General features: G+C 43.8%; 1 protein-coding gene across 3 annotated transcripts; it reads left to right on the forward strand.

Annotated features, from left to right (window-relative positions):
- The first annotated feature begins 34,679 nt into the window (after window positions 1–34,679).
- LOC121581026 (microfibril-associated glycoprotein 4) lies at window positions 34,680–60,685 on the forward strand. 3 transcript variants are annotated; one of them, XM_041896469.1, is made up of 6 exons: window positions 34,680–34,748; window positions 47,123–47,178; window positions 47,321–47,512; window positions 58,961–59,057; window positions 59,219–59,386; window positions 60,123–60,685. In XM_041896469.1, exons 1-6 carry the CDS (start codon window positions 34,706–34,708, stop codon window positions 60,371–60,373), a joined length of 807 nt encoding a protein of 268 aa, XP_041752403.1. In that variant the 5' UTR covers window positions 34,680–34,705; the 3' UTR covers window positions 60,374–60,685. The 3 variants fall into 3 exon arrangements, with proteins under 3 accessions (XP_041752403.1, XP_041752325.1, XP_041752482.1); XM_041896391.2 differs by lacking the exon at window positions 60,123–60,685 and adding an exon at window positions 59,712–60,110; XM_041896548.2 differs by lacking the exon at window positions 60,123–60,685 and adding an exon at window positions 59,660–59,967.
- Window positions 60,686–68,129: the final 7,444 nt, after the last annotated feature.

The raw sequence follows: 68,129 nt of genomic DNA on the forward strand, positions 1-68,129 counted from the left end.
TGTAGAGGTGTTATGGTGAGTAGGGGTGGTGTAGAGGTGTTATGGTGAGTAGGGGTGGAGTAGAGGTGTTATGGTGAGTAGGGGTGGAGTAGAGGTGTTATGGTGAGTAGGGGTGGTGTAGAGGTGTTATGGTGAGTAGGGGTGGTGTAGAGGTGTTCTGGTGAGTAGGGGTGGTGTAGAGGTGTTATGGTGAGTAGGGGTGGTGTAGAGGTGTTATGGTGAGTAGGGGTGGAGTAGAGGTGTTATGGTGAGTAGGGGTGGAGTAGAGGTGTTATGGTGAGTAGGGGTGGTGTAGAGGTGTTATGGTGAGTAGGGGTGGTGTAGAGGTGTTATGGTGAGTAGGGGTGGAGTAGAGGTGTTATGGTGAGTAGGGGTGGAGTAGAGGTGTTATGGTGAGTAGGGGTGGAGTAGAGGTGTTATGGTGAGTAGGGGTGGTGTAGAGGTGTTATGGTGAGTAGGGGTGGAGTAGGGGTGTTATGGACTTCAACAGGTGTTTTTAAGAATCTGTAGAGCCAAGGTGGCTGACAGCCAACTATTGTGTGTCGCAGCGGTACCTGATAGCCAATGAAATGGCTTCATGTTTCAGACGATTGAGGTCTTGGACGTTTAGAAAGTCTGAAATTGCTCATTATTAGGTGGAACGGCAAGGTGTTAAAGCCATTTGAAGAAAATAATAAGGTTCTGAAAATGTCTCTTCTGTCTGACCACTGTGATCTGTACATCACATCTGGCAGATTTGTGTTACCTGTGCTTGAATCGTCTACAGGTTTAGTTCTCAGAAAAAGATGTCATCTTTATTATACAGTCTGATGTTTTATTCAGATTCTGTCACTTGTTTTTCTTTTTATATAATTTGATTATTGATTGATGCACTTGATTTTATGATTTTTTTTACGTAAGGTTTCCTTGAGTTAGAAGTTAGAAAATGTTTTTTAAAGTGTCACTCCACAATGATACAATAATTCATCGTACAAAATACAGATTAAAAAGAAAACATAAATGCACAGTCAAAAATATTTATAGTTCAACTCTTTACCATTACAAGTTCTTACCAATATTGTAGATCTGGAAGTTTTAAGAAGAGGTGCGCAACCTTTGTGAACATAACCATACACACCAATTAAACTGGTAAAACATTTCCACTCACGGTTGCGCAAAAAAACCAAACATTTTAGATCACACCCCCACTTATGCTAATGAGCCCCGCCTACATTTCAAAACAGAGAGAGACTATCATTGTACCTTATATTCAAAATATTGGGTTGAAAAATATTATACTACATTATCATATGTACTCTTAAAGGTACCCACCAATGCCACTTCTGAAGGTACCTTATGTGTACCTTTGACATTTTTGTACCCCAGGGAACAACAAGGTACCCTAAGCGTACCCTTATTTTTGAGAGTGTGTTGATATATGTTCTTGGTAATAAATATGTACCTGGTGGCGCTGCAGTAACATCACTCCCGACCAAAAGGTCGTAAAATTCAAATCCCCAGAGCATTTATCCACACTTTACGTCCTTGAGCACTGCTAATTTTGCGTTGGTATTGTCAGATAATCGGACAATTATTGACTTGAGTCAAGGCAACTTTTAGCAAAGTGCAGAAATGTATTCTGCCATTAAATCTGTGGCTAATCTCTGTCATGGGTACAGACCTAAAAACTAACTTAAGTAGTACTTTAAAGTATTTTTACATTTACATCATTTAGCAGACGCTCTTATCCAGAGCGACTTACAGAAGCAATTAGGGTTAAGTGCCTTGCTCAAGGGCACATCAACAGATTTTTCACCTAGTCGGCTCGGGGATTAGAACCAGCGACCTTTCGGTTACTGGCACAACGCTCTTACCCACTAAGCTACCTGAAGTACTTTTCACCACTGTGTATTCTAACTTCCCCTGGCAACTATAAAACCCTGACTGGTTAAGCATCAGTGATGGGAGTAGTTCCCTGATGCTCTTCCGTCAGTCACGTACATGGAGTCTCATCTTATGGGTGCTATAATTGTTATTAATCTCGTATGTGTCCCATTGGGGTCAGAGGTTAAAGCAGGGCAGTACAGCCTCCTCTCCCACTGAGCAAGGATCAACATACTGTTCTTTAAGATACAGATAAAAGCGCTCGGTGGAAACATAAAGCTACCTGTCCAGTACCACGCCACGGTAATGCCGTGTTTGACATGGTTCTCCCTAGTGACGTCGGTGATGTGGAGAGAGGAGCTGTTCTCAGCCAACTGGACTCTTCTTCTGTCCCATTCCCATTGTTCTGAGTGGCGCAGTGGTCTAAGGCACTGCATCGCAGTGCTAACTGTGCCACTAGAGATCCTGGTTCAAATCCAGGCTCTGTCGCAGCTGGCCGCGACCGGGAGACTCATGGGTGGCGCACAATTGGCCCAGGGTAGGGGAGGGAATGGCTGGCAGGGATGTAGCTCAGTTGATAGAGCATGGCGTTTGCAACGCCAGGGTTGTGGGTTCGTTTCCCACGGGGGGTCAGTATAAAAAAAAAATATAATAATATATGTATTCACTAACTGTAAGTCGCTCTGGATAAGAGCGTCTGCTAAATGACTAAAATGTAAATGTTCTTTTGACCTGCTGGAACCAGAACTGCACTTCTGCTGTCTTTCCTAAATGAACATGCAGATTCTCTTCATTGTAGCCACTACAGACGAAAAGCCAATTTATGCTTGATCTGAAAATGTGGTCGGAGGCTTCGTATGGAGGGTGTGACGCAATTGCGGAGCCTCCGGAGGTATGCAGAGTCCAAATCAAGCTCTGTACCGCATCGCCGTGCGCCTCTCAAATGTTTTAACAATGCGAAGGGCTCCGTATTGCTCCGCAGTTGACATGATTGGTTGACGGTAGGTGGGGGCAGTACATCCTGTATAAACACAAACTCACTTCCTTGACAATTTCCTTCACAATAGCTCTGCTCTGCTCCACTGCGCAATAAGTATATAAACGGAGGCTGCATTGCATCAAATGCTGCCCCTTCAGACCATGCATCCCATGGATCCCCATTAGTTCCTGTCAAGGCAGCAGCTACTCTTCCTGGGGTTTATTATGGATCCCCATTAGTTCCTGTCAAGGCAGCAGCTACTCTTCCTGGGGTTTATTATGGATCCCCATTAGTTCCTGCCAAGGCAGCAGCTACTCTTCCTGGGGTTTATTATGGATCCCCATTAGTTCCTGTCAAGGCAGCAGCTACTCTTCCTGGGGTTTATTATGGATCCCCATTAGTTCCTGTCAAGGCAGCAGCTACTCTTCCTGGGGGTTTATTATGGATCCCCATTAGTTCCTATCAAGGCAGCAGCTACTCTTCCTGGGGTTTATTATGGATCCCCATTAGTTCCTGCCAAGGCAGCAGCTACTCTTCCTGGGGTTTATTATGGATCCCCATTAGTTCCTGTCAAGGCAGCAGCTACTCTTCCTGGGGATTATTATGGATCCCCATTAGTTCCTGCCAAGGCAGCAACTACTGTTCCTGGGGATTATTATGGATCCATTAAGAGGTTCTCTTCTATCAGTCCAACCATCTAAGCCTAGAAGACACCCAAAAATAGCAAAGCACCCTTTAATGGTTCAAACGGCAGACCAATCAGCCTGTTACCGGTGCTTAGCAAACTTTTGTTTGTTCACCCAAATACAATGTTATTTTACAGAAAACAAATTAACAACAGACTTTCAGCATGCTTATAGGGAAGGGCACTCAACATGTTCGGCACTGACACAAATGACTGATGATTGGCTGAAAGAAATTGATAATAAGAAGGTTGTGGGAGCTGTTTTGTTAGACTTTAGTGCAGCCTTTGATATCAGGGATTATAACATATTGCTGAAAAAACGTAGGTGTTATGGATTAACATCCTCTGCCTTATCATGGATGGACAGTTACCTATCCAATAGAACACAGAGGGTTTTCTTTAATGGAAGCCTCTCTAATACAAATTCGGTTGAGTGTGGTGTACCGCAGGGCAGCAGGCTTGGACCATTATTGTTTTCTGTGTTTACTAATGGCTGTAACAGTAAAACAAATAACTGACGCCCTGAACATAGAGCTCCAGTCAGTTTTAGAATGGATAACTAGCAATAGGCTGGTGTTAAATATTTAAAAAAAACGAAAAGCAAAATTTTTGTGACAAATCACTCGCTCAACCCTAAACCTCATCTGGATCTGTTACTGAATAATGTGGCTATTGTGCAAGTTGAAGAGAATCAACTACTGGGTGTCACCATAGATAGCAAGCTATCATGGTCAAAAACATATAGACACAATGGTTACCAATTTGGGAAGAGGTCAATCGTTGTTTATTTATTGAGGCTACCAAACACCCCTTTTCATTATTACACATTTTGATTATGTACAGTAATTGTAAAATAGGGACCTTGTAGTAGTGCATGGAATCAACAGAAGGCATTCTGACACACTCAGAGTGTAGATTTATTTCCAGGTCTTGGTGATCCAATGGTGAAAGCGCCATATCATACAAGATATACAAGTAGAAATATACACGGGCAATAGCCCAAAAGAAATATCCTCTGTATCAGGCTTAACCTTTCCTATCTGAACAGAGGCAGGCAGAGGGCAAGACTGCATAGCCTCACCTTAAGAAACCAAATTGAATCTGTGTGACACAGCGGTTACCAAACTAGGGGTCGCCTGATATGAAAATGTGATCGCGGGAGAATTTCCAAAATCCTGTTTGTTAAAATAATTATAATAATTATAATATTGTCTTTGTCTCTCAAAAAGCATTGTAAAAATCTAATTGAAAATTATTCAAATCTAGAAGTTAAAATTCAACCAGAGAGTGCCCTTAGATCGTGGGAAAAGGCTGCACTTGACCGTTGCACTTGAATCATTCCCACTGTGAATATTGAGGTTACCTGCCACTTCAGGAGATGCCCATGCATTGACTTTAGTTCGCTACATGTCGATGCTATTCACGAGGACATCTTGTTCGGTCTCACGGTTCCCGAGCATGAAACAGAACAGGGGACGTTCAGTGTGCTGAGTGGCACAGATGGGGCTCCATCCATCATGGGACTGCAGGCAGGCCTCTGCACTCTAGTTAAGAATGTGTCTCTGTCTGTCATATGGATGCATTACTTGACACACACACACTGATCTATAATGGATACACCTAGAGCAACTGGCGGCAAAAAGAGCTGAGCGTAGAATTCGGAGGTATGCAGCAGTTAACTTCGATTGTAAATTACATTGCGCATGCCTGTGTGGCGATATGGGATCAGAGCATGACTATGTTCTATTTCACCTGGTGGGTATCGAGGGGGAGTGTTGGAAATATTTTTTTAATTGAGAGAGGAACTGTTGTCATTCGCAATGGATGTAAAAAAACAGACTTTGTTGACTTTCTGTGTAATGAAAATAAAATGTGTGTCCTTGCCTATGTAACATACTTATTTGGGAAACTGAACGAACTGAACGCAAGCATGCAGGGGAAATACTATATAATTCTACAGATGAGTGACCGAATCAGTGAAATCCATTTGACTGTGATCTTGCCTCAGTATAGTCTTGTTATCACCTGGTACTCCCTGTAATAAGCCATGTTATTACCTGGTACTCCCTGTATATAACCATGTTATTACCTGGTACTTCCTGTATATAGCCATGTTATTACCTGGTACTTCCTGTATATAGCCATGTTATTACCTGGTACTCCCTGTATATAGCCATGTTATTACCTGGTACTCCCTGTATATAACCATGTTATTACCTGGTACTTCCTGTATATAGCCATGTTATTACCTGGTACTCCCTGTAATAAGCCATGTTATTACCTGGTACTCCCTGTATATAACCATGTTATTACCTGGTACTCACTGTATATAAACATGTTATTACCTGGTACTTCCTGTATATAGCCATGTTATTACCTGGTACTTCCTGTATATAGGCATGTTATTACCTGGTACTCCCTATATATAACCATGTTATTACCTGGTACTTCCTGTATATAACCATGTTATTACCTGGTACTCCCTGTATATAACCATGTTATTACCTGGTACTCCCTGTATATAACCATGTTATTACCTGGTACTTCCTGCCTGGTGTATGTAGCCAAGTTATAATTACTCATTGTGTATTATTACTTTTATTATTATGTTTTTCTATTAGTTTTCTATTTTCTTTCTGTCTGCATTGTTGTGAAGGGTCCATAAAGGCGTCAGCATGCTAATACAATTGTACTGTTTTTCCATCTTGAGATGCCGTAGCCAGTATACACTTCCTTAACATAGTCCAAATTAATCTAATATAATTCCAGAAATCTGTCCTTCAATTTGACATTTTTGCCGAGGAGATCTTAGTCACAACATTTTTGGTGCAGTATTTCTCAAGTGAAAAAAAAATGCGCCTCTCTCGTTGAATGACAATGTACACTTCATCGAAGAATCCCCTACTGTTGACCAATCACAGACGAAGGGGCGAAAAAAAAAACTTGCCGAAGACCAAAACTAACAAAAACGTCACAAAATGTCGTCATAATATACACACAAACTGTTCCGGACTGTTCCAGATGGACGGCATGCGGAATGGAATCAATGGGAAACCGGTCAATGACTCTGTTTCCATGTGTTGGTTGTCTTTGGCGTTTGGTTACACAAACAGACATTGATACGTACGTGTGTAAAGAAAAAACGCTTGCACATGCATATGAACACACACATGCATGCATACAGACAGACACACAATACCGTGGCTTGGGTTTTGTCTGTGTTGAAGGTAGTTGAGGGTCCTTTTTGACAAAGAAGTGGGCGGGGAACAGAGGAGGCTAATGGGAGGGGCTATAGGAGGACGATACAATTAGCCTCTCTCTCTACAGAGTCTCAATTATATTCTCTCCTCTTCTCTCTCCTCTTCTCTCTCTACAGAGTCTCAATTATATTCTCTCCTCTTCTCTCTCCTCTTCTCTCTCTACAGAGTCTCAGTTATATTCTCTCCTCTTCTCTCTCCTCTTCTCTCTCTACAGAGTCTCAATTATATTCTCTCCTCTTCTCTCTCCTCTTCTCTCTCTACAGAGTCTCAATTATATTCTCTCCTCTTCTCTCTCCTCTTCTCTCTCTACAGAGTCTCAATTATATTCTCTCCTCTTCTCTCTCCTCTTCTCTCTCTACAGAGTCTCAATTATATTCTCTCCTCTTCTCTCTCCTCTTCTCTCTCTACAGAGTCTCAATTATATTCTCTCCTCTTCTCTCTCCTCTTCTCTCTCTACAGAGTCTCAATTATATTCTCTCCTCTTCTCTCTCCTCTTCTCTCTCTACAGAGTCTCAATTATATTCTCTCCTCTTCTCTCTCCTCTTCTCTCTCTACAGAGTCTCAATTATATTCTCTCCTCTCTCTCTCTCTCTCTCTCTACAGAGTCTCAATTATATTCTCTCCTCTTCTCTCTCCTCTTCTCTCTCTACAGAGTCTCAATTATATTCTCTCCTCTTCTCTCTCCTCTTCTCTCTCTACAGAGTCTCAATTATATTCTCTCCTCTTCTCTCTCCTCTTCTCTCTCTACAGAGTCTCAATTATATTCTCTCCTCTTCTCTCTCCTCTTCTCTCTCTACAGAGTCTCAATTATATTCTCTCCTCTTCTCTCTCCTCTTCTCTCTCTACAGTCTCAATTATATTCTCTCCTCTCTCTCTCTCTCTCTCTCTACAGAGTCTCAATTATATTCTCTCCTCTTCACCCTCCTCTCTTTCTCTCGCTCTCCTTTCTCTCTCTCCTCTCTTCTCTCCTCTCTCTCTCTACAGTCTCAATTATATTCTCTCCTCTTCACCCTCCTCCCTTTCTCTCTCTCCTCTCTTCTCTCCTCTTCTCTCTCTCTTTCTCTCTCCTCTCCTCTCTCTCTCCTCTGATATTGGCACAAGATGGAGGTAATGTTGCAGCATAACTAACTAAATTACAGTTAAAGAAAATGTTCGCTTAATCCAGTTTAATCTAATGTACAGAATGTATTACACAAGAGACAAAAATTCACAAATTCTACAGCACAACGGCAGAGTGATGTCTTAAGTGTAAAACTAACAATGCCTTCTGGGAATGCTATAAAGTTGTGGGCAGAGTTAGAAAGTTGGCTGTCAGAAATATTACAATGTAAATGTACTTTTAATCCGTCTGTCTGCATATTTCAAGACATGGCATATGAGGGTGCAGTGAGACACCCGATGGGTTGGACAATACTTTTCTAGTCAATCATCTTGAAAAAATGTATACTTGAAAACTGGAAATCACCAATCCTCCATCGTTAACACAATGGAAAGGTCAAATGCTTTATTATCTTCATGTTGAAAGTGCGTGGGCCACGGAGAGAGTGCCTGGGCCATGTGGCGGAGAGTGATACTGGCGCTGGAGATGGGGGTGTGAGCAAGTGGGTCTGGGCAGGGGTGATGTTGTGGATGCTTGTGTGATGTTGTGGATGTTTGTGTGATGTTGTGGATGTTTGTGTGATGTTGTGGATGTTTGTGTGATGTTGTGGATGTTTGTGTGATGTTGTGGATGTTTGTGTGATGTTGTGGATGTTTGTGTGTGTCTGTATGTTGTCATTTGCATGTGTATGTTTTGTAAAATAAATCCTAATAACTTTACCCCAAAAAATATTTTTACGACTTTGATAAGCTAGCTAATGTTGCTAATAATAAAGTTAGCTAGTTTGCTTAACATTGACAATAGAGTCAAAATAGCTACATTGATAAGGTTGTAGTTCTCAAAAAACGGATTTGTCGTCATCTTTTGGTTGAAAAGGTGAAAGGTCAGTGGTGAAACGTCACTCAGGCAACAAAACGTTCTCTAAATTTCCCACTTGTAATTTCAACATGGAGGGTCGTTCAAATGAAAGTTCCCAGTCGGAACTAGGAATTTCGATAACTCCGATAGCACGTGAACGCGGCATAAACCGGCTGGCTAGCCTGCGAGGTAAGCTACAATGACAAGGACTGGACACCTCTGGATAATTCAATCATGGATTCCTTTTTATTTATCTAAATTAGAGATATAATCAAAAGATAATTGTGAAATAAACAACCTTATTATCCAGATATAGGTTTGCAAAATTCCGATAACTTTCCCAAAATGTACAAGTTTTCCAGAACTGTTGGTCTCATGCTTATTCCCTTCTGATTATGGGAATCTTACAACCGGGATTTCTGGAAAACCTGGGGATTTTGGGAAAGTTACCTGAGTTTTGCAACCCTATCCAGATACCTCATAACCTAGCCTGGCATTGTATTTTTGTATTTTGTATTTATTAAGGATCCCCATTAGCTGCTGCCAAGGCAGCAGCTACTCTTCCTGGGGTCCTGCAACATTAAGGCAGTTATATACAATTTAAAATATTACATGACATTATATTTCATAACACTTTACCCAATACATTTAGTGTGTTCCCTCAGGCCACTACGCCACTATCACATATCTACCATACAACATCCATGTGTACGTGTGTGTAGAGTGAGTGTCTATGTGTATGTGTGTATGTACCTGTGTGTGTGTCTCTTCACAGTCCCCGCTTTTCCACAAGGTGTATTTTGACCTGTTTTTTAAAATCTGATTCTACTGCTTGCATCAGTTACCTGATGTGGAATAGAGTTCCATGTAGTCATGGCTCTATGTAGGACTGTGCGCCTCCCATAGTCTGTTCTGGACTTGGGGACTGTGAAGAGACCTCTGGTGGCATGTCTTGTGGGGTATGCATGGGTGTCAGCTCGGTACATTCAGCTCGTCGACACCTCTCACAAAAACAAGCAGTGATGAAGTCAATCTCTCTTCCACTCTGAGCCAGGAGAGACTGGCATGCATGTCATCAATGTTAGCTCTCCGTGTACTTTTAAGGGCCAGCCGTGCTGCCCTGTTCTGAGCCAACTGCAGTTTTCCCAAGTCCCTCTTTGTGGCACCTGACCACACTACTGAACAGTAGTCTAGGTGCGACAAAACTAGCGCCTGTAGGACCTGCCTTGTTGATAGTGTTGTTAAGAAGGCAGAGCAGAGCTTAATTATAGACAGACTGCTCCCCATCTTAGCTACTGTTGTATCAATATGCTTTGACCATGACAGTCTGCAATCCAGGGTTACTCCAAGCAGTTTAGTCACCTCAACTTGCTATATTTCCACATTAATAATTACGAGATGTAGTTGAAGTTTAGGGGTTAGTGAATGATTTGACCCAAATACAATGCTTTTAGTTTTGGAAATATTCAGGACTAACTTATTCCTTGCCACCCATTCCGAAACTAACTAGAACTCTTTGTTAAGTGTTGCAGTTATTTTAGTTGCTGTAGTAGCTGACGTGTATAGTGTTGAGTCATCCGCATAAATAGACACACTGGCTTTACTCAAAGCCAGTGGCAGGTTGTTAGTAAAGATGAAAAAAAGTAAGGGGCCTAAACAGCTGCCTTGGGGAATTCCTGATTCTACCTGGATTATGTTTGAGAGGCTTCCATTAAAGAACACCCTCTGTGTTCTGTTGGGAAGGTAACTCTTTATGCAGGGGGTGTAAAGCCATAACACATACGTTTTTCCATCAGCAGACTATGATCGATAATGTCAGAAGCCGCACTGAAGCCTAACAAAACGTTTACATTTACATCATTTATCCAGAGCAACTTACAAATTACAGCCCCCACAATGTTTTTATCATCAATTTCTCTAAGCCAATCATCAGTCATTTGTGTAAGTGCTGTGCTTGTTGAATGTCCTTTTCTATAAGCATGCTGAAAGTTTGTTGTCAATTTGTTTACAGCAAAATAGCATTGTATCTGGTCAAATACAATTTTTTCCAATAGTTTACAAAGGTTTGGTAACAGGCTAATTGGTCAGCTGTTTGAGCCAGTAAAGGGGGCTTTACTATTCTTAGGTAGCGGAATTACTTTTGCTTCCCTCCAAGCCTGGCGGCACACACATTCTAGTAGGCTTAAATTGAAAATATGGCAAATAGGAGTGGCAATATCGTCCGCTATTATCCTCAGCAATTTTCCATCCAAGTTGTCAGACCCCGGTGGCTTGTCATTGTTAATAGACAACAATAATTTGTTCACCTCTTCCACACTCAGTTTAAGGAAATCAAAATTACAATGCTTCTTTCATAATTTGGTCAGATATACTTGGATGTGTAGTGTCAGCAATTGTTGCTGGCATGTTATGCCTACATTTGCTAATCTTGCAAATGAAAAAATTATTAAAGTAGTTAGAAAGTAGTAGAAATATCAGTTGGTTTTGTGATGAATGAGTCATCTGATTTAATAAATGATGGAGCTGAGTTTGCCTTTTTTCCCAACATTTTATTTAAGGTGCTCCAAAGCTTTTTACTATCATTCTTTATGTAATTTATCTTTGTTTCATAGTGTGGTTTCTTTTTCTTTTTATTCAGTTTAGTCACATGATTTCTCAATTTGCAGTACGTTTGCCAATCGGTTGTGAAGCCAGACTTATTTGCCATTCATTTTGCCTCATCCCTCTCAACCATATAATCTTTCAATTCCTCATCAATCCATGGGGATTTAACAGTTTTTACAGTCATGTTCTTAATGGGTGCATGCTTATTAGTAACTGGAATAAGCAATTTCATAAATGTGTCAACATATATTCTTTACATCAACAAAATAGGAATCACTACAAAACGTATTGTATAACCTCTTATACACAATATTAGGCCCAGCCTTTGGAACTTTGGTTTTCCTAGATATGGCTACTATATTGTGATCACTACATCCAATGGATTTGGATACTGCTTTCAAACAAATCTCTGCAGCATTAGTAAAGATATGATCAATACATGTTGATGATTCAATTCCTGTACTGCTTGTAACCACCCTGGTAGGTTGACTGATAACCTGAACCAGGTTGCAGGCACTGGTTACAGTTTGAAGCTTTCTCTTGAGTGGGCAGTCTGATGACAGCCAGTCAATATTTAAATCACCCAGAAAGTATACCTCTCTATTGATATCACATACATTATCAAGCATTTCACACGTTATCCAGATACTGACTGTTAGCACTTGGTGGTCAATTCTGGTGGTCAATAGCAGCTTCCCACCAGAATTGGCTTTAGGTGAGGCAGATGAACCTGTAGCCATATTACTTCAACAGTATTTAACATGAGATCCTCTCTAATCTTCACAGGAATGTGGTTCTGAAAATAAACAGCAACACCTCCACCATTGGCATTTCTGTATTTTCTGTAGATCTTATAACCTTGTATTGCTACCACTGTATCATCAAAGGTATTATCTAAGTGAGTTTCAGAGATTGTCAGAATATGAATGTCATCTGTTACTAGCAAATTATTGATTTCATGAACCCTGTTTCTTAAGCTACATATGTTAAAGTGGGCTATTTTGTGCACTTTTCTTCTGGGATGCTTACTTGTTTTTATTGCTTTACTGGGAAGCTTAGCAGCAGTAGATATGCTCATGTTCTTTATGTTAGTGCACGGTGAGCTGCACACAGTGGACTGCCTCCTTGAAAACACCGGCTCAGTGCTAACAGTATACAGTGCCAGTGTATTCATCCCCCTTACCATTTTTCCTATTTTGTTGCATTACAACCTGTAATTTAAATAGATTTTTATTTGGATTTCATGTAACGGACATGCACAAAATAGTCCAAATTGGTGACGTGAAATGGAAAAAATAACTTGTTTCAAAAAAGTATCTGAAACAAATAACGGAAAAGTGGTGCGTGCATATGTATTCACCCCCTTTGTTGTGAAGCCCCTAAATAAGATCTGGTGCAACCAATTACCTTCAGAAGTCACATAATTAGTTAAATAAAGTCCACCTATGCACAATCTAAGTGTCACATGATATGTCACATGATACACCTGTTCTGAAAGGCCCCAGAGTCTGCAACACCACTAAGCAAGGGGCACCACCAAGCAAGCTGCACCATGAAGACCAAGGAGCTCTCCAAACAGGTCAGGGACAAAGTTGTGGAGAAGCACAGATCAGGGTTGGGTTATAAAAAAATATCTGAAACTTTGAACATCCCAAGGAGCACCATTAAATCCATTATTTGTCACGGTTTCGGCCGAGGCTGCCTCTCTTCCTTGCTCGGGCAGGCTTCGGCGGTCGTCGTCTCCGGAGTACTAGCTGCCACCGTTGTATGTTTCGATGTTCGTTTGGTTTTGTCTTGATGTTGTACACCTGTTTTCGTTTAGCGTTCATTATTGTCCTATAAGTTCTCGTTGTGTTTGTCAGGTGTTGTGTGTGATTGTACTTGCTGTCGTGTTTGTGCGCTACTGTTGGTTGTCTGTGCTTCGTTGTTTTCCTCCTCTGTTTGGGAGGGTTCTCGCACATGTTTGTGCGCATTTTGTTTTACGCCTGTGTGCGTATTTTCTCGCCTCCGGGCTTTTTGGCTCGTGTTATGAGTGAGTGTTCACTAAAGTCTTTTGGACTAAGTTTCTGCGTCCTGCGCCTGATTCCTGCACCACACCCACCTACAGCACCCGCTGACATTATTAAAAAATTGAAAGAATATGGCACCACAACAAACCTGCCAAGAGAGGGCTGCCCACCAAAACTCACGGACCAGGTAAGGAGGGCATTAATCAGAGAGGCAACAAAGAGACCAAAGATAACCCTGAAGGAGCTGCAAAGCTCCACAGCGGAGATTGGAGTATCTGTCCATAGGACCACTTTAAGCCATACACTCCACAGAGCTGGGCTTTACGGAAGAGTGGCCAGAAAAAAGCCATTGCTTAAATAAAAAAATAAGCAAACACATTTGGTGTTCGCCAAAAGGCATGTGGGAGACTCCCCAAACATATGGAAGAAGGTACTCTGGTCAGATGAGACTAAAAGTGAGCTTTTTGGCCATCAAGGAAAATGCTATGTATGGAGCAAACCTAACACCTCTCATCACCCCCGAGAACACCATACCCACAGTGAAGCATGATGGTGGCAGCATCATGCTGTGGGGATGTTTTTCATCAGCAGGGCCTGGGAAACTGGTCAGAATTGAAGGAATGATGGATGGCGCTAAATACAGGGAAATTCTTGAGGGAAACCTGTTTCAGTATTCCAGAGATTTGAGACTGGGACGGAGGTTCACCTTCCAGCAGGACAATGACCCTAAGCATACTGCTAAAGCAACACTCAAGTGGTTTAAGGGGAAACATTTAAATGTCTTGGAATGGCCTAGTCAAAGCACAGACCTCAATCCAATTGAGAATCTGTGGTATGACTTAAAGATTGCAGTACACCAGCAGAACCCATCCAACTTGAAGGAGCTGGAGCAGTTTCGCCTTGAAGAATGGGCAAAATTCCCAGTGGATAGATGTGCCAAGCTTATAGAGACATACCCCAAGAGACTTGCAGCTGTAATTGCTGCAAAAGGTGGCTCCACAAAGTTTTGACTTAGGGGGGATGAATAGTTATGCACGCTCAAGTTCTGTTTTTTTGCCTTATTTCTTGTTTGTTTCACAAAAAAAAATATTTTGCATCTTCAAAGTGGTAGGCATGTTGTGTAAATCAAATTATACAAACCCCCGCAAAAATCGATTTTAATTCCAGGTTGTAAGGCAACAAAATAGAAAAAATGCCAAGGGGGGTGAATACTTTCGCAAGCCACTGTAAATCTGGTTCTTAGGCACATGATTACTGCACACAATAGCTGTAGGATCAGCGGTGGCATTCAAGGCAGTTAGAGCACATCAATTAGGTTACTTATATTGTGACTACCGACGCCCCTGATGTAATGTACATTTGCTGAAGCATATTACAACTCAGCGTCACAATGGTATGGATTAGCTGAGCTGGGCTTGGGTCATTGCTAAGTCATTGTCTCTGTGCAGCCTTATAATGCTGTGAAAGGATCCAGGAACCCAAATGAGTTGGGTGGATCCGTTCCTCCTTATAAAATGTGTTTTGTTTCCGAAAAGGTATTGAAATTGTCAACAAAAGTTAGACCTATTGAGCTGCAATAATCACGTAGCCTGTTGTGAAGAGCAAGAATCCTGCTAAAGCATTCAATGCCACGATTCAGAGAGGGCACAGGGCTAGATATGATGGGTTTTTTGTTAGTGTCTAGCAGAGAGTCAATCAGTTCTTTAAAATCCAGTTTCAACTGTTCAGAGCTGCCCTTCATAATGTCATTAAAACCCACATGGACTACGATAGAATCGATTTCCATGTCCTGACATAGTACATTCGGGAGCAGCTTAGTTATGTAATTTACTCGAGCTCCGGGATTGCACATTGTTTTTACACCAGGAACGGTCACATTTCTTACCATGGAGCTTCCCAAAATCACAGCTGGCGAGAAGGACAAGGAAATCCGCCCACTCCCACGCTTCACAGGATGCCGGCCTCTGACAGATGGAGAAGCCCAGCTCAATCCAGAGCAGGGACGGAAGGTTGCCGACGTCGACTTCGAAATCGTATTAGTAGGCACTGCGGACACAGACACCCCCAGGGACGAAGGTGCAGGAAGATCAGGCTCCAGGACGGCAAAACTATTTGTTGTTTGTATCCGCTCCGGGCCTCTCATTGGGAGAGTAGACTGCTTTGCGGGAGGTCGCTGTCTTCGGCTTCCACGGCTCGTTGCATGTGACCATCGTTGATTGCCTTTCTCCTCATGCTGTGCTCCAGGAAGCCACCTCAAGCCTATAATCCTCGGCAAGTAAACAATTGCCGCATTGGAACTCAGAGTGATCCAGTTTGTCCCGAAACAAAGCGTAATAGATACAGCTCCTACAGTGCTGGAACCGTTCATTTAGTTCTCCAGACAAAGAGGCTCCATTGCAAAACTCATCAGGTACCAACTTCGTTAGCTTGATGGCTAGCAGCTTAGCGTCTCTGTTAAGCAGGCTTCAACCTGTCTCTTGATGGCTAGCAGGTTAGCTAGGTTAGCGGCTCTTTCAAGCAGACTTTAACCTGTCAGTTAAGCGAGATTCCGGGACAAGAGATAGTGGTCCTAGCTGGTAAAAGCTAACCGCGATGCGGAATCCATGCAAAAACACGTTTGTTATTGTGCGTCTCAGACATCTAGACACATGGCTGGCGGTTGACTGCTGGTGACCACACGTTGCCAAACAGAACGTGACCGCTGGTGACCACACGTTGCCTAACAGAACGTGACTGCTGGTGACCACACGTTACCTAACAGAACGTGACTGCTGGTGACCACACGTTGCCCCTAACAGAACGTGACTGCTGGTGACCACACGTTGCCTAACAGAACGTGACTGCTGGTGACCACACGTTGCCCCTAACAGAACATGACTGCTGGTGACCACACGTTGCCCCTAACAGAACATGACTGCTGGTGACCACACGTTGCCCCTAACAGAACGTGACTGCTGGTAACCACACGTTGCCCCTAACAGAACATGACTGCTGGTGACCACGCGTTACCTAACAGAACATGACTGCTGGTGACCACACATTGCCCCTAACAGAACATGACTGCTGGTGACCACACATTGCCCCTAACAGAACATGACTGCTGGTGACCACACATTGCCTAACAGAACATGACTGCTGGTGACCACACGTTGCCTAACAGAACGTGACTGCTGGTGACCACACGTTGCCTAACAGAACGTGACTGCTGGTGACCACACATTGCCCCTAACAGAACATGACTGCTGGTGACCACACATTGCCTAACAGAACATGACTGCTGGTGACCACACGTTGCCTAACAGAACGTGACTGCTGGTGACCACACGTTGCCCCTAACAGAACATGACTGCTGGTGACCACACATTGCCCCTAACAGAACGTGACTGCTGGTGACCACACGTTGCCTAACAGAACATGACTGCTGGTGACCACACGTTGCCTAACAGAACGTGACTGCTGGTGACCACACGTTGCCCCTAACAGAACATGACTGCTGGTGACCACACATTGCCCCTAACAGAACGTGACTGCTGGTGACCACACGTTACCTAACAGAACGTGACTGCTGGTGACCACACGTTGCCTAAGAGAACGTGACTGCTGGTGACCACACGTTGCCTAACAGAACGTGACTGCTGGTGACCACACGTTGCCTAACAGAACGTGACTGCTGGTGACCACACGTTGCCCCCTAACAGAACATGACTGCTGGTGACCACACGTTGCCCCCTAACAGAACATGACTGCTGGTGACCACACGTTGCCCCTAACAGAACATGACTGCTGGTGACCACACGTTGCCCCTAACAGAACATGACTGCTGGTGACCACACGTTGCCCCTAACAGAACATGACTGCTGGTGACCACACGTTGCCCCTAACAGAACATGACTGCTGGTGACCACACGTTGCCCCTAACAGAACGTGACTGCTGGTGACCACACGTTGCCTAACAGAACAGGACTGCCGGTGACCAAACGTTACCTAACAGAACATGACTGCTGGTGACCACACGTTACCTAACAGAACGTGACTGCTGGTGACCACACGTTGCCTAACAGAACGTGACTGCTGGTGACCACACGTTGTCCCCTAACAGAACGTGACTGCTGGTGACCACACGTTGCCCCTAACAGAACGTGACCGCTGGTGACCACACGTTGCCCCTAACAGAACGTGACTGCTGGTGACCACACGTTGCCTAACAGAACGTGACTGCTGGTGACCACACGTTGCCCCTAACAGAACGTGACTGCTGGTGACCACACGTTACCTAACAGAACGTGACTGCTGGTGACCACACGTTACCTAACAGAACGTGACTGCTGGTGACCACACGTTGCCTAACAGAACGTGACTGCTGGTGACCACACGTTTGCCCCCTAACAGAACGCGTGACTGCTGGTGACCACACGTTGCCCCTAACAGAACGTGACTGCTGGTGACCACACGTTACCTAACAGAACGTGACTGCTGGTGACCACACGTGCCCCTAACAGAACGTGACTGCTGGTGACCACACGCTGTCCCCTAACAGAACGTGACTGCTGGTGACCACACGTTGCCCCTAACAGAACGTGACTGCTGGTGACCACACGTTGCCCCTAACAGAACATGACTGCTGGTGACCACACGTTGCCCCTAACAGAACGTGACTGCTGGTGACCACACGTTGCCCCTAACAGAACGTGACTGCTGGTGACCACACGTTACCTAACAGAACGTGACTGCTGGTGACCACACGTTGCCCCTAACAGAACATGTCTGCTGGTGACCACACGTTACCTAACAGAACGTGACTGCTGGTGACCACACGTTACCTAACAGAACATGACTGCTGGTGACCACACGTTGCCTAACAGAACATGACTGCTGGTGACCACACGTTACCTAACAGAACGTGACTGCTGGTGACCACACGTTGCCCCTAACAGAACATGACTGCTGGTGACCACACGTTGCCCCTAACAGAACATGACTGCTGGTGACCACACGTTGCCCCTAACAGAACGTGACTGCTGGTGACCACACGTTGCCTAACAGAACGTGACTGCTGGTGACCACACGTTGCCCTTAACAGAACATGACTGCTGGTGACCACACGTTGCCTAACAGAACGTGACTGCTGGTGACCACACGTTGCCCCTAACAGAACGTGACTGCTGGTGACCACACGTTGCCTAACAGAACATGACTGCTGGTGACCACACGTTACCTAACAGAACGTGACTGCTGGTGACCACACGTTACCTAACAGAACGTGACTGCTGGTGACCACACGTTGCCCCTAACAGAACATGACTGCTGGTGACCACACGTTGCCCCTAACAGAACATGACTGCTGGTGACCACACGTTGCCCCTAACAGAACATGACTGCTGGTGACCACACGTTGCCCCTAACAGAACGTGACTGCTGGTGACCACACGTTGCCTAACAGAACGTGACTGCTGGTGACCACACGTTACCTAACAGAACGTGACTGCTGGTGACCACACGTTGCCCCCTAACAGAACATGACTGCTGGTGACCACACGTTGCCCCCTAACAGAACATGACTGCTGGTGACCACACGTTTGCCTAACAGAACGTGACTGCTGGTGACCACACGTTGCCCCCTAACAGAACGTGACTGCTGGTGACCACACGTTACCTAACAGAACATGACTGCTGGTGACCACACGTTACCTAACAGAACGTGACTGCTGGTGACCACACGTTGCCCCTAACAGAACGTGACTGCTGGTGACCACACGTTGCCCCTAACAGAACGTGACTGCTGGTGACCACAGGTTGCCCCTAACAGAACATGACTGCTGGTGACCACACGTTGCCCCTAACAGAACATGACTGCTGGTGACCACACGTTGCCCCTAACAGAACATGACTGCTGGTGACCACACGTTGCCCCTAACAGAACATGACTGCTGGTGACCACACGTTACCCCTAACAGAACATGACTGCTGGTGACCACACGTTGCCCCTAACAGAACGTGACTGCTGGTGACCACACGTTACCTAACAGAACGTGACTGCTGGTGACCACACGTTGCCCCTAACAGAACATGACTGCTGGTGACCACACGTTGCCCCTAACAGAACATGACTGCTGGTGACCACACGTTGCCTAACAGAACATGACTGCTGGTGACCACACGTTACCTAACAGAACGTGACTGCTGGTGACCACACGTTGCCTAACAGAACGTGACTGCTGGTGACCACACGTTGCCCCTAACAGAACGTGACTGCTGGTGACCACACGTTGCCCCTAACAGAACGTGACTGCTGGTGACCACACGTGTGCCCCCTAACAGAACATGACTGCTGGTGACCACACGTTGCCCCTAACAGAACATGACTGCTGGTGACCACACGTTGCCCCCTAACAGAACGTGACTGCTGGTGACCACACGTTGCCTAACAGAACGTGACTGCTGGTGACCACACGTTGCCCCTAACAGAACATGACCGCTGGTGACCACACGTTGCCTAACAGAACATGACTGCTGGTGACCACACGTTGCCCCTAACAGAACGTGACTGCTGGTGACCACACGTTGCCTCTAACAGAACATGACTGCTGGTGACCAGACGTTACCTAACAGAACATGACTGCTGGTGACCACACGTTGCCCCTAACAGAACATGACTGCTGGTGACCACACGTTGCCCCTAACAGAACGTGACTGCTGGTGACCACACGTTGCCCCTAACAGAAAGTGACTGCTGGTGACCACACGTTGCCTAACAGAACGTGACTGCTGGTGACCACACGTTACCTAACAGAACGTGACTGCTGGTGTCCACACGTTGCCTAACAGAACGTGACTGCTGGTGACCACACGTTACCTAACAGAACGTGACTGCTGGTGACCACACGTTGCCTAACAGAACGTGACTGCTGGTGACCACACGTTGCCTAACAGAACGTGACTGCTGGTGACCACACGTTGCCCCTAACAGAACGTGACTGCTGGTGACCACACGTTGCCTAACAGAACGTGACTGCTGGTGACCACACGTTGCCTAACAGAACGTGACTGCTGGTGACCACACGTTGCCTAACAGAACGTGACTGCTGGTGACCACACGTTGCCCCTAACAGAACATGACTGCTGGTGACCACACGTTGCCCCTAACAGAACATGACTGCTGGTGACCACACGTTACCTAACAGAACGTGACTGCTGGTGACCACACGTTGCCTAACAGAACGTGACTGCTGGTGACCACACGTTGCCCCTAACAGAACATGACTGCTGTTGACCACACGTTGCCCCTAACAGAACGTGACTGCTGGTGACCACACGTTGCCCCTAACAGAACGTGACCGCTGGTGACCACACGTTGCCCCTAACAGAACGTGACTGCTGGTGACCACACGTTGCCTAACAGAACGTGACTGCTGGTGACCACACGTTGCCCCTAACAGAACGTGACTGCTGGTGACCACACGTTACCTAACAGAACGTGACTGCTGGTGACCACACGTTACCTAACAGAACGTGACTGCTGGTGACCACACGTTGCCTAACAGAACGTGACTGCTGGTGACCACACGTTGCCCCTAACAGAACGTGACTGCTGGTGACCACACGTTGCCCCTAACAGAACGTGACTGCTGGTGACCACACGTTACCTAACAGAACGTGACTGCTGGTGACCACACGTTGCCCCTAACAGAACGTGACTGCTGGTGACCACACGTTGCCCCTAACAGAACGTGACTGCTGGTGACCACACGTTGCCCCTAACAGAACGTGACTGCTGGTGACCACACGTTGCCCCTAACAGAACATGACTGCTGGTGACCACACGTTGCCCCTAACAGAACGTGACTGCTGGTGACCACACGTTGCCCCTAACAGAACGTGACTGCTGGTGACCACACGTTACCTAACAGAACGTGACTGCTGGTGACCACACGTTGCCCCTAACAGAACATGTCTGCTGGTGACCACACGTTACCTAACAGAACGTGACTGCTGGTGACCACACGTTACCTAACAGAACATGACTGCTGGTGACCACACGTTGCCTAACAGAACATGACTGCTGGTGACCACACGTTACCTAACAGAACGTGACTGCTGGTGACCACACGTTGCCCCCTAACAGAACATGACTGCTGGTGACCACACGTTGCCCCTAACAGAACATGACTGCTGGTGACCACACGTTGCCCCTAACAGAACGTGACTGCTGGTGACCACACGTTGCCTAACAGAACGTGACTGCTGGTGACCACACGTTGCCCTTAACAGAACATGACTGCTGGTGACCACACGTTGCCTAACAGAACGTGACTGCTGGTGACCACACGTTGCCCCTAACAGAACGTGACTGCTGGTGACCACACGTTGCCTAACAGAACATGACTGCTGGTGACCACACGTTACCTAACAGAACGTGACTGCTGGTGACCACACGTTACCTAACAGAACGTGACTGCTGGTGACCACACGTTGCCCCTAACAGAACATGACTGCTGGTGACCACACGTTGCCCCTAACAGAACATGACTGCTGGTGACCACACGTTGCCCCTAAGAGAACGTGACTGCTGGTGACCACACGTTGCCCCTAACAGAACATGACTGCTGGTGACCACACGTTGCCCCTAACAGAACATGACTGCTGGTGACCACACGTTGCCCCTAACAGAACGTGACTGCTGGTGACCACACGTTGCCTAACAGAACGTGACTGCTGGTGACCACACGTTACCTAACAGAACGTGACTGCTGGTGACCACACGTTGCCCCTAACAGAACATGACTGCTGGTGACCACACGTTGCCCCTAACAGAACATGACTGCTGGTGACCACACGTTGCCTAACAGAACGTGACTGCTGGTGACCACACGTTGCCCCTAACAGAACGTGACTGCTGGTGACCACACGTTACCTAACAGAACATGACTGCTGGTGACCACACGTTACCTAACAGAACGTGACTGCTGGTGACCACACGTTGCCCTAACAGAACGTGACTGCTGGTGACCACACGTTGCCCCTAACAGAACGTGACTGCTGGTGACCACACGTTACCTAACAGAACATGACTGCTGGTGACCACACGTTACCTAACAGAACGTGACTGCTGGTGACCACACGTTGCCCCTAACAGAACGTGACTGCTGGTGACCACACGTTGCCCCTAACAGAACGTGACTGCTGGTGACCACAGGTTGCCCTAACAGAACATGACTGCTGGTGACCACACGTTGCCCCTAACAGAACATGACTGCTGGTGACCACACGTTGCCCCTAACAGAACATGACTGCTGGTGACCACACGTTGCCCCTAACAGAACATGACTGCTGGTGACCACACGTTACCCCTAACAGAACATGACTGCTGGTGACCACACGTTGCCCCTAACAGAACGTGACTGCTGGTGACCACACGTTACCTAACAGAACGTGACTGCTGGTGACCACACGTTGCCCCTAACAGAACATGACTGCTGGTGACCACACGTTGCCCCCTAACAGAACATGACTGCTGGTGACCACACGTTTGCCTAACAGAACATGACTGCTGGTGACCACACGTTGCCTAACAGAACGTGACTGCTGGTGACCACACGTTGCCTAACAGAACGTGACTGCTGGTGACCACACGTTGCCCCTAACAGAACGTGACTGCTGGTGACCACACGTTGCCCCTAACAGAACGTGACTGCTGGTGACCACACGTTGCCCCTAACAGAACATGACTGCTGGTGACCACACGTTGCCCCTAACAGAACATGACTGCTGGTGACCACACGTTGCCCCTAACAGAACGTGACTGCTGGTGACCACACGTTGCCTAACAGAACGTGACTGCTGGTGACCACACGTTGCCCCTAACAGAACATGACCGCTGGTGACCACACGTTGCCTAACAGAACATGACTGCTGGTGACCACACGTTGCCCCTAACAGAACGTGACTGCTGGTGACCACACGTTGCCCCTAACAGAACATGACTGCTGGTGACCAGACGTTACCTAACAGAACATGACTGCTGGTGACCACACGTTGCCCCTAACAGAACATGACTGCTGGTGACCACACGTTGCCCCTAACAGAACGTGACTGCTGGTGACCACACGTTGCCCCTAACAGAAAGTGACTGCTGGTGACCACACGTTGCCTAACAGAACGTGACTGCTGGTGACCACACGTTACCTAACAGAACGTGACTGCTGGTGACCACACGTTGCCTAACAGAACGTGACTGCTGGTGACCACACGTTACCTAACAGAACGTGACTGCTGGTGACCACACGTTGCCTAACAGAACGTGACTGCTGGTGACCACACGTTGCCTAACAGAACGTGACTGCTGGTGACCACACGTTGCCCCTAACAGAACGTGACTGCTGGTGACCACACGTTGCCTAACAGAACGTGACTGCTGGTGACCACACGTTGCCTAACAGAACGTGACTGCTGGTGACCACACGTTGCCTAACAGAACGTGACTGCTGGTGACCACACGTTGCCCCTAACAGAACATGACTGCTGGTGACCACACGTTGCCCCTAACAGAACATGACTGCTGGTGACCACACGTTACCTAACAGAACGTGACTGCTGGTGACCACACGTTGCCCCTAACAGAACGTGACTGCTGGTGACCACACGTTGCCCCTAACAGAACGTGACTGCTGGTGACCACACGTTGCCCCTAACAGAACATGACTGCTGGTGACCACACGTTACCTAACAGAACGTGACTGCTGGTGACCACACGTTGCCCCTAACAGAACATGACTGCTGGTGACCACACGTTGCCCCTAACAGAACATGACTGCTGGTGACCACACGTTGCCCCTAACAGAACATGACTGCTGGTGACCACACGTTACCTAACAGAACGTGACTGCTGGTGACCACACGTTGCCCCTAACAGAATGTGACTGCTGGTGACCACACGTTACCTAACAGAACGTGACTGCTGGTGACCACACGTTACCTAACAGAACATGACTGCTGGTGACCACACGTTGCCCCTAACAGAACATGACTGCTGGTGACCACACGTTGCCCCTAACAGAACGTGACTGCTGGTGACCACATGTTACCCCTAACAGAACGTGACTGCTGGTGACCACATGTTACCTAACAGAACGTGACTGCTGGTGACCACACGTTGCCTAACAGAACATGACTGCTGGTGACCACACGTTGCCTAACAGAACATGACTGCTGGTGACCACACGTTGCCCCTAACAGAACGTGACTGCTGGTGACCACACGTTACCTAACAGAACGTGACTGCTGGTGACCACACGTTGCCTAACAGAACGTGACTGCTGGTGACCACACGTTGCCCCTAACAGAATGTGACTGCTGGTGACCACACGTTACCTAACAGAACGTGACTGCTGGTGACCACACGTTGCCCCTAACAGAACATGACTGCTGGTGACCACACGTTGCCCCTAACAGAACGTGACTGCTGGTGACCACACGTTGCCCCTAACAGAACATGACTGCTGGTGACCACACGTTGCCCCTAACAGAACATGACTGCTGGTGACCACACGTTGCCTAACACATAAAGGTAAAGAACAAAAAACTGATTTGTGGAAAAACTATTTACAATATATTTACAGATGTTCATTGTTGCAGTGCCAACTTTGGGAGCATGTGGTCCTCTAGTCCAGGAGTATGAGTCAGCCAGAGGTCAGAGGTCGTCACGCTGGATGGGAACGGTGGTGGAGGCTTTGGTGGTCCACACAACGAAGAAGCATGTGTCCCCTCCAGTGATGTGGAGCTGACCTTTGACCTGGTGCCAGTTAGGATGGTCTTCACGGAGGCGGAAAGACCCTCCCTCCTCCTTCGACTTCACTGCCTCTTCGGGACACCATAGGGACACTTGACCTCCACCACTGCTGTGGTGCCCACCAGACCATCCGGTGAGGATCCCAGACCCCGTGACCCAAAGCCCTGACTCCTGCACATCCAACCCTGTAGCCATTTTGAATGCCTTGATGCCCTCCAATTCGTTATCTGGGCCCCACTTTACAGACATCAACCCATCCAACGACTGAAAACCTTGAAATGCATTTGTTGTAAGAAATGTGCTATATAAATAAAGTTTGATTCGGTTGATGACATTACAGCTGTAGAACATGTAAGTGCAGTTTTTCCATAAACTTTGAATTGATAACTTGGGATTTTATCACCTGACATATAAATCATATAGTGGAAAGGATCCTATAAATCAAGACTGTGTGAATGCATTGTACCACTCTGAATGAATAAATACTGTACCTTTGAAGATTTGTCTCTGGTCATGAAACTACAAAACAGGCTGGATTTCTAAACGAAGTACATTCTGAACGTCAATAGATTTTTAGATTCATTCTCATCAATGACAACATTCTAGAACTGAGTTATCACTCATCAAAGTCTGGTATCCGGGGTGATCTGGTTAATGATTATATCATTGATTAAGTGTCTCTTTCCTTGTAGAATGTTGACAGCTGTATAGAACACATTGTGTATTGCTAAGATGCTCAAACTTAACTTAATAGCTACACTCACCGACACAGGATAATCGTTATCCCTCACGCTGTCCCTGATCAAACGGTTAAGTTGTCCCTCACTATAGCTGCACCTCTCCACATGGCCAGGCTTATAGAGGTCTTCTGAGGCTAGGAAACACTATCACCACCGATAAATTTACGATAATCGAGAATTTCAATAATCATTTTGCTACGGCTGGCCATGCTTTCCACCTGGCTACCCCTACCCCGGCCACCAGCTCTGCACCCTCCGCTGCAACTTGCCCATTTCAACTTGCCGAAATTGTCGCAACCCCTATTATTAGCCTGTTCAACCTCTCTTTCGTATCGTCTGAGATCCCCAGAGATCGGAAAGCTGCCGCGGTCATCCCCTTCTTCAAAGGGGGTGACACTCTAGATCCAAACTGTTACAGACCTATATTCATCCTGTCCTGCCTTTCGAAAGTATTTGAAAGCCAAGTTAACAAACAGATCACCGACCATTTCGAATCCCACTGTACCTTCTCCGCTATGCAATCTGGTTTCCGAGCTGGTCATGGGTGTACCTCAACCACGCTCAAGGTACTAAACGATATAATAACCGCGATTGATAAAAGACAGTACTGTGCAGCCGTCTTCATCAACCTGGCCAAGACTTTCGACTCTGTCAATCACCGCATTCTTATTGGTGTTGTCTGGACCTCTGGCAGTCTCTATGGGGGTGCCACAGGGTTCAATTCTCAGACCGACTCTACTCTCTGTGTATATCAATGATGTCGCTCTTGCTGCTGGTGACTCTCAGATCCACCTCTATGCAGACGACACCATTTTGTATACATCTGGCCCTTCACTGGACACTGTGTTAACAAACCTCCAAACAAGCTTCAATGCCATACAATATTCCTTCCTTGGTCTCCAACTGTTCTTAAACGCTAGTAAAACTAAATGCATGCTCTTGAATCGAACGCTGCTGGCACCCACCTGCCCGACTAGAATCACTACTCTCGGCGGGTCTGACTTAGAATATGTGGACAACTACAAATACCTAGGTGTCTGGTTAGACCGTAAACTCTCCTTCCAGACTCACATTAAGCATCTCCAATCCAAAGTTAAATCTAGAATTGTCTTCCTATTTCGCAACAAAGCCTCCTTCACTCATGCTGCTAAACATGCCCTCGTAAAACTGACTATCCTACCGATCCTTGACTTCGGCGATGTCTTTTACAAAATAGCTTCCAACACTCTACTCAGCAAATTGGATGTAGTCTATCACAGAGCCATCCGTTTTGTCACCAAAGCCCCATATACTACCCACCATTGTGACCTGTACGCTCTCGTTGGCTGATCCTCACTACATATTTGTCGCCAAACCCACTGGCTCCAGGTCATCTATAAATCACTTTTAGGCAAATCCCGCCTTACCTTAGATCATTGGTCACCATAGCAACACCCACCCGTAGTATGCGTTCCAGCAGGTATATCTCACTGGTCATCCCCAAAGCCAACACCTCCTTTGGCCGCCATTCCTTCCAGTTCTCTGCTGCAAATGACTGGAACGAACTGCAAAAATCTCTGAAGCTGGAGACACTTACCTCCCTCACTAACTTTAAGCATCAGTTGTCAGAGCAGCTTACCGATCACTGCACCTGTACACAGCCCATCTGTAATTAACCACCCAACTACCTCATCCACATATTGTTATTTACATTATTTATTTTGCTCATTTGCACCCCAGTATCTCTATTTGCACATCATCTTCTGCACATCTATCACTTCAGTGTTAATACTAAATTGTAATTATTTTGCACTATGGCCTATTTATTGCCTTACCTCCATAACTTACTACATTTCCACACACTGTATATAGATTTTCTATTGTGTTATTGACTGTACGTTTTGTTTACCCCATATGTAACTCTGTGTTGTTGTTGTTTTTAATCGCACTGCTTTGCTTTATCTTGGCCAGGTCGCAGTTGTAAATGAGAACTTGTTCTCAACTGGCTTACCTGGTTAAATAAACGTGAAATAAAAAAAAAGAATGGTGTCCTTTAGTAGTGGTTTCTTTGCAGCAATTCGACCATGAAGACCTGATTCACACAGTCTCCTCTGAACAGTTGATGTTGAGATGTGTCTGTTACTTGAACTCTGTGAAGCATTTATTTGGGCTGCAAGTTCTGAGGCTGGTAACGCTAATGAACTTATCCTCTGCAGCAGAGGTACATTTGAAGTCAGAAGTTTACATACACCTTAGCCAAATACATTTAAACTCAGTTTTTCACAATTCCTGACATTTAATCCTAGTACAAAATTCACTGTCTTAGGTCAGTTAGGATCACCAATTTATTTTAAGAATGTGAAATGTCAGAATAATAGCAGAGAGAATGATTTATTTCAGATTTGTTTTATTTCATCACATTCCCAGTGGGTCAGAAGTTTATATACACTCAATTCGTATTTGGTAGCATTGCCTTTAAATTGTTTAACTTGGGTCAAACATTTCAGGTAGCCTTCCACAAGCTTCCCACAATAGGTTGGGTGAATTTTGGCCCATTCCTCCTGACAGAGCTGGTGTAACTGAGTCAGGTTTGTAGACCTCCTTGCTCGCAGACGCTTTTTCAGTTCTGCCCACAAATGTTCTATAGGATTGAGGTCAGGGCTTTGTGATGGCCACTCCAATACCTTGACTTTGTTGTCCTTAAGCCATTTTGCCACAACTTTGGAAGTATGCTTGGGGTCATTGTCCATTTGGGAGACCCATTTACGACCAAGTTTTAACTTCCTGACTGATGTCTTGAGATGTTGCTTCAATATATCCACATAATTTTCCTTCCTCATGAAGCCATCTATTTTGTGAAGTGCACCAGTCCCTCCTGCAGCAAAGCACCCCCACAGCATGATGCTGCCACCCCTGTGCTTCACGGTTGGGATGGTGTTCTTCGGCTTGCAAGCCTTCCCCTTTTCCTCCAAACATCACGATTGTCATTATGGCCAAACAGTTCTATTTTTGTTTAATCAGACCAGAGGGCATTTCTCAAAAAAGTACGATCTTTGTCCCCATGTGCAGTTGCAAAGTGTAGTCTGACTTTTTTATGGCGGTTTTGGAGCAGTGGCTTCTTCCTTGCTGAGCGGCCTTTCAGGTTATGTCGATATAGGACTAGTTTTACTGTGGATATAGATACTTTTGTACCTGTTTCCTCCAGCATCTTCACAAGGTCCTTTGCTGTTGTTCTGGGATTGATTTGCACTTTTCGCACCAAAGTACATTCATCTCCTACTGAGCGGTATGACGGCTGCGTGGTCCCATGGTGTTTATACTTGCGTACTATTGTTTGTACAGATGAACGTGTTACCTTCAGGCATTTGGAAATTGCTCCCAAGGATGAACCAGACTTGTGGAGGTCTATAATTCATTTTCTGAGGTCGGCTGATTTCTTTTGATTTTTCCATGATGTCAAGCAAAGAGGCACTGAGTTTGAAGGTAGTCCTTGAAATACATCCACAGGTACACATCCAATTGACTCAAATGATGTCAATTAGCCTATCAGAAGCTTCTAAAGCCATGACATCATTTTCTGGAATTTTCCAAGCTGTTTAAAGGCACAGTCAACTTCTGACCCACTGGAATTGTGGTACAGTGAATTATAAGTGAAATAATCTGTCTGTAAACAATTGTTGGAAAAATGACTTATGTCATTGTCACATTCGTTGAAGGACGGGTCAGACCAAGGCGCAGCGTGAAATGCACACATGTTTATTTAACAAAATAAACACACGAACAAAACAACAAAACAACGTAACGTGAAGTCCTCAGGCTAAACACAACACAAGCCTCTACACGGAACAAAGATCCCCCCACTAACGAGTCCCAAGAAGAATAGTAGACAGAATGATTTATTTCAGCTTTTATTTCTTTCATCACATTTCCAGCAGGTCAGAAGTTTTCATGATCGCTGAGAGACGGATTGGACCAAGGTGCAGCGTTTATTAATAGCGTACATGTTTATTAAATAGAATAAACACTTGACAAAACAACAAAAGCAACGTAACGTGAATTCCTACGGGCTATACACACAACAAGCCTAACAGGAACACAAGTCAAGATCCCACAACTAAGGAAGGCAACCAGGCTACTTAAGGATGATCCCCAATCAGAGACAACGAGCGACAGCTGCCTCTGATTGGGAATCACACCCGGCCAAACATAGAAATACACAACCTAGAATGCGAACATAGAAATACTAACATAGATATCCACACCCTGACTCAACATACAGGAGTCCCATCAGTCAGGGCGTGACAGTACCCCCCAAAGGTGCGGACTCCGACCGCACAAACCTTACATAACAGGGTAGGGTCCGGGTGGGCAGCTGGAACGGGCCAGGGCCGTGCCGGACTGGACACACGCACCACTGGTCTGGTGCGAGGAGCAGGCACGGGCCGGACCGGACTAGGAACATGCACCACTGGTCTGGTGCGAGGAGCAGGCACGGGCCGGACCGGACTAGGAACATGCACCACTGACTTGGTGCGAGGAGCAGGAACGGGCCGGGCCGGACTGGTGACATGCACCACTGGCTTGGTGCGGGGAGCAGGCACGGGCCGTACCGGACTGGGAACACGCACCGCTGGCTTGGTGCGAGGAACAGGAACGGGCCGGGCCGGACTTCCGCACAGTACGTGTGTGGCATTAGCACAGGACGCACTGGGCTGTGCATGCGCACTGGCGATACAGTACGTAGCTCCGCATAACACGGTCACACGCTTCCTAGCGTGAGTACGGGGAGTTGGCTCTGCTCTGAACCCAGGCTCCGCCAACCACCCCGTGTGCCCCCCCCCCAATTTTTTTTTATTGGGGCTGCTTCTCAGGCTTTCGTCGTGACCGCGTCCTCTTGGGTCGCCGTTTCTCGTCTCCTGCCTGGGCTTCCTCCTTCGCCCAGGGTCCTCTATTGGCTACTCTTTCCTTCTCCACCCTCATCCCTTTCAGGGCCTCCATCTGCTTGGCCAGATCCTCTCTTATCTCCCCCCCAAGTCCATGATCTCTGCTCCACTACCTGTGTCCAGGGTGTCTGCTGCTCCTGGGCACGCTGCTTGGTCCGTGTTTGGTGGGTTCTTCTGTCACGTTCGTTGAAGGACGGGTCAGACCAAGGCGCAGCGTGAAATGCATACATGACAACGTAACGTGAAGTCCTCAGGCTAAACACAACACAAGCCTATACACGGAACAAGATCCCCCCACTAATGAGTGCCAACAGGCTTCTTAACCCTCCCGTTGTCCTAGGGTCAAAATGGCCCGCCACTGTGTTGAACCAACTTTATTTAATTTTATATTTTTTGGATCATTTGTGAGAAGGAGGCAGTGATACTTTCTTTAAAGTCTCACTGCCTCCTTCTCACAAATGATCCCAAAAATATAAAAAATTAAATAAAGTTGGTTCAACACAGTGGCGGCTCATTTTGACCCTAGGCCAACGGGATGGTTACGTATGTGCCCCAATCAGAGACAACGAGCGACAGCTGCCTCTGATTGGGAATCACACCCGACCAAACATAGAAATACACAACCTAGAATGTAAACATAGAAATACTAACATAGATATCCACACCCTGACTCAACATACAAGAGTCCCATGAGTCAGGGCGTGACAGTCATGCACAAAGTAGATGTCCTCCTAACCGACTTGCCAAAACTATAGTTTGTTAACAAGACATTTGTGGAGTGGTTGAAAAACGAGTTTTAATAAACTTCCGACTTCAACTGTAACTCTGGGTCTTCCATTCCTGTGGCGGTCCTCATGAGAGCCAGTTTCATCATAGTGCTTGATGGTTTTTGCGACTGCACTTGAAGAAACTTTAAAAGTTCTTGAAATGTTCTGTATTGATTGACCTTCATGTCTTAAAGCTATCTTCTGTATACCCCCCAGCCCCTCCCCCACATTGTCACAACACAACTGATTGGCTCAAACGCATAAGAAGGAAAGAAATTCCACAAATTAACTTTTAAGAAGGCACACCTGTTAATTGAAATGCATTCCAGGTGACTACCTCGTGAAACTGGTTGAGAGAATGCTAAGCCTGTGCAAAGCTGTCATCAAGGCAAAGGATGGCTATTTGAAGAATCTCAAATATAAAATATATTTTGATTTGTTTAACACTTTTTTTGGTTACTACATGATTCCATATGTGTTATTTCATAGTTTTGATATCTTCACTATTATTCTACAATGTAGAAAATAGTAAAAATAAAGAAAAACCCTGGAATGAATAGGTGTTCTAAAACTTTTGACCGGTAGTGTAGATAAATTAAAAATGGCCACCTCCAGGAGCCGTTTTTGTGACAGCTCCATTTCTGAAAATGTTCAGTGCCCCAAACTTTACAAGTGTACCAAGTTTTCTACTTTTATGAAAAAGTGAACATCATTTTCACATATTGCCTGGAATATGGGATTTTGACTAGTTGACCCAGATTGAGTATGTTTACACTAATAATTAATTAATTAATTAATTATGGCACTAATCATTTGATATTAAGCTGATTATGAGGCCCAGTATGGCATTAGTCATGCAAACACCTTACTCTGTTTATCTTAATCAGCCTAATGTCATAATCAAAGTAAACCTGTGCTGATTAAGGGTGTGTTCGTAAATTCACTCTGGCTATCTACTCCTATTTCAGAGCACTCTCGTCTGTGTGTGCGAGAGTGCAGAATAACTGATGAATTTACGAACGCTCAACACCCGTTGAATATGGCCGGTGTCAGTAAACGTCGGCAAAAAAAAAGCGTAATTAAATTGTTGCCAGCAGCAGTTACAGTCACCAACGCTCTGGATAACATGAAAAACAGCCTAATCAGCTCTGCTAGGGCGAGTAAAATGGTCAGAGTGAGTTGTTTTCTCATTTGTGTCTAGAAGTAGCTAACAAGTTAGCCAGTTAGCTTGGGTGCTTGGCTGCCGTTGTGAGGTCAGAACGCTCGAATCAACCCTAGTCCTCGGCCAGAGGAGCGAAACGCTCTGAATTTCCAAACGCCCAGATGGCACTCTGAGCCTCCTCTGGCACTTCAGATTGAATTTACGATCGCACCCTAAAACACCTGGCGCTAGCACATATTTTCATTGTAGACTTTCTGCATTTATCAAAGTCGCATCAGGTAGCCTGATTTCAGACGTGTCCACGTAAACGGGACTATTAGGGAAATCGTTCTTCTTGCAAAGAATGTAAACGTTTTAGTCGAACGATTATATTAATCTGAGTAGTTGTAACAGGTCAAAGAATTACAGATTTTTGCAACCGTTCATTTTCTATTTTTTATTTTATTTTGTGAGTTGATTTCACCAAAATATTGTATTGTTCAGCATATCGTGTAGTTTACAGATATTGGGAGAGTTAGTTGTGTAAGTGCGCCCTCTAGAGTGTTGGTTTGGTTATATGCGGATTTGTCTCATGCTTTTCTCAGTCTGCATTCTACTCGACTGAGAGAGGTATGTGTTCACTTCGGCGTGACATAAACTTGATATACCTGTTAAAACTAAAACGTTTCAGTGCACATAGTAACTTGTATGTATATTATATGATGACTGTACGTACATTTAATCAAGCTGGGTCGTGAATTTAGCTATTTTTGAGAGTTTGAGAAATTGCTAACTTAGCTAACCTCGTGTTTTGTTTAGCTGTAAGTTAGCAATCGTCATTCTATCCTCTTGTGTTGAAGCCCACGTTTCAGTTGTTTTTTTATGTTAGGCGGATTCTGGTCGAGGGTAGAGTTTTGAACATTTTCTCTCCTTGATGTTGAACAGGTATGTATTCCCTATATCAGGTTAAAAATATGTGTTCATTTAAAATGTTTTCATGTATTGATTAGTGTTTAATGGCACTGAAAAGCTCAAATGTGAAGGATTACATGTTGCTTCGTGCATATTACTGTATGTATTACCTATTTGAAAGATGGTTTATGTCATGTTGCACAGTATTAATGTAAAGGCTAAAAGCTCAGAGTTTTGGCAGAGATAACATGCAATATGACACATACATAAGATATACACCAGATGCGATGTTTATTTTCCAATTATGTTGTATTTTATTCCTTGGATTTTTGAATGTGATTATACTCAGTCTGCATTCTACTCGACTGAGAGAGGCGGATTCTGGTCGAGGGTAGAGTTTTGAACATTTTCTCTCCTTGATGTTGAACAGATTGAGAGAGTTGTACACAATAAAGTGCCTTCAAGTACGCCAGTGTCTTGTCTTCAGTGCACCGGAACACAACGCAGTAGTCGGCAACGAGCAGACCGCGCCGGCTACATAGTCACAATAAGTGCATGTAACTGAACCCAGTGAAAGGGCAAAGAGCGTGCTCTATCACTATCTGGTCAGATTGTCCAAATGAGAATAAACATACTGAACTCTAATTGTTTTATGATATTATTATGTGCTTCAAACTACCCACGTGGCATCCCACTGGGCAAAAACTGGTTGAATCAATGTTGTTTCCACGTCATTTCTGCAAATAAATGATATGTTATGACATTGAATCAACGTGGAAAACTGATTTTATTTGCAAAAAGTAATCAACATAAGGGATTTTGGTCATTTTTTTCACCCAACTTTTAACCTAAATCCAATGACAGGGTGAAATGTTTGGTTGATTTCATATTGAATTCACCTTAGTTGACAACTCAACCAAATGTAAATCAAAACTAGACTTTGAACTGACATCTGTGCCCAGTGGGATGTTTACAGACAAGAGTGATTCCAGGAATGTTTGGTTATCTGTATAAAAGAGGTGTGGACCAGAGTGTTGCACTGAGTGTTGCAATGAGCTCTGGTTGTCTTTATAAAAGACACATGCATCTTTGTGGGGCAGACATCTGCTCAGTCACTCATACAGGTGAGCTCATGCACTCACGTCTTTACTAAATACCTATCTTTCTTTTCTTTACTAAATACCTATCTTTATTTGTTATCCTTCATGAATACATCAAGTCATCTATACTGGATATTCTTACTATATAGCACTGTTGAGGAGAGATTAATGTGTTCTGCACTGTTGAGGAGAGATTAATGTGTTCTGCACTGTTGAGGAGAGATTAATGTGTTCTGCACTATTGAGGAGAGATACATGTGTTCTGCACTATTGAGGAGAGATACATGTGTTCTGCACTATTGAGGAGATATTAATGTGTTCTGCACTATTGAGGAGAGATAAATGTGTTCTGCACTATTGAGGAGAGATTGATGTGTACTGCACTATTGAGGAGAGATAAATGTGTTCTGCACTATTGAGGAGAGATTAATGTGTACTGCACTATTGAGGAGAGATAAATGTGTTCTGCACTATTGAGGAGAGATACATGTGTTCTGCACTATTGAGGAGAGATACGTGTGTTCTGCACTATTGAGGAGAGATTAATGTGTTCTGCACTATTGAGGAGAGATACATGTGTTCTGCACTATTGAGGAGAGATTAATGTGTTCTGCACTGTTGAGGAGAGATTAATGTGTTCTGCACTGTTGAGGAGAGATTAATGTGTTCTGCACTATTGAGGAGAGATAAATGTGTTCTGCACTATTGAGGAGAGATAAATGTGTTCTGCACTGTTGAGGAGAGATTAATGTGTTCTGCACTATTGAGGAGAGATAAATGTGTTCTGCACTATTGAGGAGAGATAAATGTGTTCTGCACCCACTGAGTAGCAGCAGGGCAGACAGGCAGTCTGTCATTTATTTTACTGCTTTTCAGACAGTCTCTAACTACAACATACAGTAGGTTACATTCAGACAGTCTCTAACTACAACATACAGTAGGTTACATTCAGGCAGTCTCTAACTACAACATACAGTAGGTTACATTCAGACAGTCTCTAACTACAACATACAGTAGGTTACATTCAGACAGTCTCTAACTACAACATACAGTAGGTTACATTGAGGCAGTCTCTAACTACAACATACAGTAGGTTACATTCAGACAGTCTCTAACTACAACATACAGTAGGTTACATTCAGACAGTCTCTAACTACAACATACAGTAGGTTAAATTCAGACAGTCTCTAACTACAACATACAGTAGGTTACATTCAGACAGTCTCTAACTACAACATACAGTAGGTTACATTCAGACAGTCTCTAACTACAACATACAGTAGGTTACATTCAGACAGTCTCTAACTACAACATACAGTAGGTTACATTCAGACAGTCTCTAACTACAACATACAGTAGGTTACATTCAGACAGTCTCTAACTACAACATACAGTAGGTTACATTCAGACAGTCTCTAACTACAACATACAGTAGGTTACATTCAGGCAGTCTCTAACTACAACATACAGTAGGTTACATTCAGACAGTCTTTAACTACAACATACAGTAGGTTACATTCAGACAGTCTCTAACTACAACATACAGTAGGTTACATTCAGACAGTCTCTAACTACAACATACGGTAGGTTACATTCAGACAGTCTCTAACTACAACATACAGTAGGTTACATTCAGACAGTCTCTAACTACAACATACAGTAGGTTACATTCAGACAGTCTCTAACTACAACATACAGTAGGTTACATTCAGACAGTCTCTAACTACAACATACAGTAGGTTGCATTCAGACAGTCTCTAACTACAACATACAGTAGGTTGCATTCAGACATTCTCTAACTACAACATACAGTAGGTTACATTCAGGCAGTCTCTAACTACAACATACAGTAGGTTACATTCAGGCAGTCTCTAACTACAACATACAGTAGGTTACATTCAGACAGTCTCTAACTACAACATACAGTAGGTTACATTCAGGCAGTCTCTAACTACAACATACAGTAGGTTACATTCAGACAGTCTCTAACTACAACATACAGTAGGTTACATTCAGACAGTCTCTAACTACAACATACAGTAGGTTACATTCAGACAGTCTCTAACTACAACATACAGTAGGTTACATTCAGGCAGTCTCTAACTACAACATACAGTAGGTTACATTCAGACAGTCTCTAACTACAACATACAGTAGGTTACATTCAGACAGTCTCTAACTACAACATACAGTAGGTTACATTCAGACAGTCTCTAACTACAACATACAGTAGGTTACATTCAGACAGTCTCTAACTACAACATACAGTAGGTTACATTCAGACAGTCTCTAACTACAACATACAGTAGGTTACATTCAGACAGTCTCTAACTACAACATACAGTAGGTTACATTCAGACAGTCTCTAACTACAACATACAGTAGGTTACATTCAGACAGTCTCTAACTACAACATACAGTAGGTTACATTCAGACAGTCTCTAACTACAACATACAGTAGGTTACATTCAGGCAGTCTCTAACTACAACATACAGTAGGTTACATTCAGACAGTCTCTAACTACAACATACAGTAGGTTACATTCAGACAGTCTCTAACTACAACATACAGTAGGTTACATTCAGACAGTCTCTAACTACAACATACAGTAGGTTACATTCAGACAGTCTCTAACTACAACATACAGTAGGTTACATTCAGGCAGTCTCTAACTACAACATACAGTAGGTTACATTCAGACAGTCTCTAACTACAACATACAGTAGGTTACATTCAGACAGTCTCTAACTACAACATACAGTAGGTTACATTCAGACAGTCTCTAACTACAACATACAGTAGGTTACATTCAGACAGTCTCTAACTACAACATACAGTAGGTTACATTCAGACAGTCTCTAACTACAACATACAGTAGGTTACATTCAGACAGTCTCTATCTACAACATACAGTAGGTTACATTCAGACAGTCTCTAACTACAACATACAGTAGGTTACATTCAGACAGTCTCTAACTACAACATACAGTAGGTTACATTCAGACAGTCTCTAACTACAACATACAGTAGGTTACAATCAGACAGTCTCTAACTACAACATACAGTAGGTTACATTCAGACAGTCTCTAACTACAACATACAGTAGGTTACATTCAGGCAGTCTCTAACTACAACATACAGTAGGTTACATTCAGACAGTCTCTAACTACAACATACAGTAGGTTACATTCAGGCAGTCTCTAACTACAACATACAGTAGGTTACATTCAGACAGTCTCTAACTACAACATACAGTAGGTTGCATTCAGACAGTCTCTAACTACAACATACAGTAGGTTACATTCAGACAGTCTCTAACTACAACATACAGTAGGTTACATTCAGGCAGTCTCTAACTACAACATACAGTAGGTTACATTCAGACAGTCTCTAACTACAACATACAGTAGGTTACATTCAGACAGTCTCTAACTACAACATACAGTAGGTTACATTCAGACAGTCTCTAACTACAACATACAGTAGGTTACATTCAGACAGTCTCTAACTACAACATACAGTAGGTTACATTCAGACAGTCTCTAACTACAACATACAGTAGGTTACATTCAGACAGTCTCTAACTACAACATACAGTAGGTTACATTCAGACAGTCTCTAACTACAACATACAGTAGGTTACATTCAGACAGTCTCTAACTACAACATACAGTAGGTTACATTCAGACAGTCTCTAACTACAACATACAGTAGGTTACATTCAGACAGTCTCTAACTACAACATACAGTAGGTTACATTCAGGCAGTCTCTAACTACAACATACAGTAGGTTACATTCAGACAGTCTCTAACTACAACATACAGTAGGTTACATTCAGACAGTCTCTAACTACAACATACAGTAGGTTACATTCAGACAGTCTCTAACTACAACATACAGTAGGTTACATTCAGACAGTCTCTAACTACAACATACAGTAGGTTACATTCAGACAGTCTCTAACTACAACATACAGTAGGTTACATTCAGACAGTCTCTAACTACAACATACAGTAGGTTACATTCAGACAGTCTCTAACTACAACATACAGTAGGTTACATTCAGACAGTCTCTAACTACAACACACAGTAGGTTACATTCAGACAGTCTCAAACTACAACATACAGTAGGTTACATTCAGGCAGTCTCTAACTACAACATACAGTAGGTTACATTCAGACAGTCTCTAACTACAACATACAGTAGGTTACATTCAGACAGTCTCTAACTACAACATACAGTAGGTTACATTCAGACAGTCTCTAACTACAACATACAGTAGGTTACATTCAGACAGTCTCTATCTACAACATACAGTAGGTTACATTCAGACAGTCTCTAACTACAACATACAGTAGGTTACATTCAGACAGTCTCTAACTACAACATACAGTAGGTTACATTCAGGCAGTCTCTAACTACAACATACAGTAGGTTACATTCAGACAGTCTCTAACTACAACATACAGTAGGTTACATTCAGACAGTCTCTAACTACAACATACAGTAGGTTACATTCAGACAGTCTCTAACTACAACATACAGTAGGTTACATTCAGACAGTCTCTAACTACAACATACAGTAGGTTACATTCAGGCAGTCTCTAACTACAACATACAGTAGGTTACATTCAGACAGTCTCTAACTACAACATACAGTAGGTTACATTCAGACAGTCTCTAACTACAACATACAGTAGGTTACATTCAGACAGTCTCTAACTACAACATACAGTAGGTTACATTCAGACAGTCTCTAACTACAACATACAGTAGGTTACATTCAGACAGTCTCTAACTACAACATACAGTAGGTTACATTCAGACAGTCTCTAACTACAACATACAGTAGGTTACATTCAGACAGTCTCTAACTACAACATACAGTAGGTTACATTCAGGCAGTCTCTAACTACAACATACAGTAGGTTACATTCAGACAGTCTTTAACTACAACATACAGTAGGTTACATTCAGACAGTCTCTAACTACAACATACAGTAGGTTACATTCAGACAGTCTCTAACTACAACATACAGTAGGTTACATTCAGACAGTCTCTAACTACAACATACAGTAGGTTACATTCAGACAGTCTCTAACTACAACATACAGTAGGTTACATTCAGACAGTCTCTAACTACAACATACAGTAGGTTACATTCAGACAGTCTCTAACTACAACATACAGTAGGTTGCATTCAGACAGTCTCTAACTACAACATACAGTAGGTTACATTCAGACAGTCTCTAACTACAACATACAGTAGGTTGCATTCAGACATTCTCTAACTACAACATACAGTAGGTTACATTCAGACAGTCTCTAACTACAACATACAGTAGGTTACATTCAGACAGTCTCTAACTACAACATACAGTAGGTTACATTCAGACAGTCTCTAACTACAACATACAGTAGGTTACATTCAGACAGTCTCTAACTACAACATACAGTAGGTTACATTCAGACAGTCTCTAACTACAACATACAGTAGGTTACATTCAGACAGTCTCTAACTACAACATACAGTAGGTTACATTCAGACAGTCTCTAACTACAACATACAGTAGGTTACATTCAGACAGTCTCTAACTACAACATACAGTAGGTTACATTCAGACAGTCTCTAACTACAACATACAGTAGGTTACATTCAGGCAGTCTCTAACTACAACATACAGTAGGTTACATTCAGACAGTCTCTAACTACAACATACAGTAGGTTACATTCAGGCAGTCTCTAACTACAACATACAGTAGGTTACATTCAGACAGTCTCTAACTACAACATACAGTAGGTTACATTCAGACAGTCTCTAACTACAACATACAGTAGGTTACATTCAGACAGTCTCTAACTACAACATACAGTAGGTTACATTCAGACAGTCTCTAACTACAACATACAGTAGGTTACATTCAGACAGTCTCTAACTACAACATACAGTAGGTTACATTCAGACAGTCTCTAACTACAACATACAGTAGGTTACATTCAGACAGTCTCTAACTACAACATACAGTAGGTTACATTCAGACAGTCTCTAACTACAACATACAGTAGGTTACATTCAGACAGTCTCTAACTACAACATACAGTAGGTTACATTCAGACAGTCTCTAACTACAACATACAGTAGGTTACATTCAGACAGTCTCTAACTACAACATACAGTAGGTTACATTCAGACAGTCTCTAACTACAACATACAGTAGGTTACATTCAGACAGTCTCTAACTACAACATACAGTAGGTTACATTCAGACAGTCTCTAACTACAACATACAGTAGGTTACATTCAGACAGTCTCTAACTACAACATACAGTAGGTTACATTCAGACAGTCTCTAACTACAACATACAGTAGGTTACATTCAGACAGTCTCTAACTACAACATACAGTAGGTTACATTCAGACAGTCTCTAACTACAACATACAGTAGGTTACATTCAGACAGTCTCTAACTACAACATACAGTAGGTTACATTCAGACAGTCTCTAACTACAACATACAGTAGGTTACATTCAGACAGTCTCTAACTACAACATACAGTAGGTTACATTCAGACAGTCTCTAACTACAACATACAGTAGGTTACATTCAGACAGTCTCTAACTACAACATACAGTAGGTTACATTCAGACAGTCTCTAACTACAACATACAGTAGGTTACATTCAGACAGTCTCTAACTACAACATACAGTAGGTTACATTCAGACAGTCTCTAACTACAACATACAGTAGGTTACATTCAGACAGTCTCTAACTACAACATACAGTAGGTTACATTCAGACAGTCTCTAACTACAACATACAGTAGGTTACATTCAGACAGTCTCTAACTACAACATACAGTAGGTTACATTCAGACAGTCTCTAACTACAACATACAGTAGGTTACATTCAGACAGTCTCTAACTACAACATACAGTAGGTTACATTCAGACAGTCTCTAACTACAACATACAGTAGGTTACATTCAGACAGTCTCTAACTACAACATACAGTAGGTTACATTCAGACAGTCTCTAACTACAACATACAGTAGGTTACATTCAGACAGTCTCTAACTACAACATACAGTAGGTTACATTCAGACAGTCTCTAACTACAACATACAGTAGGTTACATTCAGGCAGTCTCTAACTACAACATACAGTAGGTTACATTCAGACAGTCTCTAACTACAACATACAGTAGGTTACATTCAGACAGTCTCTAACTACAACATACAGTAGGTTACATTCAGACAGTCTCTAACTACAACATACAGTAGGTTACATTCAGACAGTCTCTAACTACAACATACAGTAGGTTACATTCAGACAGTCTCTAACTACAACATACAGTAGGTTACATTCAGACAGTCTCTAACTACAACATACAGTAGGTTACATTCAGACAGTCTCTAACTACAACATACAGTAGGTTACATTCAGACAGTCTCTAACTACAACATACAGTAGGTTACATTCAGACAGTCTCTAACTACAACATACAGTAGGTTACATTCAGACAGTCTCTAACTACAACATACAGTAGGTTACATTCAGACAGTCTCTAACTACAACATACAGTAGGTTACATTCAGACAGTCTCTAACTACAACATACAGTAGGTTACATTCAGACAGTCTCTAACTACAACATACAGTAGGTTACATTCAGACAGTCTCTAACTACAACATACAGTAGGTTACATTCAGACAGTCTCTAACTACAACATACAGTAGGTTACATTCAGACAGTCTCTAACTACAACATACAGTAGGTTACATTCAGACAGTCTCTAACTACAACATACAGTAGGTTACATTCAGACAGTCTCTAACTACAACATACAGTAGGTTACATTCAGACAGTCTCTAACTACAACATACAGTAGGTTACATTCAGACAGTCTCTAACTACAACATACAGTAGGTTACATTCAGACAGTCTCTAACTACAACATACAGTAGGTTACATTCAGACAGTCTCTAACTACAACATACAGTAGGTTACATTCAGACAGTCTCTAACTACAACATACAGTAGGTTACATTCAGACAGTCTCTAACTACAACATACAGTAGGTTACATTCAGACAGTCTCTAACTACAACATACAGTAGGTTACATTCAGACAGTCTCTAACTACAACATACAGTAGGTTACATTCAGACAGTCTCTAACTACAACATACAGTAGGTTACATTCAGACAGTCTCTAACTACAACATACAGTAGGTTACATTCAGACAGTCTCTAACTACAACATACAGTAGGTTACATTCAGACAGTCTCTAACTACAACATACAGTAGGTTACATTCAGACAGTCTCTAACTACAACATACAGTAGGTTACATTCAGACAGTCTCTAACTACAACATACAGTAGGTTACATTCAGACAGTCTCTAACTACAACATACAGTAGGTTACATTCAGACAGTCTCTAACTACAACATACAGTAGGTTACATTCAGACAGTCTCTAACTACAACATACAGTAGGTTACATTCAGACAGTCTCTAACTACAACATACAGTAGGTTACATTCAGACAGTCTCTAACTACAACATACAGTAGGTTACATTCAGACAGTCTCTAACTACAACATACAGTAGGTTACATTCAGACAGTCTCTAACTACAACATACAGTAGGTTACATTCAGACAGTCTCTAACTACAACATACAGTAGGTTACATTCAGACAGTCTCTAACTACAACATACAGTAGGTTACATTCAGACAGTCTCTAACTACAACATACAGTAGGTTACATTCAGACAGTCTCTAACTACAACATACAGTAGGTTACATTCAGACAGTCTCTAACTACAACATACAGTAGGTTACATTCAGACAGTCTCTAACTACAACATACAGTAGGTTACATTCAGACAGTCTCTAACTACAACATACAGTAGGTTACATTCAGACAGTCTCTAACTACAACATACAGTAGGTTACATTCAGACAGTCTCTAACTACAACATACAGTAGGTTACATTCAGACAGTCTCTAACTACAACATACAGTAGGTTACATTCAGACAGTCTCTAACTACAACATACAGTAGGTTACATTCAGACAGTCTCTAACTACAACATACAGTAGGTTACATTCAGACAGTCTCTAACTACAACATACAGTAGGTTACATTCAGACAGTCTCTAACTACAACATACAGTAGGTTACATTCAGACAGTCTCTAACTACAACATACAGTAGGTTACATTCAGACAGTCTCTAACTACAACATACAGTAGGTTACATTCAGACAGTCTCTAACTACAACATACAGTAGGTTACATTCAGACAGTCTCTAACTACAACATACAGTAGGTTACATTCAGACAGTCTCTAACTACAACATACAGTAGGTTACATTCAGACAGTCTCTAACTACAACATACAGTAGGTTACATTCAGACAGTCTCTAACTACAACATACAGTAGGTTACATTCAGACAGTCTCTAACTACAACATACAGTAGGTTACATTCAGACAGTCTCTAACTACAACATACAGTAGGTTACATTCAGACAGTCTCTAACTACAACATACAGTAGGTTACATTCAGACAGTCTCTAACTACAACATACAGTAGGTTACATTCAGACAGTCTCTAACTACAACATACAGTAGGTTACATTCAGACAGTCTCTAACTACAACATACAGTAGGTTACATTCAGACAGTCTCTAACTACAACATACAGTAGGTTACATTCAGACAGTCTCTAACTACAACATACAGTAGGTTACATTCAGACAGTCTCTAACTACAACATACAGTAGGTTACATTCAGACAGTCTCTAACTACAACATACAGTAGGTTACATTCAGACAGTCTCTAACTACAACATACAGTAGGTTACATTCAGGCAGTCTCTAACTACAACATACAGTAGGTTACATTCAGACAGTCTCTAACTACAACATACAGTAGGTTACATTCAGACAGTCTCTAACTACAACATACAGTAGGTTACATTCAGACAGTCTCTAACTACAACATACAGTAGGTTACATTCAGACAGTCTCTAACTACAACATACAGTAGGTTACATTCAGACAGTCTCTAACTACAACATACAGTAGGTTACATTCAGACAGTCTCTAACTACAACATACAGTAGGTTACATTCAGACAGTCTCTAACTACAACATACAGTAGGTTACATTCAGACAGTCTCTAACTACAACATACAGTAGGTTACATTCAGACAGTCTCTAACTACAACATACAGTAGGTTACATTCAGACAGTCTCTAACTACAACATACAGTAGGTTACATTCAGACAGTCTCTAACTACAACATACAGTAGGTTACATTCAGACAGTCTCTAACTACAACATACAGTAGGTTACATTCAGGCAGTCTCTAACTACAACATACAGTAGGTTACATTCAGACAGTCTCTAACTACAACATACAGTAGGTTACATTCAGACAGTCTCTAACTACAACATACAGTAGGTTACATTCAGACAGTCTCTAACTACAACATACAGTAGGTTACATTCAGACAGTCTCTAACTACAACATACAGTAGGTTACATTCAGACAGTCTCTAACTACAACATACAGTAGGTTACATTCAGACAGTCTCTAACTACAACATACAGTAGGTTACATTCAGACAGTCTCTAACTACAACATACAGTAGGTTACATTCAGACAGTCTCTAACTACAACATACAGTAGGTTACATTCAGACAGTCTCTAACTACAACATACAGTAGGTTACATTCAGACAGTCTCTAACTACAACATACAGTAGGTTACATTCAGACAGTCTCTAACTACAACATACAGTAGGTTACATTCAGACAGTCTCTAACTACAACATACAGTAGGTTACATTCAGACAGTCTCTAACTACAACATACAGTAGGTTACATTCAGACAGTCTCTAACTACAACATACAGTAGGTTACATTCAGACAGTCTCTAACTACAACATACAGTAGGTTACATTCAGACAGTCTCTAACTACAACATACAGTAGGTTACATTCAGACAGTCTCTAACTACAACATACAGTAGGTTACATTCAGACAGTCTCTAACTACAACATTCAGTAGGTTACATTCAGACAGTCTCTAACTACAACATACAGTAGGTTACATTCAGGCAGTCTCTAACTACAACATACAGTAGGTTACATTCAGACAGTCTCTAACTACAACATACAGTAGGTTACATTCAGGCAGTCTCTAACTACAACATACAGTAGGTTACATTCAGACAGTCTCTAACTACAACATACAGTAGGTTACATTCAGACAGTCTCTAACTACAACATACAGTAGGTTACATTCAGGCAGTCTCTAACTACAACATACAGTAGGTTACATTCAGACAGTCTCTAACTACAACATACAGTAGGTTACATTCAGGCAGTCTCTAACTACAACATACAGTAGGTTACATTCAGACAGTCTCTAACTACAACATACAGTAGGTTACATTCAGACAGTCTCTAACTACAACATACAGTAGGTTACATTCAGGCAGTCTCTAACTACAACATACAGTAGGTTACATTCAGACAGTCTCTAACTACAACATACAGTAGGTTACATTCAGACAGTCTCTAACTACAACATACAGTAGGTTACATTCAGACAGTCTCTAACTACAACATACAGTAGGTTACATTCAGACAGTCTCTAACTACAACATACAGTAGGTTACATTCAGACAGTCTCTAACTACAACATACAGTAGGTTACATTCAGACAGTCTCTAACTACAACATACAGTAGGTTACATTCAGACAGTCTCTAACTACAACATACAGTAGGTTACATTCAGACAGTCTCTAACTACAACATACAGTAGGTTACATTCAGACAGTCTCTAACTACAACATACAGTAGGTTACATTCAGACAGTCTCTAACTACAACATACAGTAGGTTACATTCAGGCAGTCTCTAACTACAACATAGAGTAGGTTACATTCAGACAGTCTCTAACTACAACATACAGTAGGTTACATTCAGGCAGTCTCTAACTCCAACATACAGTAGGTTACATTCAGACAGTCTCTAACTACAACATACAGTAGCTTACATTCATCGAGTGGGGGGTTTTAAAACCAGACAGCATAAAACCAACAAAGATTTACTCAATTTATGTCTTAAAATACATTGTATACCAGAACATTCGACATAGGGTACCGCTCCGGTAGACTGATTTGTACGTGAAGAACGTGATACGTTTGTTTAGGTCAGGGGAAAAGGCATCCTGGGGGGCGGAGCGGGTGGTTCGATCCGGTGGCACAGCCTCTGCCTTAACTATTTAACCATTAGCAGCTTCTGACCTGAAGAATACTGTTGTAAATATGCTTCACATCCGTTCAACGTACTATTTTTCTGTCTACTTTTTCAGTAAACTGTACAAAAGTTTCCTTCAAAGGCAAACGGACATCTATCTCAACAACGATGGTAGGTATTAATAAACCATTATTAGAATAAGCAGAAATTCATAGATACTCAAAATGTGAATATGGGACATGTATCTTTAATGAACCAACACTAGACAGTACTTCCATTACAACCTGCTATGTCCATCTACTCTGTGGTGCAGTTCAGCTTGCTGCTGGCTCTGCTGTTCCCCGTGGTGGTGCAGTCCTCCCTGCATCCAGTGGACTGTAATGAGGTGTACCGATCAGGTTTTGGACTGAATGGGGTTTACACCATTCATCCTGCAGGACCCACCTCACCTGTCCAGGTGTTCTGTGACATGTCGATGGACAGTGCATATCTAGGAAAGTGGACGGTCAGTATCCAATGTTTCTACCAATCTTTAAATACACATAGGTATTTACTTTTTTTTTTTTTTTACAGTTAGCAATAGCTGTACATTTTACAGTACATTTACAGTAACACAACACTGTATCACTGTATTTGCTGTCAATCACATTGCACTTGGGTACTTTTTGACCCGTCCTGTAAATTAACTCACTTTCAATTACATTTACATGACACAAACTGTTAAAGAATTATTAGTCATTTTACAGTAAGTTACAGGCTATTGAGTTGCAGTGAAAATACAGTAATATGTTTTTACAGCAAAACTGTATTTTGTTCAGTAAATATACAACAACTAACTGTATTTTTACAACTAATTTGAAGATGTTATTGCTGTAAAATGACAGTGTGCTGCTGTTTTCGGATTACAGTACACTCTTGTACACTGAACAAAAATATAAACACAACATGTACAGTGTTGGTTCCATGTTTCATGAGCTGAAATAAAAGATCCCTGTTAGTGAGCATTTCTCCTTTGCCAAAATAGACAGGTTTGGCATGTCAAGAAGCTTATTAAACAGCATGATCATTACATAGGTTCACCTTGTGCTGGGGACAATTAAAAGGCAGCTCTAAAATGTGCAGTTTTGTCACACAACACAATGCCTCAAGTTTTGAGGGAGCGCGCATCTGATATGTTGACTGCAGGAATGTCCATGTCACGGTCGTCTGACGAATGAGTAGACCAAAGCGCAGCGCGTTGAGTGAACATGACTTTATTAAGATAAAGTACACTAACCAAAACAATAAACACTGACGAAACGTGAAGTCCAACAGTACACGACTGAACACGGAACAAAAACCCACAAACACACAGTGAAACCACAACAGTTTAAATATGGCTCCCAATCAGAGATAACGAGCCGACAGCTGTCACTCGTTACCTCCGATTGGGAGTCACATGAATAATCAAGAACCACCACAACATAGAAATGCACAACTAGAAATCCCAACATAGAAATACACCCAAATGAAAATGAACAACCCTGGCTCCATAAATCAGAGTCCCTGGAGCCAGAGTGTCACAGTACCCCCCTAAAGGTGCGAACTCCGGGCGCACCAGCATACAGTCTAGGGGAGGGTCTGGGTGGGCGTCTGTCCATGGTGGCGGCTCTGGCACTGGTCGTGGTCCCCACCCCACCATAGTCACTACCCGCTTACGTAGCCTCCTCCAAATGACCACCCTCCAATATAACCCCACTGGATTAAGGGGCAGCACCGGACTAAGAGGCAGCACCGGACTAAGGGGCAACACCGGACTAAGGGACAGCACCAGGAGAAGGGGCAGCACCAGGATAAGGGGCAGCACCAGGATAAGGGGCAGCACCAGACTAAGGGGCAGAACCAGACTAAGGGGCAGCACCGGACTAAGGGGCAGCACCAGGATAAGGGGCAGCACCAGGATAAGGGGCAGCACCAGGATAAGGGGCAGCACCAGGATAAGGGGCAGCACCAGACTAAGGGGCAGCACCAGGATAAGGGGCAGCACCAGGATAAGGGGCAGCACCAGGATAAGGGGCAGCACCAGGATAAGGGGCAGCACCAGGATAAGGGGCAGCACCAGGATAAGGGGCAGCACCAGGATAAGGGGCAGCACCAGGATAAGGGGCAGCACCAGGATAAGGGGCAGTACCGGACTAAATGGCGGATCCTGGCTGGACGGCTCTGGCGGATCCTGGCTGGACGGCTCTGGCGGATCCTGGCTGGACGGCTCTGGCGGATCCTGGCTGGACGGCTCTGGCGGATCCTGGCTGGACGGCTCTGGCGGATCCTGGCTGGACGGCTCTGGCGGATCCTGGCTGGACGGCTCTGGCGGATCCTGGCTGGACGGCTCTGGCGGATCCTGGCTGGACGGCTCTGGCGGATCCTGGCTGGACGGCTCTGGCGGATCCTGGCTGGACGGCTCTGGCGGATCCTGGCTGGACAGCTCTGGCGGATCCTGGCTGGACGGCTCATGGCCGGCTGACGGATCTGGCTGCTCATGGCTGGCTGACGGATCTGGCTGCTCATGGCTGGCTGACGGATCTGGCTGCTCATGGCTGGCGGAAGGCTCTGGCTGCTCATGGCTGGCTGACGGATCTGGCTGCTCATAGCTGGCGGAAGGCTCTGGCTGATCCTGTCTGGCGGAAGGCTCTGGCTGATCCTGTCTGGCGGAAGGCTCTGGCTGATCCTGTCTGGCAGACGGCTCTGGCTGATCCTGTCTGGCGGAAGGCTCTAGCGGCTCCTGTCTGGCGGAAGGCTCTAGCGGCTCCGATCTGGCGGACGGCTCTGAAGGCTCATGGCAGACGGGCGGCTTTGCAGGCTCAGTACAGACGGGCGGCTTTAGCGCCGTAGGGCAGACGGGTAGTTCAAGCGCCGTTGGGCAGACGGGCAGTTCAGGCACCGTTGGGCAGACGGGCAGTTCAGGCGCCGTTGGGCAGACGGGCAGTTCAGGCCCGTTGGGCAGACGGCAGATTCTGGCCGTCTGAGGCGCACCGTAGGCCTGGTGCGTGGTGCCGGAACTGGAGGTACCGGGCTGAGGACACGCATCTCAGGGCTAGTGCGGGGAGAAGGAACAGGGCATGCTGGGCCCTGGGGGACGCACCGTAGGCCTGATGCGTGGTGCCGGAACAGGCCGGGCCGGGCTGGCGAGCGCACCATATCCCTGGTGCGTGGAGCCGAACAGGCCGGGCAGGGCTGTCGACGCACACCGTATCCTTGGTGCGTGGAGCAGGAACAGGCCGGGCAGGGCTGTCGACGCACACCGTATCCTCTGTGCGTGGAGCAGGAACAGGCCGGGCTGGGCTGGCGACGCACACCGTAGGTTCTGTGCGTGGAGCAGGAACAGGCCGCGGGCTACCGGCTGGAAACAGGCCGGCTGGCGACGAACCGTAGGTTCTGTGCGTGGAGACAGTCACGCATGGTTCTGTGCGTGGAGCAGGAACATGCCGGGCTGAACTGGCGACGCACACCGTGGGCTTGGTGCGTGGAGCAGGAACAGGCCGGGCAGGGCTGTCGACGCACACCGTATCCTTGGTGCGTGGAGCAGGAACAGGCCGGGCAGGGCTGTCGACGCACACCGTATCCTTGGTGCGTGGAGCAGGAACAGGCCGGGCTGGGCTGGCGACGCACACCGTAGGTTCTGTGCGTGGAGCAGGAACAGGCCGGGCTGGGCTGGCGACGCACACCGTGGGCTTGATGCGTGGAGTAGGAACAGGCCGGTCCGTACTGGGAACACACACCACTGGCTTTAACTGGGGATCAGGAACGGGCCGGACCGGACTGGTAACACACATCAGTCTCTCACGCCGTGCCGCAACAACTTCCCTTCCTCTACTCGCCAATGGCTCCCGTAATCCGATAGCCTTCTCTCCACGTCTCCCTGTGGCAGCCTCCTGCTGCCCAGCCGCCCAAGCCATGTGCCCCCCCAAAAAACTTTTTTTGGGGGTTGCCTCTCGTCCTTCCAACGATGATGGCCCTGCTGACGCCGTTGCTCCTCTCTCGCCAGGGCCTTGATCTTCCCCCAAGGTCCCTTGCCCCGAGCATGTCCTCCCAGGACCACGATTTGCCCACCTGGGCCATCGCCAGCCTCTCGATCTCCTTACCAGGCGCTTCCTCCCATGTCCAGCTGTCTTGCTCCTGGACACGCTGCTTGGTCCTTCTATGGTGGGTTTTTCTGTCACGGTCGTCTGACGAATGAGTAGACCAAAGCGCAGCGCGTTGAGTGAACATGACTTTATTAAGATAAAGTACACTAACCAAAACAATAAACACTGACGAAACGTGAAGTCCAACAGTACACGACTGAACACGGAACAAAAACCCACAAACACACAGTGAAACCACAACAGTTTAAATATGGCTCCCAATCAGAGATAACGAGCCGACAGCTGTCACTCGTTACCTCCGATTGGGAGTCACATGAATAATCAAGAACCACCACAACATAGAAATGCACAACTAGAAATCCCAACATAGAAATACACCCAAATGAAAATGAACAACCCTGGCTCCATAAATCAGAGTCCCTGGAGCCAGAGTGTCACAGTCCACCAGAGCTGTTGCCAGAGAATGTAATGTTCATTTCTCTACCATAAGCCGCCTCCAATGTCATTTTAGAGAATTTGGCAGTACGTCCAACCGGCCTCACAAACACGTGTATGGCATCGTGTGAGTGAGGAGTTTGCTGATGTCAACATTGTGAACAGAGTGCCCCATGGTGGCGATGGGGTTATGGTATGGGCAAGCATAAGCTATGGACAATGAACACAATTGCATTTTATCAAAGGCAATTTGAATGCATAGAGATACCGTGACGAGATCCTGAAGCCCATTGTGAGGCCCATTTTTTAAAAAGATATATGTGACCAAAAGATGCATATCTGTATTCCCAGTCATGTGAAATCCATAGATTAGGGCCTAATGAATTTATTTCAATTGACTGATTTCCTTATATGAACTATAACTAAGTAGAATCTTTGAAATTGTTGCGTTTATTTATTTTTTCAGTATAAATAATGTTACTATAACTTTACAACAACTCAGTAGTCTGTAAATTATTATAATTTTATAAGTATTACAGTAACATTTGATACAATTATTATTATTACAATTATTAGTATTACAGTAACATTTGATACAATTATTTATTGTGGGCACACTTGGGACTCAACCTCACCTGGGATTTGAACTCATAACCTTGCCAGTAAATCTGCATTTCTTACTATGCAGGGTAGATCTGTGGGCTTGACAGAGTTTGGCCACAGATTTAATGTCAATAATACATTTCTGCACTTAGCTAAACAGCAGTGCTCAAGGAGTGCCCCGCCAGTACATAGCCCCCATCTACATTTCAAACCGCCAGGGAACGACAAGGTACCCTAACCGTACCCTACATTTTTGAGAGTGTGTTGATATATGTTCTTGGTAATAAATCTGTACCTGGTGGCACTGCTGAAACATCAACGCACTCCCGACAAAGAAGTTGCAAGTTCAAATCCCAGAGCATATATCCACACTTTCTGTTAAGTGTCCCTGAGACATGCAATTTTTGAGTTGGTGCTGTCAGATATTCTGACAATTATTATACTTGATTCTGGGAAACTTAGTGAAGTGCAGAAATGTATTATTGCCAATAAATCTGTGGCCAGCTCTGCTATGCCCACAAACCTGAGCCCTATACTACGTACTGTATGTGATTTGAGGAGTTAGCGATGTAACTTTGGTCAACTCGGAGTTCAACTCAGGATAACCGGTAAACACTAAAAACAAATGGTTCTAAATAGTGCCAAATAAGGGTAATTTGGCTTGTAACCATAACAGAACCCTTTTTGGTGCAATATGGAAACCTTTTTTGAAAGTTCTATAAAGAACCATGCTCATAAGGTTCTAAATGGAACCTGTATGGTGCTATAAAGAACCCTTTCCTAAGGTTCTATAAAGAACCACTAATAAAATGTTCTATATAGCACCAAAAAAAAAAGGTTCCGCTATGATTACAACCTTTTTGGGGTTTTACAGAACCCTTTTTTTAGGGTTCTTTATGGAACCTTTATGGCGAATGGTTCTATAAAGAACCTTTCTCAATCTCAAATGTTCTTTGTAGAACCATACAGGGTTTTTATTCTGGTTTAATAGACATATTACATTGTTAAAATTCCCAGAGGTGTTATTATTGTGTTGATAGTTGACTAGCTGAATCAGGTGTGCTAGTTCTGGAACAGATGGAGAGTCCCTAAGGAGAGAACCGAGAACTACTGATTTAGTAGTCAACTGTTCTCTTTCAGAAGACACCATCACTGGCCATAGTCATACACTGTGAGCACCAAAAGTATTGGGACAGTGAGCCCTTTGTTGTTGTTTTGGCTCTGTACTCCAGCTCTTTGGATTTGAAATGATGATGAACCGTATCACTGAGATGAGAGTATCACTGCCTCCTTCTCACAAATGATCCAAAAAATATAAAAATTAAATAAAGTTGGTTTAACACAGTGGCGGGTCATTTTGACCCTAGGACAACGGGAGGGTTAAGAATAGAATATGTTTCTAAACACTTCTACATTAATGTGGATGCTACCATGATTATGGATAATCCTGAATGAATCGTGAATAATGATGAGTGAGAAAGTAACAGACGCACAAATATCATATTCTAATTAACAGCCACCCCACATTTTAATTATCACTAAAAGAGGAAAGAATCCTTATTTGAACTGCAAAGAACCATTGAAGGGCTCAAATGGTTCTTTGGGTCAGTATGGTTCCGCATAGAACCATCACCCTTCCCAAAGAACCCTTGAGGAACCCACATGTTTTAGTGTGCTCCATGAAAGTGCCTCACCTTTTAGCAAATTACATTTCTATGGCAACGAATCCTTCAGAACTTACCTGCTCCTGGGCTGCCTAACTCAGGCCTAACTCAGGCCTAACTCAGGGCTAACTCAGGGCTAACTCAGGGCTAACTCAGGGCTAACTCAGGCCTAACTCAGGGCTAACTCAGGGCTAACTCAGGCCTAACTCAGGGCTAACTCAGGGCTAACTCAGGCCTAACTCAGGCCTAACTCAGGCCTAACTCAGGGCTAACTCAGGCCTAACTCAGGCCTAACTCAGGGCTAACTCAGGCCTAACTCAGGGCTAACTCAGGGCTAACTCAGGGCTAACTCAGGCCTAACTCAGGCCTAACTCAGGCCTAACTCAGGGCTAACTCAGGGCTAACTCAGGCCTAACTCAGGCCTAACTCAGGGCTAACTCAGGGCTAACTCAGGCCTAACTCAGGGCTAACTCAGGGCTAACTCAGGGCTAACTCAGGCCTAACTCAGGGATAACTCAGGCCTAACTCAGGCCTAACTCAGGGCTAACTCAGGGCTAACTCAGGGCTAACTCAGGGGCTAACTCCATTTATCCTGAATTAAGTGTCGGAGCCACAAGTAGAGAACCAATGAAATCAGATTCCCTCCCTCTCGCAAAGATTGCGTCATCATCCCCTTCATTTGAGGAAGATGACTGATTCAATATTTTCTATAGTAATGTTAAAATACCTATCACATTACCCATTTAGTAATGACAGAATGCATTTGAAACTTCAAGCACAGTAAAAAAAAAGTGTGTATGACTTAATAGAATGATTTGATTGTGTGGTGTATTGATAAGCTACTAAAGAACACCAACGACAGCATTAACAATAAGTAATAAAGTACTAAAATAAAGATGGCGCCTACTGAATAATAATAATAATAATAGCCTGATGAATAAGCTGAATAAGCAAGATAACGTTTCTTTCATTTTGATTTCAGCACAAATGAAAATGTGTCGCCCACGGATTGATGTTTCAGCATTGTCTCAATGAAGAGTGCGGTGTTCGACTAGCAGCACTGACTCTCCCACGGATTGATGTTTCAGCATTGTCTCAATGAAGAGTGCGGTGTTCGACTAGCAGCACTGACTCTCCCACGGATTGATGTTTCAGCATTGTCTCAATGAAGAGTGCGGTGTTCGACTAGCGGCACTGACTCTCCCACGGATTGATGTTTCAGCATTGTCTCAATGAAGAGTGCGGTGTTCGACTAGCAGCACTGACTCTCCCACGGATTGATGTTTCAGCATTGTCTCAATGAAGAGTGCGGTGTTCGACTAGCAGCACTGACTCTCCCACGGATTGATGTTTCAGCATTGTCTCAATGAAGAGTGCGGTGTTCGACTAGCAGCACTGACTCTCCCACGGATTGATGTTTCAGCATTGTCTCAATGAAGAGTGCGGTGTTCGACTAGCAGCACTGACTCTCCCACGGATTGATGTTTCAGCATTGTCTCAATGAAGAGTGCGGTGTTCGACTAGCAGCACTGACTCTCCCACAGATTGATGTTTCAGCATTGTCTCAATGAAGAGTGCGGTGTTCGACTAGCAGCACTGACTCTCCCACGGATTGATGTTTCAGCATTGTCTCAATGAAGAGTTCAGTGTTCAACTTAGCCACGTGCGACATGCACGCGCAGTTACAAAACTGCTAGAGTTAGCTGCAGGCGGACGAGCAATATCTATCGTCGTAGTACAGATGAAGCCTGAGCTGAAATGTGAAGCTAACTGAAGCTGGCTAGCTTTAGAAAACCCTGAGTAGATCTAGCTTCAATCGTAGTACACCCATCAGGTGGCATAGCAGGAAATTCAGGTACCTGGCAACCAAGAGGTTTCAATTCCAAATTCCAGGTGTGGTTGAGTCCCAAGTGTGTTCATAGCGAAGGATTTTACAAGATTTTTCTGTTATACTTATCCTGTAAAATTACGATAACTTACGGGCTACTGAGTTGTCATCATTTACAAGCATGTACTGTAATCAGAATAGAGCAGCATACTGTCATTTTAGCTTAATTCAGATTTTTGTTTAAAAATACAGTAAGTTGTTGTATATTTACTGTATTTTTACTGCAACTTTTAGCAAAGTGCATAAATGTATTCTTGGCCAATCTCTACCATGAACACAGACCTGGTGGCGTGGCAGGAAACTCAGGTCACTGGCAACCAAGAGGTTGTGAGTTCATACCCACGTGAGGTTGAGTCCCAAGTAATCAGAATACAGCAGCATACTGTCACTTTACGGCAATAACCCCATAATTCAGCTGTAAAAATACAGTAACTTGTTTTACTGTATTTTCACTACAACCAGTAGCCGGTAGTGTAGCGTAAAATTACAGAAAATGCAGCTGTAAAAATACAGTAACTTGTTATTGTATAATTACCATATTTTCACTACAACCAGTAGCCGGTAGTGTAGCATAAAATTACAGAAAATGCAGCTGTAAAAATACAGTAACTTGTTATTGTATAATTAGCATATTTTCACTACAACCAGTAGCCGGTAGTGTAGCGTAAAATTACAGAAAATGCAGCTGTAAAAATACAGTAACTTGTTATTGTATAATTACCATATTTTCACTACAACCAGTAGCCGGTAGTGTAGCGTAAAATTACAGAAAATGCAGCTGTAAATATACAATAACTTGTTGTTGTATATTTACCATATTTTCACTACAAACAGTAGCCGTTAGTGTAGCTTAAAATTACAGAAAATGCAGCTGTAAAAATACAGTAACTTGTTATTGTATAATTACCATATTTTCACTACAACCAGTAGCCGGTAGTGTAGCGTAAAATTACAGAAAATGCAGCTGTAAAAATACAGTAACTTGTTATTGTATAATTACCATATTTTCACTACAACCAGTAGCCGGTAGTGTAGCGTAAAATTACAGAAAATGCAGCTGTAAAAATACAGTAACTTGTTATTGTATAATTACCATATTTTCACTACAACCAGTAGCCGGTAGTGTAGCGTAAAATTACAGAAAATGCAGCTGTAAAAATACAGTAACTTGTTATTGTATAATTACCATATTTTCACTACAACCAGTAGCCGGTAGTGTAGCGTAAAATTACAGAAAATGCAGCTGTAAAAATACAGTAACTTGTTATTGTATAATTACCATATTTTCACTACAACCAGTAGCCGGTAGTGTAGCGTAAAATTACAGAAAATGCAGCTGTAAAAATACAGTAACTTGTTATTGTATAATTACCATATTTCCACTACAACCAGTAGCCGGTAGTGTAGCGTAAAATTACAGAAAATGCAGCTGTAAAAATACAGTAACTTGTTATTGTATAATTACCATATTTTCACTACAACCAGTAGCCGGTAGTGTAGCGTAAAATTACAGAAAATGCAGCTGTAAAAAATACAGTAACTTGTTATTGTATAATTACCATATTTTCACTACAACCAGTAGCCGGTAGTGTAGCGTAAAATTACAGAAAATGCAGCTGTAAAAATACAGTAACTTGTTATTGTATAATTAGCATATTTTCACTACAACCAGTAGCCGGTAGTGTAGCGTAAAATTACAGAAAATGCAGCTGTAAAAATACAGTAACTTGTTATTGTATAATTACCATATTTTCACTACAACCAGTAGCCGGTAGTGTAGCGTAAAATTACAGAAAATGCAGCTGTAAAAATACAGTAACTTGTTATTGTATAATTACCATATTTTCACTACAACCAGTAGCCGGTAGTGTAGCGTAAAATTACAGAAAATGCAGCTGTAAATATACAATAACTTGTTGTTGTATATTTACCATATTTTCACTACAAACAGTAGCCGTTAGTGTAGCTTAAAATTACAGAAAATGCAGCTGTAAAAATACAGTAACTTGTTATTGTATAATTACCATATTTTCACTACAACCAGTAGCCGGTAGTGTAGCGTAAAATTACAGAAAATGCAGCTGTAAAAATACAGTAACTTGTTATTGTATAATTACCATATTTTCACTACAACCAGTAGCCGGTAGTGTAGCGTAAAATTACAGAAAATGCAGCTGTAAAAATACAGTAACTTGTTATTGTATAATTACCATATTTTCACTACAACCAGTAGCCGGTAGTGTAGCGTAAAATTACAGAAAATGCAGCTGTAAAAATACAGTAACTTGTTATTGTATAATTACCATATTTCCACTACAACCAGTAGCCGGTAGTGTAGCGTAAAATTACAGAAAATGCAGCTGTAAAAATACAGTAACTTGTTATTGTATAATTACCATATTTTCACTACAACCAGTAGCCGGTAGTGTAGCGTAAAATTACAGAAAATGCAGCTGTAAAAATACAGTAACTTGTTATTGTATAATTACCATATTTTCACTACAACCAGTAGCCGGTAGTGTAGCGTAAAATTACAGAAAATGCAGCTGTAAAAATACAGTAACTTGTTATTGTATAATTACCATATTTTCACTACAACCAGTAGCCGGTAGTGTAGCGTAAAATTACAGAAAATGCAGCTGTAAAAATACAGTAACTTGTTATTGTATAATTACCATATTTTCACTACAACCAGTAGCCGGTAGTGTAGCGTAAAATTACAGAAAATGCAGCTGTAAAAATACAGTAACTTGTTATTGTATAATTAGCATATTTTCACTACAACCAGTAGCCGGTAGTGTAGCGTAAAATTACAGAAAATGCAGCTGTAAAAATACAGTAACTTGTTATTGTATAATTACCATATTTTCACTACAACCAGTAGCCGGTAGTGTAGCGTAAAATTACAGAAAATGCAGCTGTAAAAATACAGTAACTTGTTATTGTATAATTACCATATTTTCACTACAACCAGTAGCCGGTAGTGTAGCGTAAAATTACAGAAAATGCAGCTGTAAAAATACAGTAACTTGTTATTGTATAATTACCATATTTTCACTACAACCAGTAGCCGGTAGTGTAGCGTAAAATTACAGGTTAGTTGTTCCTGCCAAACCAGTACTAGGACACAGACGCTGTGCACGTTATCTCTTCTTCTTCCTCTTCCTTCTTTACACATAAGAACTGATTTACCATTAAAACCAGTCAATCAATTAAAACAACATCTCTCTCTTAATCAGGTGATTCAAAACAGACAGGACGGATCAGTGAACTTCCACAGGAAGTGGGATGAGTACAAGAGTGGGTTTGGGAGCGCAGCTGGAGAGCACTGGCTGGGTAAGAAACTGATTTAACGTTTAAACCTGCAGAACATTCTCCTCTTAGAACCCCTGTTCAGCGAATGAGCTCCTTCCTGTTTGATCCTGATTCACGTAAAGTTCATTTGTCATTGTATTTCCAACAACACAGTGTACTTCTATGCTGGTACTATTCTACAGGGCTGGAGACGATGCATCTCCTGACTACGAAAGGAACCTATGAGCTGAGGGTGGACATGGAGGACTTTGAGGGGAAGAAGGTCTATGCTCAGTACTCCTCCTTCTCTGTTGGACCAGAGGCTGAAGGATACCTGCTAAAGCTGGGCTCATTCAAAGATGGAGGAGCAGGTGGGTGACAACTTATATCGTCCATGAAAAAATTACAACAAAAAGGTCCAAGAATATAGCACCAGAAAATAGGACCAGAACGAATTCCAAGGAAAAACACTCCAAGATAATCTGTCATTAAGGGTTCATAGCTGAAGATTTGCCAGTGGAAGTATTTTCATTAGGTTACCTGGGGCCCTTTCCTTGTGTTGCTGGTCTGTGCTCTTTGTTCATATCTTCAGGAGATTCTATGACTCAATCAGAGTGGTCAGAAATCTTTGTTTTTATCTTCAGGAGATTCTATGACTCATCAGAGTGGTCAGAAATCTTTGTTTTTAATCTTCAGGAGATTCTATGACTCATCACAGTGGTCAGAAATCTTTGTTTTTATCCTCAGGAGATTCTATGACTCATCACAGTGGTCAGAAATCTTTGTTTTTATCCTCAGGAGATTATATGACTCATCACAGTGGTCAGAAATCTTTGTTTTTAATCCTCAGGAGATTCTATGACTCATCACAGTGGTCAGAAATCTTTGTTTTTATCCTCAGGAGATTCTATGACTCATCACAGTGGTCAGAAATCTTTGTTTTTATCCTCAGGAGATTCTATGACTCATCACAGTGGTCAGAAATCTTTGTTTTTAATCCTCAGGAGATTCTATGACTCATCACAGTGGTCAGAAATCTTTGTTTTTATCCTCAGGAGATTCTATGACTCATCACAGTGGTCAGAAATCTTTGTTTTTAATCCTCAGGAGATTCTATGACTCATCACAGTGGTCAGAAATTTACAACGTTAGATAAAGACCAGGACCTTAACCTCAACAACTGTGGCCAGATGTACTACAGTGGATTTTGGCACAACAACTGCCATTGGACTAATCCCAATGGGATATACGCATGGGGGGAGTCTGCCTACGGTATTGGCATCAACTGGAAAACATGGAAAGGCTTTACATACTCCCTGAAAACCATTACCATGAAGATCAGACCAGCCACTGAATAGAAGTGAAACGGCTTAACTGATAACCATCTCTACTTCTAACTAAATTGTTAAATCAACATTTTCAATAACAATGATTGCCACAAAAACATATTTCTACCACTTACACACATTACGTTTACAGGGCAGGGGGTATCTTTATTTCTAAGTGTGATTGGGTCTTCAGAGATCATTAGAGGGTGCAGCAGGACACAGAAGATCCTCTGATCTACTAAGAAGTGCAGCTTTGCCATAGCAACAGAAACCTGACTGCAGTGGGGATGATGTGACTCCAACCCATCCTCTGTCTGTCTCTTTCATACCCTAACCCACTGTCTGTCTGTTTCATACCCTAACCCACTGTCTGTCTGTTTCATACCCTAACCCACTGTCTGTCTGTTTCATACCCTAACCCACTGTCTGTCTGTTTCATACCCTAACCCTCTGTCTGTCTGTTTCATACCCTAACCCTCTGTCTGTCTGTTTCATACCCTAACCCACTGTCTGTCTGTTTCATACCCTAACCCACTGTCTGTCTGTTTCATACCCTAACCCACTGTCTGTCTGTTTCATACCCTAACCCACTGTCTGTCTGTTTCATACCGTAACCCACTGTCTGTCTGTTTCATACCCTAACCCACTGTCTGTCTGTTTCATACCCTAACCCACTGTCTGTCTGTTTCATACCCTAACCCACTGTCTGTCTGTTTCATACCCTAACCCACTGTCTGTCTGTTTCATACCCTAACCCACTGTCTGTCTGTTTCATACCCTAACCCTCTGTCTGTCTGTTTCATACCCTAACCCACTGTCTGTCTGTTTCATACCCTAACCCTCTGTCTGTCTGTTTCATACCCTAACCCACTGTCTGTCTGTTTCATACCCTAACCCACTTTCTGTCTGTTTCATACCCTAACCCACTGTCTGTCTGTTTCATACCCTAACCCACGGTCTGTCTGTTTCATACCCTAACCCACTGTCTGTCTGTTTCATACCCTAACCCACTGTCTGTCTGTTTCATACCCTAACCCACTGTCTGTCTGTTTCATACCGTAACCCACTGTCTGTCTGTTTCATACCCTAACCCTCTGTCTGTCTGTTTCATACCCTAACCCTCTGTCTGTCTGTTTCATACCCTAACCCACTGTCTGTCTGTTTCATACCCTAACCCACTGTCTGTCTGTTTCATACCCTAACCCACTATATGTCTGTCTCTCACCAAAACCCACTATCTGTCTGTTTCATACCCTAACCCACTGTCTGTCTGTTTCATACCCTAACCCACTGTCTGTCTGTTTCATACCCTAACCCACTGTCTGTCTGTTTAACAGCCTAACCCATGGTCTGTCTGTTTCATACCCTAACCCACTGTCTGTCTGTTTCATACCCTAACCCACGGTCTGTCTGTTTCATACCCTAACCCACTGTCTGTCTGTTTCATACCCTAACCCACGGTCTGTCTGTTTCATACCCTAACCCACGGTCTGTCTGTTTAACAGCCTAACCCTCTGTCTGTCTGTCTCTCACCATACAGACAGACAGTGTAATTCAACCACTGTAACTTGTTCTATAAAAAAAAATGTTGGTGGCCAAACTGAAATCAAGGTTTACCAATTGCTGAGCCCTTGAAACAATAATTTACATTTTACAGAAAAATATTAGACTTCAATATCCTCACAACATTGATATTCACCCTGCAACAGTTGATCAATCCATTGTTTTATTAGTTGAATGAACAGTTGTATATTGTCACCATTTCACTTTTCTTAAAGAATTCTCTATTTCTTCTCAAATAAGTGGAAATTGGAAAAACACTTTTGGTCTCCAGACTTTGTTTTGTTATTGGATTTTTGTAAACTTAAATTTACAATTTTAATTTAGAAAATAAAGACTAATGGCGTGGACAAAATGATCGTCACCCCAGAGCTGGTACTTTTGTTGCACAGCCTTTGGCCAAGATAACTGCTGACAAATGCTTCTTGTAGCCATCCATGAGCTTGCTGCACATTTCTACTGACTATTTGGCCCACTCTGCAGCGGCAAACTGCTCTAATTCACCAATGTTTGAGGGGTGTCCTCCACCAACTGCCGTTGTCAGATCTCGCCATAGGTTCTGGAGGTCATTCAGATCTGGACTCTTCACTGGCCACTCCAGACCAGTCCAAGCTTTTCTTCTTGAACCATTCCAGGGTGCTTTTTTTGATGTGTGTTTGGGGTCGTTGTCCTGCTGGAAGAACCACAACCTTCAATGGAGACCCATTTTTTTGGGACACTGGGTTGAATACTGGACTCCAAAACCCCTGATAATCTGCTGATTTTGTGATGCCTTGAGCAGTTTCAAGCCCCCCCCCCCCCAGTACCAGAGGCAGCAAAGCAACTCCACCGCATTATCAAACCACCCCCTTGTTTGATTGTAGGGAAGGTGTTCTTTTCATTAGCCTAAATGCTTCATTTGGTCATCTGGAATCACAGCGCTAATCTGTGTTGCCAAAGAGCTCTAATTTTGTTTCATTGGTCCACAGATCATTTCCTCCAGGATTTAGCCTTGTTTAGGTGTTAAAAAAAAAAAAGTTAAATCAGGCTTTCTTGTGTCTCCTTCAGCATTGGGGTCTTCCTATGTTTATCCAACGACCAAATGAAGCGTTCAAAGAAAATAACACCCTCCCTACAATCAAACTTGGGGGAGGTTTGATTTGTGATGTTTTGAAATCGTAAACTTAAAGTTTACAAAAATAAAATTGGTTCTGCAATGTTGAAAATCTTATAACTGTGTGGAATACATTTCAACTTATTTGAGAAGAAATAGGGAATAACTTAAGAAAAGTGCAAGGGGGCATCAGTCAATACACAGGTGAGGATGAGGAACAGAAATATGCTGGTGCCATCAATGAGGAACCTTTGATGTGAGAACATGCTATTAACATGCTACTTTCACAGCGGCATTGGATCTTAGTCCATGCCGCTCTGTCATTGCTTGTCCATATATGTATATATTCTTAAATCCCCTTCCTTACTAGTTTTGTGTGTATTGGGTATATGTTGTGAAATTGTTAGATATTACTGCACTGTCGGAGCTAGAAGCACAAGCATTTCGCTACACCCGCTATAACATCTGCTAAACGCGTGTATGTGACAAATAAAATTTGATTTGATTTAAAATACATCTCTGGAAAACGTTTATGTTCAATTACATTAAAGTTATTGGTGTTTGGGGATATTTTATTTAAACCACTAACAATGGTAAGCTAAGCTTTTGGATGCAACTGAATAGTACAGTAGTCTCTCTTTGAACAAAGACTTGCTACTGGGTAAATCGATCAAGTGTTGACAAGCAGATCATTGGAAATTGGAGACTTGATCATAATTGTCACTGCAATAGCGGGATCTTACCACTAGATGGGGCTATTACATTATTATTAACATTATTATGATTATTATACGTTTTAGTCATTTAGCAGACGACTCTTATCAAGAGCGACTTACAGTTAGTGAGTGCATACATTATTCATACTGCCCCCCGTAGGAATCGAACCCACAACCCTGGCATTGCAAGCGCCATGCTGTACCAACTGAGCCACAGTAGACAGAGTTTGAACCTAATTCCTCGTGATCAGAGATGGCATAACATGCTTCTTTCTTTAATCTTTGGAACAAAACAGTCTTCAAGCTTTTAGCCAGGCAAGCCAGCACAATGCAACATAACATAAAGAGGTTCTAGAGAGAGGTGGTGGTGCTGTGCAAAGGGTTGCAGGTGCTGTGCAAAGGGTTGCAGGTGCTGTGCAAAGGGTTGCAGTTTTTCTCTGGCAAATTTAAAAATTCTCGATTAACCCACAACACCTGTTGGCCACCTGTTAGTGTAAATGTCGTTCTTGTTCATCACGCTAAGTTTGTGCACTGCAGTGTTTCATTATCCGTGAATATCTATGCATATTACACATATTCTAATATAATTTTAATAACATTAACATTGCTGATTACGTATAGTAATAAAGTGGTAACTATGACAACGAGGTTCTTGAGGAGCTCATCTATTAGCATCAGTCTAGCTGGAAGCCACGCCCCCTTACTAAGCCACGCCTCCAGTGCAGGGTGCTACTTTGAAACGTGAAAGGTTCCTCCATGAACCCCTCAACTACCCAAAGGTTGCAAAATATGAACCGTTAACTAGCAATGGTTCCATGAGGATCTCCAGGGTTCCTCGAACCACCACTCATTCTAAGAGTGTGAGGAAAAAAGAGAATCCTCTTGCCGTGTTGAAACACGACATGTCGCCAAACTCACAATTGTTTTACATTTTACATTTTAGTCATTGTGCAGACGTTGTTATCCGGAGCTACTTGCAGTTGGTGCATTCATCTTAAGATAGCCAGGTGAGACAACTACATATCGCAGTCACAGTAAGTACATCCTCAATTAAGAAGTTATCAGCAAAGTCAGTGCTAGTAGGAAAATGACCTCAGCGCACACACACACTGTGATGTCACGAGAGGCTGTGTCCTGGAGGGACGTTACATCCCCCTGAGATGGCTGCAAACCCAGACAGCTATGGCTCCATCTGCTGGTATGGTCGGGAACTCCACCCCTCTATGGCCAATCTTCCCACGCAGCTGAAACAGATCAGGAGCTGATGAGCTGGAGGTTTTTGAAGGGAAGAGACACACTGAGAGTGAGTGTGTGGGTTGTGAAGTAACACAGTCTCCAAGCTGGGCTCTCTGGAGGACAAGAGTGCTGCACGTCCACTTCCATGAGGAATATAAGGATTTGGAGATACTTACCTTTGGGAAATACTCACCTTTGGATATATGCACCTGTGGAAATACGTGTGGGACATTTGGAAGGACGTTTTGCTGGGTTGGCCACTAGCTGCAACGTGGAAGACAGTAAGACTGGGGAAAAGTTATTTGAGCGAGGGAGAGTTATGATTTTGGATGTGGAGGAGACATCCCTGAACTGTTAACCCTTAAGAGCCACCAGAGAACAGTATTGTGTTATACTTTCGTTAGTTTCCCAAGACCTTTAATAAAATCCTTGTTTTGGTTGAACCTGGTCTCCTTGCACTACTTGAGCAATCCCGCTGAAAGCTGTGTAGCCTCTCGTGACATCACAGATGGTGGAGAATACGGGCACGCTCAAGCGTTAATAGTGCATGTCAGAGGAGGATACCGAAGGTTTGATCACCCAGTTTTCCAAGTTGGCCGTAGGCTCCCCACCGACTGAAATGGAGGACATATTGAAAGCCCTTGTTGCTGGCCAGCAAGCCCAGATGCAAGCAAACGTGGCTCTCTTGGAGGAGCAAAAGAAAGCCAACCTTCTGAAGGCAGAGGAATTGCAGTTGCAGAGACAGAGGGTGGTCCAAAATACCCGCCCAATAAAGGCAAGTGACTTTATATCTAAGATGGGAGCTACCGATGACATTGAGGCATACCTGCATGCATGTGAGGCCACGGCCACTAGGGAAGCCTGGCCCAAGCAACAGTGGGTTGGTCTGTTAGCCCCCTTTCTAACCGGGGAAGCGCTGAATGCTGTCCGGGACCTGGGCCCTGACCAGGTTACTGACTATGATGCCCTGAAGTCTGAGATCCTCAGCAGATATGGACTCACAAAGTTTGGTATGGCCCAGCGCTTTCACAGCTGGACCTTCCAACCAGACCAACCTCCTCGGGCGCAGATGCATGAACTTGTCCGAATCGCAAGGAAATGGCTGGATCCGCAGAGGAATACAGCAGCGGCGGTGGTGGAGGCCGTTGTGGTGGATCGTTACCTACGCGCCCTGCCTTATGAGGCAAAACGGTTCATCAGTCAACAGGCCTTGACCACGGCTGATCTGACCGTGGAAGCTGTGGAAAAGTACCAGGCCACAGCGGAGATGCTGAATGCTTCCCGAAAAGACCCCAGGAGTGCGGCCCCACCACAAATGAAAAGAACCCGTCCAAAGGACCCCAAGGTCTCGAACCCAGCCACGTCAGGACTTATCCCGGCTCCAGGGGGAGCCAGAAACCAGGCGGGTCCAAGAAGAGTACACCAGGAGGGGGAAACTTCGACAGTGTTACCGGTGTGGGGAGATGGGACATATCTCCTGGCAGTGTGGGAAACCAGCCGAGGAACCTATGCCCACTGCGGAGTCCTCCAGCTCAGCACCCACACACCGTTTTGCCTCGCTCTTGGGAGTCGTAGATGGCGGCCCCGATCGACCCCCCACCTGCCCGGTAACTGTGAATCACCATGATGTGGAGGCCTTACTGGATTCTGGTAGCCGGGCCACCCTGGTGCGTAAGGATTTGGTGGGCCCAACGTGTCTGACCCCGGGGAAAGTCCTCCCAGTTTCCTGTGTCCATGGGGACACCAGAGAATACCCCATTACTGAACTTACAATGACCAGCACACGGGGAACCATACACACGACTGCGGGGTGGTTGATTCCCTCCCCGTCCCTGTCCTAATTGGACGAGACTGCCCAGCCTTTTACCCACTCTGGAGAGAGTCTCAGGAGAGGATAACCCGAGTACCTCGGAAACGGAGAGGCAAGACTCATCCTGGGAAGGCTCCGGTGCAATCCTCCGAATTACTCACTCCCGCCCGGGCTCTGATAGGGATGGCAGGTGCCCAGACCGACACAGAGACGGAGCTACAGAATCTGGACAAAGAACTGTCTGGTCTGAAGGGGACCGCTGAGAGGTATCGTTTGTTAAAGCAACAGTTAGACATGAAGACAGAAGAGTTAGATATCCTCCAGGCTAAACTCCAACAGAGCTCCTTCCATAAGCAACAGGAGGAGCTGGAGAGGCTGCGCAGGACCATCGAGGAGTGCGAGGAGACCCTGCGCAGTAGTAAGGAGGTCCAGAAGAAGGCAGAGGAGAAGTACAAGGTGTTGGAGAACAAGATGAAGAATGCGGAGGCAGAGAGAGAGAAGGAACTGAAAGCTGCTCAACAGAAGCTAAACGCTGCTAAAACCAAGGCTGATGCGTTCAGTAAGAAACTCAAGGAGAGACAACAGGAGGCTGAGTCCCTGGTCCTAGAGGTGGAGGAGTTGAAGAGAGAGCAGGCTGGCAAGCACCACGGCAATGCGGACGCCCTCTCCCGGCGTGATGCCTTCTTCGCTGCCTTTACCCCGACGAGGACGTCGGTCCCGAGGAGGGGGATGTGTGATGTCACGAGAGGCTGTGTCCTGGAGGGACGTTACATCCCCTGAGATGGCTGCAAACCCAGACAGCTATGGCTCCATCTGCTGGTATGGTCGGGAACTCCACCCCTCTATGGCCAATCTTCCCACGCAGCTGAAACAGATCAGGAGCTGATGAGCTGGAGGTTTTTGAAGGGAAGAGACACACTGAGAGTGAGTGTGTGGGTTGTGAAGTAACACAGTCTCCAAGCTGGGCTCTCTGGAGGACAAGAGTGCTGCACGTCCACTTCCATGAGGAATATAAGGATTTGGAGATACTTACCTTTGGGAAATACTCACCTTTGGATATATGCACCTGTGGAAATACGTGTGGGACATTTGGAAGGACGTTTTGCTGGGTTGGCCACTAGCTGCAACGTGGAAGACAGTAAGACTGGGGAAAAGTTATTTGAGCGAGGGAGAGTTATGATTTTGGATGTGGAGGAGACATCCCTGAACTGTTAACCCTTAAGAGCCACCAGAGAACAGTATTGTGTTATACTTTCGTTAGTTTCCCAAGACCTTTAATAAAATCCTTGTTTTGGTTGAACCTGGTCTCCTTGCACTACTTGAGCAATCCCGCTGAAAGCTGTGTAGCCTCTCGTGACATCACAACACACA

This window comes from Coregonus clupeaformis, chromosome 1, assembly GCF_020615455.1.
Source record: "Coregonus clupeaformis isolate EN_2021a chromosome 1, ASM2061545v1, whole genome shotgun sequence".
NCBI lineage: Eukaryota > Metazoa > Chordata > Actinopteri > Salmoniformes > Salmonidae > Coregonus > Coregonus clupeaformis.

Excerpts from the sequence above, each read along its gene's own strand:
- LOC121581026 (XM_041896391.2), top strand. The coding sequence starts at position 34,706 with ATGCATCTTTGTGGGGCAGACATCTGCTCAGTCACTCATACAG. Across the intron at positions 34,749-47,122 it reads CTGCTCAGTCACTCATACAG|TAAACTGTACAAAAGTTTCC; the intron begins GTGAGCTCATGC and ends CTACTTTTTCAG. Across the intron at positions 59,058-59,218 it reads AGCTGGAGAGCACTGGCTGG|GGCTGGAGACGATGCATCTC; the intron begins GTAAGAAACTGA and ends ACTATTCTACAG.